Source organism: Ipomoea nil, unplaced genomic scaffold, assembly GCF_001879475.1.
Source record: "Ipomoea nil cultivar Tokyo-kokei standard unplaced genomic scaffold, Asagao_1.1 scaffold1978, whole genome shotgun sequence".
Classification (NCBI taxonomy): Eukaryota; Viridiplantae; Streptophyta; class Magnoliopsida; order Solanales; family Convolvulaceae; genus Ipomoea; species Ipomoea nil.
The window spans coordinates 309,900-381,988 of NW_017618406.1; positions in this window are offsets into that span (position 1 = coordinate 309,900).

A 72,089-nucleotide genomic window follows, 5' to 3' on the forward strand; every position below is an offset into this window, starting at 1 on the left:
ATGTCCGGCTGGACAACATGTGAAAACTTCAGAAAAGGGGATTCAGACCCTTTGGAGTTCTCCTGTTCGGCTAAGCCTTGACACTGTGGTGACAGGCTTTTCTTGGCATCTCCTTCTTCTGCATAAATAAAACCTGGTTCTTGTTGTGGTGAGACAGGTGTATATTTATCAAAGCTTTTTTCTTCAGATACGACAAGAGGGTCATTTGCAGTGTCTCCAACAAGATGTCCTCCAGCCTCAGTCCTTCTGCTCGCAACTTTTGGAGTCGCACTTGATTCCAGATTCTCTTGGATGTTCTTCTTTCTCCATTGTTCTTCTCCTTTGACACCATTGTTCTCTCCTGCAAAAAAAATAAAAAATAAAAAAAAAAAAAAAATTGACTACTTGCACAGTTGATGTTTGGGTTGCTATCGCCAATATATAGGCTCGAGAACGTCTGAGGGCTTTAGGGATTATGGTCGACAGACGGGTTCTGAACAGGTATGATTGACATCCATTAAATTTGGGTGAGTTTCTATTGGTTGAGGAGGACGGTGCTAAGTAGAGATTAGACAAGTAACTACTGGAGTTTAAGAGGAGATTTTCTCAGATTTGAGGCATGGGTGACGATCGAGATCTTCGAGAGAGAGGGTGTCGATTAGGATTAATGAGAGGGGATCTGATTTTGTGAGAGGGGGTGAGATTTTTGTGGGATTTAATTTATGGGTGGAAGTTTAAGAGGTATAGGTTTGAAAGGAGAAGAGTTTTGATGGGATTGGGTTTTATGGGGTAGAGGTTTAAAGGGTGGAGGTTTTTAATCCAATCTGATCTCTTCCTTTTTCAACTCAAAAACACTTTCACGTTAGATATATCATATAAAAACACATAAATATAATCACACAAATTACACATAATTTTGAAAATCACACATATAATTTCGAAACACATATGGATATTAAAAGAATAGCAATTAAATCACATCCATATATAAACATGTATAAGCACGGTAAACTCCCAATTAAAATAAACACAGATTTAGAAAATTAGAGAAATTTCAATTAAACACCTAAAATATACATACACATATACGGTAGTTTCTAAAACACAAAATTGTAAGCACAATCAAATATTTAGAAACTAACAAATTATTTTAGATACCAATTAAAATAAACTAATTAAAAACACTTAGCAATTAACACACATATTGGTACGGCAATTTTAACATAAGCAAATATTCATAACACACGTATTATGCCATAGCTATAATTAAAACACATAATCATGCGATTAAATCAAATAAACACAGATTTTCGAAAAAGAATTGCATGGCACATGTTTTTACGTTAAATTTCACATGCAATTTTACAAATAGATACTAAACACATAAGACTAAATTATCTATGCAATTTTCGAACAAATATATGAACATACGTATAAAATAAAAATTATTTGAGCACAAGTATCAAATTTAAATCAAGAGATTATGTCTTGTGATACTTAGCTCATTTCAAGCATTCCCAATTCATGCCTTAAAGTAGAAAATCTCGTTTCGCATAAAGGCTTCGTGAGAATATCTGCAACTTGGTTCTCCGTAGGGATATACTCGATTTTTAGATCTTTCTTTTCAACATGATCCCTTATGAAATGATGTCGTATGTCGATATGTTTGGTTCTTGAGTGAACCACTGGATTGTGGGTGATAGCGATTGCACTTGTATTGTCACAAAATATGCTAACATCGTCAAAATTCACTCCATAATCCTTCAATTGTTGCTTCATCCACAAAATTTGAGCACAACAACTTCCTGCAGCAATATATTCGGCCTCGGCGGTACTAGTTGCGATGGAATTTTGCTTTTTGCTAAACCAAGAAACAAGCCTTCCTCCCAAGAATTGATACGTTCCGGAGGTGTTTTTTCTGTCTATTTTACAACCTGCAAAATCCGCATCTGAAAAACCAGTTAGCGTAAAATCTGTACCTTTAGGATACCACAATCCAACATTGATTGTGCCCTTCAAGTATCTTATGATTTTCTTTGTTGCAGTGACGTGACTTTCTTTTGGATTTGCTTGGAATCTTGCACACACTCCCACAGCATAAGAAATGTCCGGCCTGCTTGCAGTGAGGTATAGTAGTGAACCAATCATTCCTCTATATTTCGTTTGTTCGACATCTTTTCCATCTTCGTCTTTGTCTAGCCTTATTGATGTACTCATTGGAATTTTGATCGATGATTTTCCATCAAGGCTAAACTTCTTTAACAAGTCGCGGGTGTACTTTGCTTGATTGATGAATATTCCTTCCTTCAATTGTTTGATTTGTAAGCCCAAGAAATAATTCAATTCACCCATCATGCTCATTTCGAATTTATTCTGCATAAGCTTCGAAAATTTCTCACACAGAATTGTTAGTGCTTCCAAAAATAATATCATCAACATATATTTGCACTAATAAAATATGATCACCATCTTCAATTCTAAAGAGAGTTTTGTCAACAAGGCCTTTGGTGAATCCACAGCTTATCAAGAACATTGACAAGGTATCATACCAAGCTCTAGGTGCTTGTTTCAACCCATACAATGCCTTTTTAAGTTTGTAGACTTTATCACCTTCGCCTTTTACCTCAAAACCTGGGGTTGTTCGACATAAACTTCTTCTTCGAGTAGACCATTCAAGAATGCGCTTTTCACGTCCATTTGATAAACAGTGAAATCTTTGTGTGCGGCGTAGGCTAGGAAAATCCTTATAGCTTCTAGTCTGGCTACCGGTGCAAAGGTTTCATCAAAATCTATTCCTTCTTCTTGAGAGTATCCTTTTGCAATGAGCCTTGCTTTATTCCTAACAATCACTCCTTCTTCGTTTGCTTTGTTCCGGAAGACCCATTTAGTTCCTACAACATTGTGGTTCATTGGTCTTGGAACAAGTTTCCAAACGCCATTTCTTTTGAATTGATCGAGTTCCTCTTGCATGGCGTCAATTTAACTTGGATCATTTAGAGCTTCGTCCACTTCTTTTGGTTCAATCTGAGATAAATAACATGTGAACAATGCTTCCATGGTAGATGATCTTGTTTTCACGCCATCTCGAACATTTCCGATCACTAATTCTGGTGGGTGATTTTTGAGCCATCATAAGTCTGGTTCAAAAGGGTGCATGGTGCTGGGTGGATTCACTGGTTGAGAAGAGGTAGCACTGGTTCGAATTTCTGCTTCATTTTGTAAATTTCCAACTTCTCAAGTAATTGCATCCAAGGGCTGATTTGCAATTTCCACTTCAACTGCATCCCTGGGTTGATTTGCAATTTCAATACCAATTGCATCCCGCACTTTATTTCTTACGGGATGAGAGATGAGATTTTCTAGAGAATTAATTTCCAACTCATCCATTCCCTGCAAAATATTTTCTTCACACGTATCATCAGTATCACAAAAATCAATATGACACTTGTTACCATTTTGTTCAATATTTTCGTCATTTTCGTCCAGAGCATCAATATTGACGTGTGATTTTTCATCAAATACAACGTGTATGGATTCTTCAACCACCATTATTCTTTTATTCAACACTCTGAATGCTTTGCTGGTAGTCGAATATCCTAGAAAAATTCCTTCATCTGCACGCTCATCAAAAGCTTTTAGATGCAATTTATCATTAATATGAATAAAGCACTTGCATCCAAAAATATGAAAATAACCAATATTTGGTTTTCTCCCTTTATAAAGCTCATATGGCGTCTTGTTGTACTGCTTATGGATCATGCTTCGATTTTGCGTGTAGCAAGCAGTGTTGATAACTTCCGCCCAATATCGTTTCGGGAGACCGGCTGCACTAATCATCACTCGTGCGGCTTCTTTAAGCGTCCGGTTTGCTTCCTTTTTGCTTCTTCTTCTTTATTCTTGTCCTAAATCCATTGAGCTTGATCAGCTTTTGGCCATCTTTTCACCATACTCGGCACATTCTCGGATATCCAAATTTTCTGCGCTGTTAAGGTTCCTTTTGAGCATTCGAGCCATCCTCGAGTTTCGGCCACTTTCGATGAGCTTGATCCAAGACTCGGATTTGCAAATTGAGCGAGACCAACTTGGGATTGTTGACCACGTCCTCGTCCACGGCCTTTCGTTGGTGCGGCGGTCAAAACTGGCTGTTGCGGTTGACTTCCATTGATGAATTCATGTTGTTGTAAAGCCAGATGATTGAGAATTTCTTCCCCCCTTATGGCATTATCAATAAAAAAGCCAAGGGATTTGGAATCTTGTTCTTGATTGGCTTTAACAATCTTAACTCCATCATGTGTTTTGAGAGAAACATCCTGCAAATCAGATATTTTGTTAGCCATAGAGGATAATTCTACCTCAAGGTGATTTATCCTTGTCTCTTGGTCTTGTATGGCCTTTATTTGTCTCATGTGTCTTTCATTGTTGATCTTCTCTGTAGCTTCTCGTTCCTTCTTCATAAGTTGGATTATCTCCAATAATCCTTCAGTAAGATCTCCTTTTAGATGTCTTTCGGCTCTGTCTATCTTTGTTTGCAGAGCATTTTGATGTTCCAATAGCTCCTTCAAATTTGTTCGTGTGTCCTCAAAGTGTTGTAGAGAGAGATGTCCTTGATCGGTAAGAGTAGTTCCAATCTTTTGACACACAACATCACTTGTTTCTGTAACTTTTGCAAAAAGTGATGTTAACAAACCATCTTCATATTCTTCTCGGGTTCGGCTTCTACTCATGTTCAGAGAGTGTAGACTTTTGAACAAATTCCTTCGTGGATCACCAAGAACTGGATTTTCAACAAGCTGCAAATTTTCTTCTGGTGATTCGGCTTCTTCAAGATGATTTTCAATTTCTTCTTCAATAACCTCTGTTCTTGAAATAACCTCTGTATTTAAATTGGCTTCTTCCAGAGATTTATTTTGAGGTGACATCATAGAGGTGTTATTGTGCATTGGCGCTTTATATAAGTATTCCCCCCCAATTGATGGTCTGATTTCACCATCAATTTGGTCTCTAAATTCATCCCTTGTAGGGTCCATTTTTTACTTTTGACCATATGACGTGATGAGGAAGATTGTTCATTTTTGGTCATTTTTAATGGGGTAGGAAATACGATTTGTTCCAAACACAGCCAACCCAACATTTTTTTTTTTATTTATTACTCCTTTAATCAGGAGTACAAAGGAGGATCACAAAGACATTTTCGACAGTACAACCACATCAACTGCGATTAGTAGAACAACATTCATCTTCACTGTTGTCCTCGTCAGTGTGTGGAGGAGATGGGCAGTACCCTGGTCCTGAATCTTCGCTGTGCATGTTCGAGCTTGAGGACGAATATGTTGCATTGAAGAACCTTGTATAGTCCACGGGTGGACGGATACGGGGATTCACAGGTGGTGTAGCAGATTGCAGAACAAGTTCAGGTGGAACAGGTGGTAAATCTTGTTCTACGGCCGATGGTGCAACATTTTGAACGAGTGGTTCAAGAGGTTCTTGAGTATGCCCTTCAAATCCTGGTGGTGGCATGACCGGTCCAAATGTCAGCTGCTTCAGATAGTGGAGGTACTCGGCGTCGCTCATGTTCAAGATCTCCTGGTAGATGTCCGGTTGCACAACAGGTGAAAACTTCAGAAAAGGGGATTCAGACCCTTTGGAATTCTCTGGTTCGGCTAAGCCTTGACACGATGGTGACAGGCTTTTCTTGGCATCTTCTTCTTCATAAATAAAACCTGGTTCTCGTGGTGGTGAGACAGGTGTATATTTATCAAAGCTTTTCTCTTCAGATACGACAAGAGGGTCGTTTGCAGTATCTCCAACAAGATGTCCTCCAGCCTCAGCCCTTCTGGCTCGCAACTTTTGGAGTCGTACTTGATTCCAGATTCTCTTTGATGTTCTCCTTTCTTCATTGTTCTTTCTCCTTTGACACCATTGTTTTCCTGCAAAAGAAAAAAAAATAGACTAACTACACGGTTTTTGGATTGCCGGTATATATAGGCTTGAAAAACGTCTGAGGGCTTCAGGTATTATGGTCGACAGATGGGTTCTGAACAGGTATGATTGACATCCATTAAATTTGGATGAGTTTCTATTGGTTGAGGAGGACGGTGCTAGGAGGAGATTAGACAAGTAACTACTAGTGTTTAAGAGAGGATTTTATCAAATTTGAGGCTTGAGTGACGATCGAGATCTTCGAGAGAGAGGGTGTCGATTAGGATTAATGAGAGGGGATCTGATTTTGTGAGAGAGGGTGAGATTTTTGTGGGATTTAATTTATGGGTGGAAGTTTAAGAGGTATAGGTTTAAAAGGTGAAGAGTTTTAATGGGATTGGGTTTTATGGGGTAGAGGTTTAAAGGGTGGAGGTTTTCAATCCAATCTGATCTCTTCCTTTTTCATCTCAAAAACATATACGTTAGAAAAATAATATATAAACACACACACACATCCGTAAATCTCACATATAATTACACAAAATTACTCACATAATTTCGAAACATATATGGATATTAATAAAGCAATTAAATCACATATAACTTGCATGAACTTGCATTGCTTATAAAATCACGTTAAACACTACATACATAATTGAACACTTAACACATTTAGCAAATTAGCTTACATAAAAATTAAGCACATAGAAATATGTAAACACGAAAAAAAAATAAAAAACACATAGACACGAAAAACACATAAAAGCATATAAACACGTACAACACATAATTGCATATAAACACGTAGAACACATAATTTGAGCATATGTATCATTTTAGATCAAGAGTTTAAGTTCAGTGATACTTAGCTCATTTCCAACATTCCCAATTCATGCCTTAAAGTAGAAAATCTCGTTTCGCATAAAGGCTTCGTGAGAATATCTGCAACTTGGTTCTCCGTAGGGATATACTCGATTTTTAGATCTTTCTTTTCAACATGATCCCTTATGAAATGATGTCGTATGTCGATATGTTTGGTTCTTGAGTGAAGCACTGGATTGTGGGTGATAGCGATTGCACTTGTATTGTCACAAAATATGCTAACATCATCGCAATTCACTCCATAATCCTTCAATTGATGCTTCGTCCACAAAATTTGAGCACAACAACTTCCTGCAGCAATGTATTCGGCCTCGGCGGTACTAGTTGCGATGGAATTTTGCTTTTTGCTAAACAAAGAAACAAGCCTTCCTCCCAAGAATTGACACGTTCCGGAGGTGCTTTTTCTGTCTATTTTACAACCTGCAAAATCCGCATCTGAAAAACCAGTTAGCGTAAAATCTGTACCTTTAGGATACCACAATCCAACATTGATTGTGCCCTTCAAGTATCTTATGATTTTCTTTGTTGCGGTGAGGTGGCTTTCTTTTGGATTTGCTTGGAATCTTGCACACACTCCCACAGCATAAGAAATGTCCGGCCTGCTTGTAGTGAGGTATAGTAGTGAACCAATCATTCCTCTATACTTCGTTTGTTCGACATCTTTTCCATCTTCGTCTTTGTCTAGCCTTATTGATGTACTCATAAGGCTAGAGAATTAATTTCCAACTCATCCATTCCCTGCAAAATATTTTCTTCACACGTATCATCAGTATCACAAAAATCAATATGACACTTGTTACCATTTTGCTCAATATTTTCGCCATTTTCGTCCAGAGCATCAATATTGACGTGTGATTTTTCATCAAATACCACGTGTATGGATTCTTCAACCACCATTGTTCTTTTGTTCAATACTCTGAATGCTTTGCTGGTAGTCGAATATCCTAGAAAAATTCCTTCATCTGCACGCTCATCAAAAGCTTTTAGATGCAATTTATCATTAATATGAATAAAGCACTTGCATCCAAAAATATGAAAATAACCAATATTTGGTTTTCTCCCTTTATAAAGCTCATATGGCGTCTTCTTATACTGCTTATGGATCATGCTTCGATTTTGCGTGTAGCAAGCAGTGTTGATAGCTTTCGCCCAATATCTTTTCGGGAGACCGGCTGCACTAATCATCACTCGTGCGGCTTCTTTAAGCGTCCGGTTTCTTCTTTCGGCAACACCGTTTTGTTGTGGTGTTCTAGCGGCAGATAATTGATGAGAAATTCCATGTGAATTGCAAAAGACTTGTATAACTCCATTCACGAACTCGGTTCCACGATCGGTTCGGATTTTTGATATTTGCAATTCTTTCTCATTTTGTAATTGCTTCAACAGCTTCGGCAACACTTGTTCAACTTCATTTTTCTTCTTGAGAAACACGGTCCAAGTGTACCTGGAAAAATCATCAACAACAAGAGTATATTTCTTACCACTTACACTTATTGGATCAACCGGTCCAAATAAGTCCATGTGTAACAAGCTTAGCGGTCTTGATGTTGATTCATGCGTCTTAGACTTGAATGATGATTTGATTTGCTTTCCGCGTTGGCATACATCACACACTTGGTCCTTGTTGAAGATGATACTTGGTAATCCTTCAACTAGATTTTTCTTTGCAAGCTGATAGATAGTCTTGAAGTTTAAATGGTTGAGCTTTTTGTGCCTTTCCCAATTTGCTTCATTCGAATTTCTGGCCATTAAGCATACTGAATCTTTGCTTGTGCTCCAATCAACAACATACATATTCTTTCGCCTTTTTCCAGTGAGCACAACTTCATTTGAGAGGTCATTTTTGATTAGGCAATTATCTTTGGAAAATTTCACAAGATAGCCTTTATCACAAAATTGACTAGTGCTCAACAAATTGAATTTTAGGCCTTCAACAAATGAAACATCTTCGATCTTTAAACCATTTCTTTCAATTGTACCAACTCCTTTTGTAGTTCCATAATTTTGATTTCCTCCAAATATAACTTTTGGTCCATCGATTTTCTTGAAATTCACTGGACAAGATTTATTTCTAGTCATGTGGCGTGAGCAACCACTGTCGATGTACCAAACATCCTACAAAAAAGATTAGTTGGTTTTAGGTACCCATACTTGCTTGGGTCCTTTGCTGTTAGTAATTTTTGGTAACCAAACCCACCTTGATCCTATTGAATTAAGATAAGGCGGTTTGTAACCATTTGAAACACGATAACCATAATTAACTTTTGAAAACATTTTTGGCGCCGGGTTTTGAAAAACATTTTTATATCTAGGCACCTGGGAAGAGGATTGTTGCTTTGGTCTATAAGAAGCATTTAAACAAGATTTACACAACCAATCCTTTTGAGTGGAATAAAATCTTCCATCTCTATTTCTAGAAAAGTTTCCCTCTTTTCTAAAAATTCTTTTTGCACTTGACTCTTTGGCATATCTTTGCTTGAAGAATTTTTGTTGCTTTGCCGTAGTATTGAACTGTTTCGACCTATCAACATTCAACTTTGCTTTCTTATGATAGCCAAGTCCTTGCCTCATTGTGCTATACTGACTTTTAACAAATTTTACCACTTGCACTTTATTAGTTAAAGGAGTAGTAGAATTAGTCAGTTTCGGAGGGGTTTGAGAACATGTGGAGTCATAACCGATTCCGGTTCTATCTCTTGATGGCTTTTGCATATTTACCATTTTATACATAATTTTGGACGAATTAGTAAACGTAGCAATGGTAGCCCGAAGGTTATGTTCTCTAACCTCTCTTGATTTACACTCTTCTTGAAGTTGAATATTTTCACTCTTCAAGTTACTCACTTCAAGTAAAGCATCTTGCAATTTTTTATTCATCTCTTCTTTTTCAAGAATTAGAATATTATTGCGTTCCTTGAGTTGAGGATGAGTGAGCATAATCTCTTGACAATCTCGCATTAGACTGCCAATAGATTCACGAGAAAAAGAGGAATTAACAGAATTGAAAGAATTAGATGTTACCTCTTCTTCCTCTGCTCCAAGAGCCATAAAGCACTCTTCACTTGAACTCAACTCAATTGATTTGCATATTAGAGCCGTGTCATCTTCCAAACTTGAGCTTTCATCACTTGATGACAATCCATTCGACTCATCATTTTCATTTGGTTCATTGCTAACGAGAGCTTTTCTTTTGTCGCGCTTGAACCTTCGATCTTTGCTTTCGGATTTATTCGGTGTAGATTCAACATTTATGCCTTGATACTTGCTAACGATCGGATACGGACAATTTATTTTGAAATGTCCGGGTTTGCGGCAATTGTAGCATAAATTGTTGTTTTCTTCGACTTTCTCTTCTTGTGTCGTGCGAGAGACATATTTTCCACGAGCAGAATTTTTGTTGTCTCCTTTTCGCATGAACCTTTTGAATTTTCTAACAAAAAGAGCAAATTGTTCGTCAGTTATAAAATCAATATTATCTACTGACCTGGAGGTTGACGGTTGTTCGGCCATTAGAACTAGATTTCGAATTTCATGAAATTCATCATCTTTGGCCTTCATTTCGAACTCATATGCTTTAAGATCACTAAATAATTTGTCGGTTGACAATATTCTTAGATCTCGGTGATCTCGCATAGCCGTAACCTTCATATCCCAAGTAGATGGTAAGCCTCGTAGAACTTTGAGATTAATTTCCTTTTGGCTAATATTTTTGCCAAGGTCATTAATTTCTCCAAGGATTTTGATCATTCGAGCTTCCATATCAACAATGGATTTGTTTGAGAGCATTTTGAAGTCCTCGAACTTCTTCATAGCAATAGTGAGCTTGTTATCTTTCTCTTGTTCATCTCCTTCTCCGATCTTGATGAGAGTATCCCAAATTTCTTTTGCACTTGTACATTTTCGCACTTTTGGGAATATTGTATCATCAATGGCTTTGAACAGAATATCTTTGGTAATGTTGTCAAGATTGTTCCTTTTTCTATCATCCTGCGTCCATTCCGGTTTTGGCTTTGGTACGAATTGTTGAGCATCCGGAGGTAGAAGAAAAGCCGTATTTACTTTCAATATTTCGATCGGGCCAGTGGAAATAACTTCCCACATTTCATCGTGTAAAGCTGATAGATGAACCTGCATACGAACTTTCCAATCATCAAATTTATCAAGCGAGAATAATAGATTTTGAGCTAAATCTTTATTCATCTTCTCGGTGGATACGAGAGACAAATAATCCAATTTACACACACTGGGTAAGATGGATCTGCCTAGCAGTCATAAACAAGGTTGACCTAATTAGGCAACGTGCTTTGAAAGCAAATTGGCCTAAATAGACAGCCTGCTCTGATACCAATTGTTGGTATCAGTTAAAGACAAAATCTGACTTAGATAGGCACCCGCTCTGATACCAATTGTTAGTCCCAAAAGAGGTAAGGTGAAAGTCTAGAGGGGGGGGGGGGGGTGAATAGACTTTCAAACTTTTTGCACAATATAACAATTGGTAAGCCAGAGATAAACCAAAACTCTTAACTAGATTGTTAGAGTATGGTACGCAGCGGAAATAAATAAACGATACGGTGTGTGTGTAGATCGTGTCAAGATTATTTTCGTGAGAAGCAAGCAAGAGCAGTAAGTAAAGAAAGCAGTAAAGAACACAAGGCAATTTATAGTGGTTCGCGAGGTGATGTAATCCTCCTACTCCACTTGCTCTTTTCTCCAAGAGCCAATTCACTATATCCACCACTTCTTGGTTCCAAGATACAATGAATTCCGTGATCTAGTGCTTTGATCACCAAGCCCACACTAATCACGCCCAGTGCCTCAAACACTGCTGCTTCGGGTTTCACGTCGCCGCGTTACTTTCCCAGGATTTCACGACTCCGCGTTACTTTCCCCCCGTCTTTTACGATCCGGTAGAAACGTATCTTCCGCGATCTGGTGCTTTGATCACCAAGCCCACACCAATCACGCCCAATGTCCTCCGACACTGCTGCTTCGGATCTCACAGCTCCGTGTGACAATCCAGGATTTCACAACTCCGTGTTACTTTCCTCCTTTCCCTTGTTTTGCTCCAAAACAAGTTTTGCCTTGATTCCAACTTTGAGACTCTGTAGATGATCTTCAATGGTGCGCTGAGTCTCTTGAAGTTGATGAAGATTTTAACACTCTTGGATATTTCTTTTCTAAGCTCAGTATCACTTTGAGTGTTTATCTCACAAAGAATATATCAATTTAAGCTCCTGAGATGGAAAGCTTTCTTTGAATTTTGTATGCTCTGTTTAGTTCTGTTCTTTTCGCTTCTTGCTTATTTGCTTCTTTCACCCCTTGTGCTTTCCAAAGCTTCAATCTTCATCTATTTATAGCTGGTAATGAGAATGCTTCAATCTTCATCTATAACGTTCTCATTTTTGAATTTCATCCAGCTGTATAGCCTTTTCAGAGGATACCCCTTGTGCTTTCCAAAGCTTCAATCTTCATCTATTTATAGCTGGTAATGAGAATGCTTCAATCTTCATCTATAACGTTCTCATTTTTGAATTTCATCCAGCTGTATAGCCTTTTCAGAGGATAAGATAACGTTCATTTTTGAATTTCATCCAGCTGTATAGCCTTTTCAGAGGATAAGATAACGTTGCAGATATGTCAGGACCACGCCTCTTGGGATTTTTTAGCAATGCAATTTCTTCTTATATTTTCCTCTGTACTTTGCGTGTCTGGGTCTGTAGACTGCCTTGCTAAATTTGTCATGAAATTGCATCCCTATGTCAATTTCGGGAACTTCATCCCTTAGTCAATTTTTTGCTTCCCTGGAAATCTCATCGCATAGTCAAATTGGAAATCTCATCCCATTTGACTTTGCAAATTGCAATATGTGGGATGTGAGATTTGAACCTGTGATCTTGTTGCACATAATATTTCAAGCTTCTACCATCTTGTCCGTACAGCCTTTTAGTCATCTTCTAGTTTCACTTGGTGTACTCCTTTCTTTCCATAGATGCTTGATCTTCAAGATAGCTTTATGCAAACTTCAAGTCACGTTCTTTCTTCTTCGGGATTTCTTGAGGGATTTTCTTGAGGGATTTCTTCTTGAATCTCATACGCATACATCTTCCTCTTTTGTTTGCCATTTTCACTAGGCAATTTGTTGATTTTAGGCTTTATATCTTCTTCATCCATTTCCTCAACTAATCAATTTATTTTTCCCTTTCTTGGTCTATGACTCGACTAGTCTAATAAAATAAAATTGGGGATCTACGAATTACAATATGGCTTATCAAAAACTATTACAATTTATTCCTAACAGTAGGCATGGTTCCAAAGTGAATGTGTAGGCATGGATTCATAATTTATGAATGTCCGAAATCATTGCTCACCTCAAATTAAAGTGAAACCGCGAAATGTGAAAATAAAGAAGAAAAGTCACGCAATTAATTAAGGAAAAAAAATAACGTTGCATTAACACCGTTGGGACCATGATGAACACGATTCCATGGCATAACGATTGGAATATAACATTACGGATTTTTAAAGGTGTTAAACGGGTGGGCTTAGGCCAACTCAGTCTAGCCTACCATTGGCTTGTTTTATTGTAGGTCCCACTTAGTCCAACAAAAATTCGAACTAGATCAAGCCTGGTCCAAAAATTAAAATTAAAATCAAAATCTGACTCAGACCATTGACCTAAACATAAAATAGAAAAATATTAAAAATTCTATATTGACTCATTTAAGTTATGCTTTCTTTCTAAATTAGTTTCTTTAATTATTTAATCTAAAAACATAATAAATGTAGGTGAAGGTTATACCCTTCATTTATGTCTGTTCTTTTCGTTAAGTTTTATGATAGATTATGCTATAAATGTTGTACTATACAATATTTTGGACAAACATACCCCTACCGTTATAACTTTCGTTATCCTTTCCACTATTGCTACCATGCACATGCATCCACCGTACCATATTTTTTTTTTCAATAATAATAATAATAATAATAATAATAATAATAATAATATGCACATTAACATATAACCCCAATATTAATGTGTATATTATTATTATTATTATTATTATTATTATTATTATTATTATTATTATATTATTATTATTATTATTATTATATTATTATTATTATTATTATTACTATTATTTACAATAATTTAAAAATAAATTTAAAATTTTAATATAAAATATTAATATTGGGCACCTATTTTTTGCGCATCGCGCATAAGAAATACTAGTATATATATATATATATATATATATATATATATATATATATATATATATATATATATATGGTAGAGTTCCGAACATGTGCTTAGGTGAGAACACATCACGTGCATCCATCTAATATTTTTTAATGGTCTAGATTAGATTAAGTGTGTGCGAACGCGCATTAAATGTGTGCAAACGCGATTTCGTGTGTTTGCACACATTTAATGCGCGTTCGCAAACACTTAATCTAATCTAGACCATTAAAATATATTAGATGGATGCACATGATGTATTCTCATGTTCTTAGGTGTGAACATGAGAACACATCATGTGCATCCATCTAATATTTTTTAATGGTATAGATTAGATTAAGTGTGTGCGAACGCGCATTAAATTTGTGCAAACACACTTGATCGCGTTTGCATGCATTTAATGCGCGTTCGCACACACTTAATTTAATCTAAACCATTAACAAATATTAGATGGATGCACACGATTTGTCCTCGCGTTCTCACCTAAGCAGGTGTTTTCATATGATCTTAAACACACACACACACACACACACACACACACACACACATATATATATATATATATATATATATATATAGGGTGGAGATCAAGTGAGGATAGGCCATTAGGTGTGGATTGCGGATGAATCTAATCCGTGTGATTAGATAAATGAACGGCTAAGAATTGCACAATAAAGGAGAGTAAAAATGACCTTTAATATTCTTTCCAAAGAAGGAAGACCTTTAATATGGTATTTACGGTAGTAGTCATTAAGTATTGGGGTAAAAAAGTAATAGTGAAAGTGACTGTGCATTGACGTTAGGGGTGGAAATGGACCGAGCCGAGCCGAGCTTTGAAAAATTAGGCCTGGGCCTGTTACAAAAATCTAAGGCCTAGGCCCGGGCCTGAGCCTGTATGTAGGCTTTTTGTTAGGCTCAAGCCTGAGCCTGCAATTAGCCTGGCCTGTCCTGAAGCATTTTTAAAAGCCTGTTTAGTATTTAGGTCATTAAAAATGCTTCAAAGTATGTCCTACCTTGAGCCTATTAAAGCCTACATGTTAAGACTTTTTAAAAACTTTAGTATATCTAAATAATATAAGAAATGTACCTAATATAAAACTAGTACATAATTACATAAGTATATCACCACAATGCAAACATAATAGCAAATAAAATATAAAATAAAACAAAACAAGTCACGACTTCAGCATGTTCGAACTTGTTTAGAAATAAATTTAATTGTATTATTGTTTGTTATCCTATATAATATAGTAAATAATTGACAATCAACTCACATAATTAAGTTGTGACACCTTAATAAAAAAAATTACATAATAAGAACACTTATAGCAGGATTAACAGCAATGTTTATAGTTGAGCGCAGGGTTAGGATTTGGTAATTATATATACTTGGGGTTATATTCTAAATTATATATATATATATATATATATATATATATATATATATATATATATATATATATATATATATATATATATGCCAGGCCTGAAGGCCGAGCCTGGTATATATAGGCCTGGCCTGTTTAATTTAATAGGCTTTGAAATTGGGTCAAGCTTGGCCTTTTTACTAAACGAGCTAGGCCTAACTAGGCTTTAATTAGGCTTGGACATAGGCCCGTACAAGGGGCCTGGCCTATTCCCACCCCTAATTGACGTGAAAGGAAGGTGCGAAAAACCCCTTTGCCTTCGTTTAAGGTTAAAACAACAAATGTGAATGAACTTTGTCGGCATTGCATAGTCTACCCAACCAAAACTGCTGCACAAAAAAATAAAGGCTTGAAAACTATAGGTTGGAGAACACCACCGGAACTATGGCAGACGCAACTCCAAGGAGAAGTCAACGGCGTGCATCCATGGAAGCTATGACAAGAATCCGTAAGATTGAGACACCCAATGCATTTTTTCTTTAATTTTGTTAGACCCATCAGTATGTAATATGCGATTAAGTTGAGGGTTATGAAGTTTGTGTTGGGGAAAATAGCAACGTCAATGCACGATCTGGAAGCCTTTTAAGAAGCACGGACACTATTGGTGTATGGTTGAAAGGAAATCTGTGCCGTGTTACAATAACACTACCTTAAAAGCGTTATTTTCCCGGTAACGGTGCAGTTAGAACCCTGGCACGCTTTCGACAGGCTAGACAAACCAACTACGGATAGCTTGCACTAGCAATCACGTAGGCGAACCTCACTATTGCTCAGACTTGAACAGGAAAGCATGGAATTATATATTATAATATATATTATACAATATATATTAGTAACGAATAAGAAATGAAGAAGAAGATGTTTCTTCTTGGTGTGTTTAAGACAAAGAGGACATGCCCCTTTTATAGTACATGGGTAAGAGGAATTCAAACAACCCCATCCACACACTAGCCAAGAAGGGGAAGTGGAAAACAAAGAAGTTCATGCAGCCACAAATTTGTCCGCACTCCCTGATGCTTCTTTGAATGGACAATTTCCAACAATCCCCCACACATTCAAAGTAGAAGGCTAGAGGGAAACAATGTCTGAGCAATATGAATGAGCTGATCTTAATGTCAGTGTTTGAGAACTTGAACTGACACGTAGTGACAATGAGTAATTTTCTTTCCGAGAGTGATATGAATCTTGAACTCACCGGTTAGATAAATTTTGAACTCGAATGCACACACCAACTCAAAAAGCAGGTTCTACTAAAGTCAAACTCTTTGACTTCTTATGAACACCCTTAGTATTAAAGAATGTTATGTCTGTCTCAAATATGGACTTCTACCCTGTCAAAGTCTATCACAAAATAGACTTTTAACTCTGACAAGTCTTACCGCATTACAAATTTTTATGTCTTATCAAGTCTATCTCAATATAGACTGTTAACTCTATCAAGTCTATCTTAATATAGACTACCATTAAAGGCTTATAGAGTAGTTAAGGACATAAATAAGTTGTAAGTCTTTTCTTTCTATCATAGGCTGTGTTATTTGTAATGCAAACGACAGTTTGTGAATCACAATGTGGTGAAGGTGTTGGACACCCCACAATTACACGGTTATCACCATGTTTCTTAGCCACTCAGCTTCTTGGGATAACCCCATTATCTTTCATAAGAGGCGGTTAGCCCTTTTCTACTCAAGTTAGGGATCTCTTTAGGTCTATCTCAACATAGACCATCCCAATTGAGTATAAGGCACCAAGAGCACTTTGTACTCATGTCATTATGCGGTGAATTCATTAGGTTTGTCTCAACAAAACCACCCTTTCTCAAAGAGTTATGAATTCATTAAGAGCCGTAGCTCAACCTCACAAGTACACACACTATCGGAATGACCGACTAGTGTACTATTTTGTAACTCTTTTAATGGCTTCGTTTGACCACAGAAGTAGGATCCACCACGAATTCATTACCACTTGGACTTTAAGTCCTTCTAATGAGTCAGCGACTAATCCTCATAATTAGCCCTGAAGTAAGTTGATTCTCTTGATCAAACTTACATGCACTTTGACGAGTACTTCGTTTACTCGTAAATAATCCCTTGAGATTTTCATGTTTAACATGAAACATCCTCCTTCATCAATATTCTCAATGCCACAGAGAAACTTTTGATGAAAATATAGGAGTTTATTACCCCCACAAGGCACGCAACACTTACAAATATTTTTGTCAAATGTATTTTATCTCTTACCAGACTGATATTTGGTGCCCATCATTAGCTCCTTTGTAGACTGAGTTTTGCCGATTTACTTTGTGGACCATTATAGAAGCTTTTCACTCTGCCGGATACATGCTCAACAGTTGAATGTATTTCAACAAACTTGGTTATCTCAATTGATCAAAATTACCCTTTAACTTGAAATTATAGGTATTTCAATATGACTCAACCAAGAGTTTAAATAATATATATACAAATGCTCATTGTTAGTAAGCCACAGAAATAATGTTGTCCACATGCTACATCAAGTTGAACAACATAATCACAAATTTCACATCATATTCTTATAAGAAATTAATCTCATACGCAAGGAATATGTTCGAGCTCATATTTATTCGGAAATATCTCTCAACAATGAGACTTCAGAGTTGCCACTTGCACAATTTTCTATTCCCTTGAGGAAAAACTCATATAAAACATTCATAGGATGCAGATCAATATAACTATTGCAGTACTTCAACAATTCCTATTGCAAGGCTTTGATTGTTCAACAACATATGAAAGTCAATCTCATTTCAGGTAAAGATCAAGTGGCGCTCTAACTAGCCTGCATGATCAACACCCTACTTCTTAAAAACTCCCAGGTCAAGTGGTGAAACCGAAGTTTACTTAAAAACCATCTTCCTAGACAGAGTGTTCAAGAATGATGACTTTTCCATGTTCTCACTAAATTACAATTGAAGCCTATGATATATGCTCTTATTTTTATACAAATAATTTTAGTAAAAAGTTTGAGCAATATCTATGCATGAATTATTTCAATCAATGTCATTAGTATTCAAAATACTAAAGAAATAAGTACTACTAAGTAATCAAAATCTAGATAGCTCAACTAGAATTCAATACTAAGATAACCATACTTCATGCGAACCCTTAGAACTAGAGCAAATATAGTTACTCAAAATAACTATTTATTTAAAGAGACTCAATACTCATCTTGCTCTGTCAGATTGACTTTTGCTAGTTTTGCCCTTGTGATGGTAGCACTGGTGTGCTCGGTGTCCTTGCTTTCTGCACGCAAAACACCTTCCTTTAAACTTCTTGATTTTTCTACTCCTTTCGTTGTAGACGGATCTGACACTTTGATTTTCAGTTCCATTGGCACCGTACTTTTCTGACAGTGATTCCCAAATGACTTTTGCCGAATCTTGTTTGACATAGACATCGAACAAATCGTCATTCATTTGTGACAGCAGGTATCCTCTGGCTGCCGCATTGTCATTTATAAATTTAATCAGAGTTACACCAGGTTCTTGACCCGGAATGTAATCTATTTCAAGACTGCTTTCTCTCGATTCTTCACCCGGAGTGTAATCAGGTTCATGGTTACATTTTGTAGCACCAAACGGAGAGAACACTGTTGGAGTAGGTTCAGGTGCAACTGAATATAGCACGTAAATCAACTTTAATTGTTCAAAAAGAATAAGCATATTTTGAGCTCAGCTGCTGTAATTTTTCCCATCAAGCGCGGTGATTTTTGATAGATCCGGTATGACAGAAGGTGCCATAATGCTAAAGGTTGACTGTTGCACAATAACGCTTTTAACTGTTGGGCAAAATAGCAACGTCAACGCACGATCTGGAAGCCTTTTAAGAAGCACGGACACTATTGGTGTATGGTTGAAAGGAAATCTGTGCCTTGTTACGATAACACTACCTTAAAAGCGTTATTTGCCCGGTAACGGTGCAGTTAGAACCCTGGCACGCTTTCGACAGGCTACACAGACCAACTACGGATAGCTTGCACTAGCTATCACGTAGGCAAACCTCACTATTGCTCAGACTTGAACAGGCAAGCATGGAATTATATATTATAATATATATTATATAATATATATTAGTAACGAAGAAGGAATGAAGAAGAAGATGTTTCTTCTTGGTGTGTTTAAGACAAAGAGGACATGCCCCTTTTATAGTACATGGGTAAGAGGAATTCAAACAAACCCATCCACACACTAGCGCAAGAAGGGGAAGTGGAAAACAAAGAAGTTCATGCAGCCACAAATTTGTCCGCACTCCCTGATGTTTCTTTGAATGGACAATTTCCAACAGTTTGTTATTTGTGTTTGTTTTTTATGGTAAAAAAAAAGGGACATTATTAGGCGTGGGTGCTGTCGACTGATGAATGATTCACGGGGTGAGTGGTGTTCTGTCTGAGAGGTCGGAAAAAGGGAGGATGGGTATTACAGTGTCGAAAAGGCGAAAGGGTTTGTGAAAGTAATTTGTTGTTGTTATGTACTGGTTTTGAATAAGAGACGACAGAGATGGGGAGGGTATTAGGGAGTTGTATGTGTGATGAGAGTGATTGGAGGATTAAGAATGGGGTGTGCGGTACGGAAGAGACGGAGATGAGCCACAGTTGGGTATACAAAACCATGGAATGCATTTTTATGCACATAGCAGGAATACTGTGATGGGTGTTTTAAAAAAGTGAGCAATGGATAGCGATAGTAATGAAAACCATGAGAAGTAGGATGGGATAATGCTCAAAATTGAGAAAAGAAGAAATTGGGAAAAAGTCTCAATTGGACACACAAAGTTATGTTAAAGTGTAAAAAAAGATTACATGCAGTTTGACTCGATAGAGAATGAAGTGGCTGCAGTAATTTAATTTTGTTGATTTAGTTTAATTATTTTAATCGCTAGGAAGTACATACACTATATCTAACTAATTAATTTTTGAGGACTAAAACAACTTATGTTTACTACATTTGAAAACATCAATCGACCTTACGTTTTAATCTCAGAATGCATACTGAAATCGGTTTGTGTTATGTGTACGTGTTAGAATTCTGAAGAATACGTGGAGTGCATTCCAATAGTGGGCAGTTGTGCATGCGAATATTGCGAAGGTGTGCAAGAAAGTAGACTGAGCTAGTGCAGAAAAGAGTGTGACTTATGACACAAGGGAATATGCTTGTGCACAAGCGAGTTCCCCAAAGTGTGGTAACATGTAAACCGTTGGTCTCCAATTTTTATTTATAAGACTAGTAAGGAGACAGACAGAGCATTCGTGAGAAATGCGTATTGGAAGTACAAAATGAAGAAAATGCATTAATTGTAAGCCTCACCTTATAGTGGAAAAAAAATCATAAAGTTAATTTTTGCACGGAAAATAATGAATCAGGAGAGGTGTATCTGTAGAATAGAAAACTGTGCAAGTGTGTTAAAATGCCCAGGCGAGGTGTGCAACTCTGAGCTATGAGATTGTGGCAGAATGAAAAAATGCAACTGAAACTTTTACCAAAACAAAACACATACATTATTTGAATACCAAATGAAAATGAAGAACAGAAACAAGTGCATGGAGAATTAAAAAATATAAAAATGAGTTTAAACTAAAATAAAATTAAAAGCCCGATGCGACTCAAATAGTTGTTTCGTATTGTGATATGAACCTAATCCAAGATTTAAATAAGATGGAGTATTTTCCCAAGAATGCTCTCAAAGTAAAGATAGGGATGGATCAAAATACCTTAAACCTCACGAGAAATCCTTTGTCTCGAATCCTCAAAGACTTGGAAGAATCCCATGTAGCTTCAAGTACCTTGATGTTGCAATCTTCAATGAACTAGAGTCAGATCTAGTTTCCTTCGATTCAAGAACGAGTCCAAGAACCTAAATCTAAGGTTGAAGAAAGGAAGATTGATTCGATTCCACGAATCAATTTGCTAGTAGAGTCCACGACTAGCCACTAATTGAGTCCACAATTAGCAATAAGGTTTCTTACACAAGTGTAAAGAAAAACTTAAGAATTTTATTGAATTGAAGACTGATCGAAACTGATATGGATGTGCCCTATTTATAGGTATAGAGGCAGCATTATAATTCTAAATACAATGGGAAAAAGAGTCATAAACCTAATCTAGAGAACAAGTAAATAGAGTTTTATTTAGAAAAGGATTTAAGGAATCCTTTCTAAATACAACTAGTGTTTTCTCTTTTATGCCAAACAATTTAAATTAATGATGAAAAAAATAATAGGGCTGATTTGGGCCTAATTTAATCACCAAAATCAGCACTTAAAAAATTATAAAAAGCCTTGAGTTCTTCGCCATCATTTGCAATTGGGCTTGAATTGGATTTCCACCATTTTTGAATATAACCAATGAAGAGTTGTCTTAATTGTTTGGACTTAGACCTTGTGATTGGCCCAACTGGTACTCTTAATGGATCTTCAATAGTTTGGGTTGCATTATCCTCCCCTTCTTGAAAATGATTCGTCCTCGAATCTGTGCAATCATATGGAGACAAGTCTGAAACATTGAAAGTAGAAGAGACATTGTATTCTCCTCTAAGATCAACCTTATAAGCGTTACTCCAATCCGTGATATAACTTGAAATGGGCCATCTCCACGTTGGTTCAGCTTTGACTTTCTTTTGCGGGGAAAACGGTCTTTGCGCAAGTGAATCCACACCCAATCTCCAGGCTCAAATGTGATCTTTTTCCTTGTCTTGTTCACTCGAGCAGCTATTTGTTCGTTCCCTTTCTCAATTTGTTCTTTGACTTTAACATGCATCTCCTTGATCTTCTTGGCACGTTCTTCTCCATCTAAGCTATCCTGCGGATTGTAAGGCAAAGCAAGTAAGTCTATGGGAGATAACGGATTGAAACCATACACAACTTCAAAAGGAGACATGTTAGTGGTTGAATGTATTGCGCAATTATAAGTGAATTCAACATGAGGCAAACATTCTTCCCATGATTTTAGATTTTTAGAGATCACACTTCTAAGTAATTGGGATAAGGTTCTATTAACTACTTTTGTTTGTCCATCAGTTTGAGGATGACAAGTAGTAGAAAATAGCAACTTCGTCCCAATTTTAGCCCACAGAACGCGCCAAGAGTGACTAAGAAATTTAGAATCTCTATCAGAAACAATAGTCTTAGGGATGCCATGCAATTTAACAATCTCAGCAAAGAAAAGATTAGCAATATGAGTTGCATCATCAGTTTCGGTGCAAGCAATAAATCTAGCCACCTTACTAAAACGATCAACTACAACAAAAATAGAATCTTTTCTCTTAGAACTCATAGGTAACCCTAGAACAAAATCCATAGAAATATCAAGCCACGGGCCGCTAAGAACAGATAGTGGTGTGTAAAGCCCTTGGGGAAGTGATTTGGACTTAGCATCGTGACATGTAGTACAATTATTCACAAAAGTCTCAACGTCTTTTTTCATTCTAGGCCAATAGATGTGTTCATGCAACGCATCATAGGTTTTAGAAATACCAAAGTGTCCCATAAGACCACCTTCATGTGATTCAGAGATCAAACTCACACGCAAGGAACAATTAGGAATGCACACTTTATTTTCCTTAAACAAAAACCCATCTGACAAGTAAAACTTTCCCAAAGGAGATCGTACACAAGAGGTGTAGATCTCGCCAAACACTGAATCACTAGCATAAAGAGACTTAATGAAATCAAATCCAAGAAACTTGGCATGTAATGTAGCAAGTAAAGTATATCTCCTAGATAAAGCATCAGCCACTTTGTTTTCTGTACCTTTCTTGTAGGCAATTTTATAAGGAAAAGCTTCAATGAACTTGAGCCATTTAGCATGTCTCTTATTCAACTTACCTTGGCCTTTCAAATGTTTTAAGGCTTCATGATCAGTGTGTAAAATAAAGTCTTTAAACCATAAATAATGTTGCCAAGTTTCCAAGGATCTTATAATGGCATAAAGTTCTTTATCATATGTGGGATAGTTGAGTGTTGCGCCACCCAACTTCTCACTAAAATAGGCAATGGGGCGTTTATCCTGCATCAGTACAGCACCAATTCCAATGCCAGAAGCATCACATTCTAGTTCAAAAGTTTTATCAAAACAAGGCAAAACTAGAACAGGAGCGTTGGTGAGTTTCTCTTTCAATGTAGCAAAAGCTTGTTCCTGTTTAGGCCCCCATTTGAAGATGGTGTCTTTCTTAATCAACTCATGCATAGGGGCTGCTATGGAGCTGAAATCATGAACAAACATTCTGTAGAAACCTGCTAGTCCAAGAAAACTACTCAAGTTAGATACATTAGTTGGCGTTGGCCAACTTGTGATAGCTTCAACCTTTTTTGAATCCATGGTCATACCTTCCATACTAACATGAAATCCTAAAAACTCAACACTCTCAGACATAAAAGAACACTTCTCAAGATTGGCATACAACTGTGCAGCCCTAAGTTCAAGAAAAACTAATCGAAGGTGTTTCAAGTGTTTTTCTTGTGAGTTGCTATAAATCAGAATATCATCAAAGTAAACAACAACAAAATTACCAATAAATTTCCTCAAAACATGGTTCATAAGTCTCATGAATGTGCTAGAGGCATTAGTTAAGCCAAAAGGCATGACTAACCACTCATATAAACCATACTTTGTTTTAAAGGCTGTTTTCCACTCATCACCTTCTTTCATCCTGATTTGATGATATCCTCGTTTCAAATCCACCTTGCTAAAGTACTTAGCTCCATAAAGTTCATCAAGCATATCATCAAGTCGAAGAATAGGAAATCTATACTTAATAGTTATATTATTGATTGCACGACAATCAACACACATTATCCATGTACCGTCTTTTTTTGGGACAATGAGCACTGGAACGGCACACGGACTCAAGCTTTCTCGAATATGTCCAATTTCAAGAAGCCCTTCAACCTGTTTCTGGATTTCCTTTGCTTCCACGGGATTGGTTTTGTAGGCTGGTCGGTTTGGCAAGGTAGATCCAGGGACAAAGTCGATTTGATGCTCAATCCCTCTAAGTGGTGGCAATCCTTTTAGCATCTCTTTAGGGAATAAATCTGAAAAATCAGCAAGCAATTCATCAATAGAGGCATTACAAAAACAAGATTCAGAGTGTAACACAAGAGAAGAATCAAGATCAGTGGTAAGCTTATGAATGAAAAGTAAGTTAAACGTGTCTCCCCTTCTTATTGCCTTCTTAATGTCATTTTTTGTTACAAGAAGAGAGGGCGGATGTGGTGATTCCTTTACTGGGTTTTGAGATGAAAATGGCGTGGAAAGGGATATTGGAGGAGGTGGAGGCTTTGATTTTGGATAGGGGGAATATGACACTGATTTCGCCTCTTTTGATGCCTTCCTCGATTTCAATAGTATTTCTTCCACCTGTTTAGGAGTCAAAGGAGACAAGACATATCTAACTCCATCCATGTGGAACACATAAGTGTTCATCATTCCTGTAACACCCCAGATTTTCAAGACTTTTTGAAACTTATATAAAAGGTGGAATCTCATTAAATCTCAAGAAATAAATATAAGCGTACGGGGTGCTATGCCACACCTGGGCTAGAGAACCCAAGTGCACAGGCTAACTAACTAATATCCTCAAAGCGTAATTACGTAAACGTGGCACGCAGGCCAAAAGGGGAAAACTATCTACTTCTATACTCCAAGTTCTAGCGCGCTCCAGTGACTTAATCTTTTGTGCCAGAAAGCCAAATATATCTGTTCAGCGAGAGATGCTGGTAACCCACTCCAACGCGTTGAAATACAATACATATAGAGATATATATAGATATACGAAAACCATTTTGAGCATGAAGATATATCCTACGAACTCTAGCTTTGAAAACCGGGAATGACTCGACAGATAAGGCCAGACACAAGCAACAGTTATAACGAGCATATGCAGTCCTCAACACATAAGGCAGATAAGGCAAGGCATAAACAATGATCATAACCCAACATGAACGATCCCCAATATAAATCCCATAGTCACTTCCCCCAAGACACTCGTAATCACAACTCGTCCATGTCACAACACATAACACACTTTGTTGGCGCCACAGGACCAATCACATGCCCATACATGAGGGTCAGCGCATATAGCTCTGACACGGCCCCGCAGCACCCTGCCCCGTATCGCAACACAGAGGGGTCGATCGCAACCGACCGATGAACCGCAGCTCATCATAGTGTTTGATCGTAACCAAATAGTGGACCGCAGCCCAAGAGAATGTCATTTGACCGCAGCCAGGAAAAAGGACGAACCGCAGCTCGTATAGAAACGTTTGATCGCAACCAAACGGTGGACCGCAGCCCAAGAGTATCAATCTGACCGCAGCCAGCTTCTGAACCGCAGCTCAGGATAACCAATCCGATCGCAACCGAATTGGGGTAACACACACACATAACACATAGCAAGCACATGCAACCCACATTACACATTAGGAAGGGGGAGAAAACGTATAACAAAACCTATGCGTGATCCATCACATACTAAGAATAGTCCTAAGGGGTTCATACTTCTACCACCTAGGTCAACGGGATACCAATTCAACTAGCATGCAATATAATAGACTCGTAAACCTACGAACGGCACCCGAAATATCAAACTAGACATAAGCACGATGAACGGAGTCTGTTGGGACACCACGGGGATCGGGGGAACATCAAACGGGGAAGCCGGGATCCCGAATTGGGGAAATTTCCAGTGGGTAGCCAGTGGGTGGGGGGCCACCCGCCGGGATTACTGTTCCGGGCAGCGGGTCGCCGGCGGGCAGCTGCCCGCCCGCCGGCTACCCGCTGCCGGGCGGTGTTTCACGGCCGTGGGTAGGTGGCGGGTCCCCTACCCCCCACTGACTCTTTTCACACACTTTACGCCCCGGGAACCGTTGTGGAACGCGAAACCATGCTTAGACACTTTTCAACGCCATTAACAACAACACGTAGACAATTAACGAATCAAATACAAGAAACGAACAACACATAACCTATCATGCTTTTCTAAATATAATCAACCCCCAAACATGCGATTTCCCACCCGATAATCCAAGAGTAAGATCATACGATACAACCTAGGGTTCTAATCACTTTTATATCAACAAGAATACGGTTCGTTTTCTAATTGCAAGATTCGGTAAGAATAACACATAAACATCAAGAGCATCACACAATTATCAAGAAAAACACATAATCATCAAGAACTCCATATAATCATCAAGAATCTCCCAATATCAAGATTATCAAGATCCCTCATGGGATCATCACGTCAAACATCAATAATCATCATCATATCTCGCCAATACACAATAATATGGGGGAAACCCTAAGGGGGAATCATAGCTATGAAAATAGGTTTTGTTGAGACATGGGTTACCTCTTAGCCTTAATTAATTCCTTGGCTACGAAGGATCTTTCTTTAAGCTTCCTTGCTTTCTTGAATTCTCCTAAGGGGATTCTTGGAGCTCTTTTGGGGTGGTGGGGCGTTAATCTTGTGGGGAGTTCTAGGTGCCTCTTAAGTCCTCCTATTTATATATTTAGGAGTCCTAATTAGGAACTAATATCATAGGCTTGCTAATTCTATTCCTTTTGGAACTAAGGATTGGGTTTAGGGGTTGGGTTTATATATGAGGGCCCATGGACTGTGGTGGGCCTTTTTCCCTAATTAATCATTATAATTTATTCTTTCTCTTGGGCTATTGATTAATTAATTAAATGGTTTTAGGGGTCGTAACACGGGGTGTTACAATTCCATCAAAAGTGATTTTTCTATCAAATTGCCACGGTCTACCTAACAGCACATGAGTAGCCTGCATTGGGACAATATCACACAAAATTTCATCAAAGTAACTGTTAATAGATAAAGGAATAAGCGCCTGCTTTGTTACTCTAACTTTTCCTGCATCGGTTAACCATTACAAACGATATGGATTAGGGTGATCAAGCAAAGGTAATTGAAGAAATTTAACCATAGCTGCACTAGCCACATTTGTGCAACTTCCAGAATCTATTATCACAGTACAAGCATTCCCTCTAATTGACCCTTTAGCATAAAATATATTTTCTCTTTGAGACTCATCTTCTTTTAAAGGATTAACATTCAAAACCTTCTTAACAACAAGAGTATGAACAGACTCACTATCAGCATATTCATAATCAAAATCTAAAGGTAAAGGTGGTTCCTCCTCAACATGCTCATTGGGGGTTTCCAAATGGTCACTAACCTCATCCTCAGACTCATATTCAAGACAAGAAGCAAACTTTTCACATTGTTTTGTTATCTTAACTACCCTCTTGTTAGGACAATCACGAGCCATATGGCCCCTTCCATTACATCTATAAGAAATCAATTCTCTATCACGTTGAGGCCTCACTGCCTAACTTACCTTTTCCTTACCTTTGTCTCGTGAATCATCTCTTGGAAGAGGGCGTTCATCACGTCTTTGAGGGGTAGAACGAGTGTTGTTCCATCTTGATGCACCATTGTTGGGCTTGTACATCTTCATCTCTTTGATTTGTGCTTCAGATTCGCGTGCAGCATACAAGGCATCATCAAGGGTGTCATATCTTTGTATACTCATTCCCCACCGGATTTCTTTGTTCAATCCATGAAAGAAACGAGCAATAGTTCTTGTCTCTTCTTCATGTATGTCCCCTTGCTCAAGCAAATTATTGATTGTTCGGTGATAGTCATCAACCGACATTGATCCCTGAACGGTTCCCTGCAATTTTCTTTCAAGATCATAGAAAAAAGATATAGGGCGAAAGGTTAAGCGCATATCTTCCCTTAGTTGAACCCAAGATTCATAGGGAATAAAATCATCAACTCTCTCCCTATTTCTTTTTCTCCACCAAGATACTGCATACCCCTTAAAAGATGTAGCAACTAGCCTAATTTTTGTAACATCATAATAGTGTTTTAAATAAAAAAATGTTTCAACAGCATTCTCCCATTCTATATACTCTGTTGGTCCCTTCTCACCAGAGGAGTTAGGAATTTCAAGTTTAATGTTTCCTAACTCCTCATTAGGCTGTTGGATCCTTTGACATCTAGGATCCACTCTCCCTGCTGGTGGCAGGTGTCGCTCATCATTGTGTGGTGGTTGCACTTGCTGTGAGCGTTGCTCCAGATTAGTCATTCATGTGAGTAACCCGTCCATGGCGAATGTTAAAGCATTTATTTTTTCTTCCAATGTCTGGGGTGGGTTTGAAACTTGTTCATCCATATGTAGAGGAAGAAGATAAAAAGAAAAAAAATTCTAAAAACAAAAAGATGTGTGAGTAGACACGTTAGTGAAACCAAAAAGTTGGCTCGCTCCCTCACTATTCTCAGCTCGCAGGTAAGAGGTGGATTATATAGCTCTAGGGGTGCACTACACACTCTTACAAACACACACTCCACTCGTGTATCCCTCAAGGTGGCAGATATTCTCACAAGCCTTTTTCCAAAAAGGAAAATTCTAGTCCGGTACTCAAGTTGATATGGATTCAACCTCAAAGTTCAAGAAAACGTACCTTGGAAGACTTCACAAGCCTTTGAGAGTAAGGGTTTATTGCGAGATAGGTAATAAAATTGAGAGCAAGAAGCAAAGAAAAAGGACAATACGAGGAAATAAACTAAATAAGATTTGAAAGAAAAAGGAAACCAAAGAAGGAAGTATGGCAGAAAGATATGCAAGACCAATATCAACAGATAGAGACAAATAGAATGTAAGAGGGGTTCAAGTATACCACAAAAAAATAGGAATCTATCAAGAACTCCTTTCAACCTTATAATTTTCCCCTTCCTTTTCCCTCCAAGATTCTCCTACCAACCTTATTCTTTCCCCAACCTTATTCTTCTTCTACTTTTTGCTTTTTTTTTTTTTTTTTTTTTTTTTTTGCTTTTTTTTTCAACTTTCTTGATTTTTTTTTTTGATTTTTTTGATAAGTAACCTCCAAATAACTACTGTAAATATCAAAAAAAATTTCGGACCAAGAGGATCCACACAACCCCTTCAAAATAGAACCAATAATTTCAAGAATCACCTAGAAAAACAGAAACGTTGCCCTTACTTCGAAGATCAATATCTCAATGGCCGTAAGGAATTAGAAAGTGTATAATATATCAATAGAACGCCCCAGGAGAGATCTAAAACATATCCAAATTTCAGATAAAACTCAATGGTGGATCTCGAGATATAGGTCATTCTTTGAAACTGGTCACAGAACACGGAAATCTGGACAGGGTGTGATTGCGACGTGATTGCGCGTAAATGCGCTTTGGATATAGGTAAGGGTGAGATGGGGTTGATTTCCTGAATGAATGTGTAGTAATATGGTGCTTAGGAGGTGTGAGGTCTCGTTGATATTGGATGGTAAAAAAAGAAAACTTTTTCGGGATAGGTTTTCAAGAAACTAAAGAACATGTATCAATATTCAAGAAAATAATCAAGAATGCAAAGGAAAATTTTTTTGGGGGTTTTAAATGAATAAGACATGAATAAAAGTAGTATGTAAGATAAGAACGAGATAAACCTAGGGAACCAAAGAAACAAAATATCTAATGATAATGAGATAAACCTAGGCTCTGATACCAAATTGATATGAACCTAATCCAAGATTCAAATAAGATGGAGTATTGTCCCAAGAATGCTCTCAAAGTAAAGATAGAGATGGATCGAAATACCTTAAACCTCACGAGAAACCCTTTGTCTCGAATCCTCAAAGAACTAGAGTCGGATCTAGTTTCCTTCGATTCAAGAACGAGTCCACGAACCTAAATCTATGGTTGAAGAAAGGAAGATTGATTCGAGTCCATGAATCAATTTGCTAGTAGAGTCCATGACTAGCCACTAATTGAGTCCACAATTTGCAATAAGGTTTCTTACACAAGTGTAAAGAAAAACTTAAGAATTTTATTGAATTGAAGACTAATCGAAACTGATATGGATGTGCCCTATTTATTATAGGTATAGAGGCAGCATTATAATTCTAAATACAATGGGAAAAAGAGTCCTAAACCTAATCTAGAAAACAAGTAAATAGAGTTTTATTTAGAAAAGGATTTAAGGAATCCTTTCTAAATACAACTAGTGTTTTCTCTTTTATGCCAAACAATTTAAATTAATGATGACAAAAAATAATAGGGCTAATTTCGGCCTAATTTAATCACCAAAATCAGCACTTAAACAATTATAAAAAGCCTTGAGTTCTTCGCCATCATTTGCAATTGGGCTTGAATTAGATTTCCACCACTTTTGAACATAACCAATGAAGAGTTGTCTTAATTGTTTGGACATAGACCTTGTGATTGGCCCAACTGGTACTCTTAATGGATCTTCAGTAATTTGGGTTGCATTATATTGGAAGTGCGAAATGAAGGAAATGCATTAATTGTAAGCCTCACCGTACAATAGTAAACTGTGCAAGTATGTTAAAATGCCCAGGAAAGGTGTGCTACTTTGAGCTATGTGATTGTGCTAGAACAAAAGAATGCAATGGAAATTTTTAACAAAACAAAACACATCCATTATTTTAATACCAAACGAAAATGCAAAACAGAAACAAGTGCATGGAGAATTAAATGTGTTTAAACTAAAATAAAATTAAAAGTGCGATGCGACCCGTTGCTCGGATTTTTTCCTTCTGCATCGGGCAGGTACGACTATTATGCATATACTCTTCACAGGTTTGACATTGTCGATGACCCTCAAAAGGCCTGACAGCCCTGTCACACGAAGTTTTCCAGTACTTAGTCCCACCCGGAAACACGTCCATAACACAAGCCTGTAGAGATTCCGACTTAACTGCACACGTAGCAACCAAAAATACATAGGTAGACAAAAAAGAGAAAACAATTAAAAAAAAAAGAAGAAGAAGAAGAAGCTTGCACAGCATACAAAAAAAAAAAAAAAAAAAAAAGGGAGACAGTGTGCACAAATAATATGGCCATACATGCACACTGCGTAACATGCACCCCCAACCACAATTAACAAATACCAAAAATATAAAACAAGTAAACACACACGCCACGCACCACGAAACAAGATTTTTTTTAAAAAAATACCAAACATAATATACATATTTAAAATGACGAAAAAAAAAAACGCCAATGAATAGGATTAACAAAGGAAATTAATCAATGCAACAACCAAGTAATAGATATTGCACAAGACTAAAATGAGAATAACAAAAAAAAAAAAAAAAACAATACACAACGGCAGTTGATAATAACACAACGAACGTAAAGAGTGAAAGCATCAAGAACTCGAAAACCCAATGAACCGTACCCCACCACACCCACAATTCTTATATTAAACAGGAGCACATAACTATGTGTACAAAAATAATTACTACTGATGCACAGTCAATATATATTGCACACCAACAAAAATACACACTTACTTGGAGAATCCATAGCAAGACGCGCACGGAAAACCAAACCAAAAAAACGAAGAAGCAGTAATCTTTGACAAAACAAAAGGAAACAACCAGAAAATCAATGCAGAAGGCATAGAATATAAAAAGATCAACGCTGACTCACCATGAGAATCAAAAAGTATCCTTTAGTACCATATTTAAGTAATTTAAAAACATACTAATCATCCATGAAAAAATAAACACATAAAAGGAAAAAAAAAACACAAAGACTAAAAAACCCCTACACTAAAGTGGCGGTAATAATAGAAAAGATCATCCCAAAAATAAATCAAAAAACAAGAGCCTTTGATCAAACTAAAATCAAGGGTCAATATTCGTCCACAATCCTCATGTGGAAACATGACCTCATTTGATCCCTTATATATATATATATATATATATATATATATATATATATATATATATATATATATATATTCAACTATTTAGCTTAAGAATTATTGTAAGAAAATGAATATGTCACTAATTAATAATGTAATATCTGTTATAAATAATATATATAGTGTGACCATTATTAGTATTATTTATGTAACGGTTAGGATATTTATGACTACATTATGTCTTCCTTTATATTTGTATATTATATATGTTGTGGTTCTATGTAATATGTAAGACACACATGAATTAATAAGATGATACTCTTGTCTTGTCTATTATTTTTCTCTCCTTCGCTATTACTTTTCTTTCTACAATTCCTTTGATCAATGAGCTAATGAGTTATAACACGTTATCACTCTTTGCTCTAAAAAAGAAAAAAAAAAATAACTCGGTTCGGCCGAGACGCGTCTTCACAATTTTCGTCGCCAGCGGGCCTCAAACTGGCGATCAGCTCTGGCCATCTTCTTCGTCTCATCAAGGCAATCATGGAGGTGGGTCAACCGCCTCCCAACTCGGTGGAACGTGATGTAGATCGCGTTCGAGACATCATGTCCGACTTGCGCAGTCGGAGTTGGTGAACCCCAACGTTTTCCTATTTCGCTTCTGCGCACGATCGACCTCCGACTGCTGTATGGAGGATCAGACGTCACAGGCTGATTTCTGGCTGCTTCAGCCGGCCAAAAGAGAGAATATTGGCCCTTTTTTACCAAAATTCTCGGTGCCGGCTATCTCTGTTTCGACGATCTGATCGGACCATCTTTCTCGCTTCATTGAGGCGATCATGGAGGATGGCCGACCGCATATGTGATTGATCGCAATTATAAAGCACACGATCTGTGGACATTGGCGAATCCTCGCGATCTACTGTCGGATCTATCAGTGAGATCAACGCTCATCCCTAAAACCCTAGCTGCCTGCCGTGAGAAACCTGGAGCCGGTGATGACCGTCCACGACCTTCCAGAACCGTAGTCCGACTGCAGCAACGTAATCGCTAGTCGTCCGAGTTTTTTTTTTTTTTTTTTCTTTGCATTCCGACCCGGGTTGCGTTGATGTAGGCTCTGCCAGCGATACAGATTGGCCTCCTCAGCCGGCGACCGAAGTATTGCTCAAGGGAAGCGGAAGACGATGAGAAATAGCCTGAATTTCTCCAGCGTCTATTTACGGCGGTGTCACTCCAGAATTCAGCCCACCGTGGCGTGCGTCATCACTGATCGTGACGACTGTGGAGGAGCAAAACCACCGTTTCCACCGCGAGACTATTGCGGCAGTAGAAAGCCGTGTTGATGGCAGCGTTTAATGACTCAACTACTATAGGATGCAATGCAGCAAACCCAGGTTTGGTTTTTACTGCTAATGCTTCTTCTCGTACTTCTCTAGACTGTGGTTTTGGAAATTTTTCTTTTAAATTCTGTTAACGTTAGTACTATGGCTGGTCATCCCTCTGCTGTTTCTAATCAGCATGGTTATGGGAATGTGGCTGTAAATCGTGGCCATGACTTTGCCCAAACTGCTCACACCACAGTGCCAACACTTAGTAATAATTGTGACCGCGTTCATATTCCAAAAGCTACTGCTGTGACTATTCATGCTCCTAATAATCTAAGTCCTGTTGTTGGTAGTAATGGTATTGATGCAAGCCTAAATGTGCCCCCTAGTATGCTTACTCGTCTGGTTGGTGAGCATGGAAATGGGAATTTTAATCCCATTATTGTTGCCAGCTCACGGCCGGCCACAAGCAACAGGTGGAAACCACACGGCTAATGCACCACCATTAGGACCAAGGAGTAGTGTTTATTATGCTGCACCTTTAAATTCAGCTTTTAATAATACTTTGCATAATTCTGGTGCAAACTTACGGTCCGTACCATTTGTCAATACTTGTTGAAACCCTTTTGGCATCAAAATTTTCCAGAAGATCCTAAACTTGTGGTATTTAATATCTATAAAGAGTTTTTGTTGAAAATATGCTCCAGGTATCCCATAAAGTTTTAGCCAATGTGTTGCCAGTTATTTTTGTCTGGCGCGATTTTGGGAAAAGTTCCAGGCAAAATACTTCCAAACTTTGGATTGACATGAAAATTTTTATGTACTTTCTAGACTGCTGAACTTCATATTTGCAAAATTTTGTATCATAATGTGTTATCTTTTTTCCCAGAAAATTTTGCAATCTGAATGCATGCGTATAATTTAACTGTGAAGCATGCATTTTGTGGATTCACAACCGCAATCTGAATGCATGTGTACATTTTATCTGTGAAGTATGCATATTGTTGATTCACAAGAAAATATCTTTAGTGTCAGCCATGCCATGTATCTAAATTGATGCTTAGTTTTTTAGAAAGCATGATTAATAGACGAAAATTATGATATGTTATCTTGATGAGTTCACTCCATTGTATGTTGAGTACTCTACTTGTTTCTCTAAATGTAATGAAACACTTATTTAAGATAGACAATATCATATTTTTTAACCAAAGCTCTAAATCTTAATAGAGCTTTGTTCGAAAAGCAAATTAAGCAATTTTGGGGGAAATATGTTTTTTTGGGACCTTCAAAATTGAAAAACCAATATACTGATCCACCACACATCACAAACGCTAGTACATACTGCATTTCCCTATCTGCGTTCAACCTTTAGTATGCAACCCTTCTACCTATATCTCATCATGAGAAATCAATAGTGATGTTGGTTGCATCATAAGATCTTTTCTCGACATTATGGGAAAATTTGAAGTTCTTAATTAATTAAATGTCGAGAATATTTCATGAGATGAAAAATCTTCAAACACATGTACTAGCCTTATAGAATAGAAGTCCAGACATTGATGAACAAATAATCTGCTAGAAATATCAAAGGAGTGACTAAGTCCATAAAAATTATTTCATATATATTAAGAGTTGAAATCCCCAATCAGGACTAAATATCTCTACCATTTTTTTTTTATGCCGGAAGCATAGGAAATTTATTGGTTTAAGAAATTGCAAAAACTAGATCTAGTGTACAAATTTTGTCACTCCTGAAATATAAGATATTATCCTGTAGATATTCGCCTGGAAGACGAAAACCCCCCTGTAAAATGTAGGTGCACCAAATAACTAAAATATTGGGGAAGCGGAACAACCAAATTCAAATACTCTTAGGAACAACATATTTTACCTCTATTGCCCATAAATACTTAATACTCTGGATCTAGAAATTGAAACAGTAGTATAACGCTCGAAGCGTGCTAACTATTTTGATAGAAAATAGTAATTAAGGCATACAAATCAAAAATCGCTAATAAAAGGGGAGTTGAGGGTTTTTGCAAAGACCTAATATTAGTCATGGCTTTATATTCCGCTATTCGATAAAACTAGCAGTTAATAAATTAGATATGTAGCTAATAGACATAGTTATCACATATTTATGGATAACTTGTTACTTAAAATTCCTAATGGACTTTCTCAACATGTGATGAATGAAAATCACAAAAGTATAAAAGTTAGTAAGTTACTAACTATGATCTTTCTTATAGTCAATAAATTGGCTAAAGGTATTTTCTCCCTAAGAAGAAAGTATGAAAATATCTTATCATGCCTAGTAATGTTATATGTGATTTGGGAAACCCAAATATCGTTTCCTAGAAGGATATCTATAAGTCCCTCTTTAAAATGTCCTAAATATATCCTTCAGTACATTAATTGTCATCCAAATATCTCGAAATAGATAAAAGACTATCTAGATAATGAGAATATTTTTGGGGACTAGAAGTCCATTACTTCATCACTAAGTGGATATATTTGAAGGATAGTAGACAAGTTATATAAATATTCGACCCACGTCTACTCTAGAAGAGTCATGAGATAATAGTATAAAATGATAATTCTAATGACAATCCTGAAAATTGTACCACATCCATTCTCTACACATTTTGAAACAATAACTTTATTTTAAGCCATGTAGAACTTGAAGATTGTTATCTTCAGGGGGAGACGGAAAGTACCTTCACTCGAATAAATCCTGTAGATTGGGTCTTAAAAGACTAACAATTGTACTCTTTGCATCATATACATACCATGTACTCTTTTCCTCGTTAAGTTTTTTCCCATTGGGTTTCTCAAGTGTGGTTTTTAATGAGGCATGAGTATGATATAGTAATGTCAATGGGGGAAAGTTGCAAATAAATACTTAAATGAACAGACCCCGAAAATCCTGAAGATTATGCCTTGAAGGCTTATAGTTGCACTCTTTTTCCCTTAACTAAGTTTTTTCCACAGGGTTTTCTTAAGTTAAGGTTTTTAATGAGGCAACCAATACAATATATGATTTTTAAAAATATCATGTACTCTTTTCTTCAACTAGTTTTTTCCCACGTGGTTTTCCTAGTGAAGTTTTTAACGATGCATGAATATATTTAAATAGTACTCTTTTTGTCTAGGTTTTTCCCACAAGATTTTCCTAGCAAGTTTTTTATTTTTATTTATTTTTAATGAGGCAAGATCATGGCTAAATAATGTCCAAGGAGGAGCGTTATAAATAATATATTTAGTGTGGTCATGATTAGTGTTGATTATGTAACGGTTAGGAGATTTATGACTACCAGTGGCGGACCTGCCATGGGGGCGGGGCAGCTGCCCCCACTGCCCAAAATTATTCAGCCCAAAAACGACGTCGTTTTGGGACTGTTATATATATATATATATATATATATATATATATATATATATATATATATATATATGTTAGGAACTTTGTATTAGGATTTTGATGATACCAATGTATTGTAGAAAAGTAGACCCCTAACTATTAGCTTTTTCGATCGCTGCTTTCGTCCTAGACGAGAGTTGCCATAACTCCCTTGTAATTCGTGTTAAGCTAGACAAACACACGAAAATGAGTTATGACTAGTGATAGGGTCTCCAAAATGAATGAAGACACAAGGCATGATGAACAACAACGAAAGTCAAGCAGGAGTTGTCAACTATCACGAAAGGACAGTTTTGTTAAAGACGATTCTTACCAACCATTACTTCTCCTCAACAACGAGAAGAATGTTTTGTTTGTCTGATTTGACAACATCCTAGGACAATAAGGACCTCATGTAACACCCCGTGTTACGGCCTTCAATCCCGGATTAATTATTTAATTAATCCCGTTAATAATAATTAAATATGATTTAATTATGTTAGGTTTACCTTTAATTAATTAGTAAGGTCCACCATGAACTGTGGACCCTTGCCCGAATAAGAATCTTAAGCCTGTTAGGAATAAAGGAAGTAGGCCTTTTACTATTCAGATTATGATTAGGATCCTCTTTAATTAATATGGTCCACTATGGACCATGGACCCTTATCCCTAAAACAAGCCCTAACCCTATAAGGAATAGAATTAGTAAACCCATACCATTCAGGCTCTAACTAGGAGTCTTAAATATATAAATAGGGAACTTAGGAGGCGCCTAGAATCCCCACCACAATAATCTCTCACCACCCAAAGAGTTCCAAGAATCCCCTTAGGAGAAATCAAGAAATCAAGAAAGCTTAAAGAAAGATCCTTCATAGCCAAGGAATTAATTAAGGCTAAGAGGTAACCCATGTCTCAACAAAACCTATTTTCATAGCTATGATTCCCCCTTAGGGTTTCCCCCATATTATTGTGTATTGGCGAGATACGATGATGATTATTGATGTTTGACGTGATGATCCCATGAGGGATCTTGATAATCTTGATATTGGGAGATTCTTGATAATTATATGGAGTTCTTGATGATTATGTGTTGTTCTTGATAATTGTGTGATGCTCTTGATGTTTATGTGTTATTCTTACCGAATCTTGCAATTAGAAGACGAACCGTATTCTTGTTGATATAAAAGTGATTAGAACCCTAGGTTGTATCGTATGATCTTACTCTTGGATTATCGGGTGGGGAAATCGCATGTTTGGGTGTTGATTATATTTAGAAAAGCATGATAGGTTATGTGACATTCGTTTCTTGTATTTGATTCGTTAATTGTCTACGTGTTGTCGTTAATTGCGTTGAAAAGTGTCTAAGCATGGTTTCGGGTTCCACAACGGTTCCCGGGGCGTAAAGTGTGTGAAAAGAGTCAGTGGGGGGTAGGTGGGGGGTAGGGGACCTGCCACCTACCCACGGCCGTGAAACACCGCCCGGCAGCGGGTAGCAGGCAGGCGGGCAGCTGCCCGCCGGCGACCCGCTGCCCGGAACAGTAATTCCGGCGGGTGGCCCCCCACCCACCGGCTACCCGCTGGAAATTTCCCCAATTCGGGATCCCGACTTCCCCGTTTGATGTTCCCCCGATCCCCGTGGTGTCCCAACGGACTCCGTTCATCGTGCCTATGTCTAGTTTGATATTTCGGGTGCCGTTCGTAGGTTTACGAGTCTATTATATTGCATGCTAGTTGAATTGGTATCCCGTTGACCTAGGTGGTAGAAGTATGAACCCCTTAGGACTATTCTTAGTATGTGATGGATCACGCATAGGTTTCGTTATACTTTTTCTCCCCCTTCCTAATGTGTAATGTGGGTTGCATGTGCTTGCTATGTGTTATGTGTGTGTGTTACCCCAATTCGGTTGCGATCGGATTGGCAATCCTGAGCTGCGGTTCAGAAGCTGGCTGCGGTCAGATTGATACTCTTGGGCTGCGGTCCACCGTTTGGTTGCGATCAAACGTTTCTATACGAGCTGCGGTTCGTCTTTTTTCTTGGCTGCGGTCAGATGACATTCTCTTGGGCTGCGGTCCACTGTTTGGTTGCGATCAAACACTATGATGAGCTGCGGTTCATCGGTCGGTTGCGATCGACCCCTCCGTGTTGCGATACGGGGCAGGGTGCTGCGGGGCTGTGTCAGAGCTATATGCGCTGACCCTCATGTATGGGCATGCGATTGGTCCTGTGGCGCCAACAAAGTGTGTTATGTGTTGTGACATGGACGAGTCGTGATTACGAGTGTCTTGGGGGATGTGACTATGGGATTTATATTGGGGATTGTTCATGTTGGGTTATGATCATTGTTTATGCTTTGCCTTATCTGCCTTATCTGTTGTGAACTGCATATGCTCGTTATAACTGTTGCTTGTGTCTGGCCTTATCTGTCGAGTCATTCCCGGTTTTAAAGCTAGAGTTCGTAGGATATATCTTCATGCTCAAAATGGTTTTCGTATATCTATATATATCTCTATATGTATTGTATTTCAACGCGTTGGAGTGGGTTACCAGCATCTCTCGCTGAACAGATATATTTGGCTTTCAGGCACAGAAGATTAAGTCACTGGAGTGCGCTAGAACTTAGAAGTAGATAATTTCCCTTTTGGCCTGCGTGCCACGTTTACGTATTTACGCTTTGAACATATTAGTTAGTTAGCCTGTGCACTTGGGTTCTCTAGCCCAGGTGTGGCATAGCACCCCGAACGCTTGTATTTATATCTTGGGATTTAATAAGATTCTACCTTTATTATAAGTTTTAAATGTCTTGAAAATCTGGGGTGTTACAGTTGGTATCAGAGCTTAAGTTTGACCCTAGGATAAGACTCTTAAGACCGGACTTTAGGACACTAGGCTTGAACTCTAGGTACTTAGGAACATAGGATCCAGGAATCTTAGGACGCGCAGTGAGATTGTGAAACCTACACATAACCTCCCCTCACTTCATCTCTCTCTAACTTAAAGGAACCTCCCCCTACTCTTACCACACTAGGTAAGGGTGCGAATAGATAAGTTTACCTCCACAACTGGGTAACGTACACTTACCCGATAAATCGCCTCGTCCTAACTCCCGTTAAAAGACTTGACAAGGACCCTGACCAAAGAAAAGGAAGATTTGGATGACTACTAAGAAGAGGCGTTACAGTCAGGACTGCTAAAAGGGACGGACTGCAATACGCACCAACCCAGGGTAACCACGATAACCCCCGAGTCAGACAAATGACATGCACCTTCCGACAAGTTGCCTTATCTCGGCAAACCCGGGTTGCGGCTACAACAAACAGGAAGGAGAACTAGGACACCTATTAAAGTAGCGAAGGAACGACACCATTAGTCGAATCCTTGGGTGCAAGGTAAGTATATCGCGACACCTTGCGACCCCACCACCCCAATTTAAAATATCATTCGCCCTGAAACCCCAGCATCTTGATACCCCTATTTGTTGAAAACTCCCACCCCGAATCCTTAATTACCTTAAGAGCAAATTCGCAACCGTCATGACCTTGCTCACCCTTTGTTGCGCTTAACCCAAACCCTTGGAAACCCTAAATTGTTATTGCCCTTACTCTAAGTTCATATCCCCACTCCGTTTGGAAACCCTGTTAAAAACCGTAGAGCAGCATAAGGCCCTTACCCTGCCCAGGGGCGTGAAGAACCGACATTCATTGATTCAATATTAAAATAAGTTGTTAGATAGGAATCGGCGAAGTAGGTGGAGGTTACGAATACGTATCACCCCACCCTTACACGAAATCCGTGAAGGCTTCACAAGAAACCATAGCCTGTACGTACGCCACCGAAGAACGCCATGCGTTGACAAGAGCGGGCAAACAAATACGTTCAATGTGTCAGGGGCCCTCGCTACAGAAAACATCGTCAAATAGGTGCAACAGGCCGAACCTCAAGGAGGACATAAAGCCTTGCTAAGAATTTCATCCACCAAGGAAGGGATGAAACCCAATAGAACAAGAAAGACTAACCCGAAACCCCCTTACCCTTAAGAACCCTCGGCAAGGATTAGGAGTCAAGACCTAGGGGTTTGACCTACTAAACCGACTGGGTCCAGACTTCTGGACATCCGAGGGGAACGTGCACGGAAACCATCACGAGAATTCCCCTGGAAGCCATAGAGACGAAGGGGACGTCGGCACGGGAAGAGAAGATCAAACGAAAATCTTAGAATCAAACAAAGCCAAGGAAAAGGGATCACCAGTTCGACTGCACGCCACAACCAAGCCCCAAACAGGCATAATCACTCAAAGCCAAGAGTCCTTAGCCCCTTTCCCTCCCCTTGCCAATCAAGTACCATTTCGTTAAAGAATCCGTCCTATCACTCCAAACCTCGCTCTTGATCCCTCATTACAGACAAACCCGTACAAGGTGGCAACCTTCCTTCCTGTATTACGACCTTGAGACATCGACCCTATCCGCCCCTCGACTTTAAAACCTAGCCCTTGCACTTCTTACACCCCTTTAAACCCAGACCAAGAAAACATAGATATATATATGTATGTATATCTACCTCTAGAACTCGTGCTTAAGGATCAATGAAAATTGTACGATAGGTCATCCTATGTATCCAAGTCCCTTTTATTGTGCACAAGGGCATGGGACTTGTCAGGACATGAATCTGTGCGTTTTTGGGGTCTTTCCCGAAGGAATTGACTATTCCTAGTCACTTTCCCGCGGGTCCCCAACGGGTCCTTGACGGGACCTTGGCGGGTCCTTGGCAGGAGCTTGGCAGGCGGACGACCGCCCACCTCGCGCCCACTGGTACAATGTGCTGATTTCTTAACCTCTCATTTTATTGATTTGTGGCGCACTCGTGTGCCTCGATTGAGGAATGTGAGTCTTGGGTAAGGAACCATGGACCACTCAAACATAGTGTCCTACGTAAAAGACCTTGACGCACGAGACACCATCGGGAAATCACAATCAATTACATTGCACGAGTAATTGAAATCGGATCCTACGATACAACCGACAAGGGATGTTTGGCGTAAAGGATTGCGCAAACCAAGGAGGCGAGTTGGGAACTCGTACTGAGAACCCACGAAAACCTTAAAAGTCAAAATGCTAAGGAGGGACCGGGACTCCTCCAAACCATGGACATCGTTCGAGCAAATCAGAGGACTCCTTACAAGTTGTATGGAATCAAGAACTACGTAGCCCATGGTGCTAAGCAAAAGGGTGAAGAACACATTCGCGCCAAGACTTCAAGGGTCATTAAGGACCCACAAGGAAATGAGGTGACTCGTAAAGTCGCCGAGTCATCCCACAACGAGATTTGGTAACCGACTGCGCTTTAAAAGAAAAAGGGCACGCAAGGACACCTTCATCATTAAAAATAACACAAACAGGGCACAACAATGCCGAACCTCGGGTAAGACATGAAGTCTTACTAAGAATTTCATCCACTAAAGAGGAGATGAAATTCAATAAGAAGAGAAATTCAACCCAAAGTCCATCGACTCCCAAGAGACTTTGGGAAGAATTTGGGAAGTGCGCCCTAAGAGATTGGCTTGGTTGACCCAACTCGGTCAAGACCTTGGGCGCATTAAAGAAGTAAGTGTTGAATCACCACGGGAAATTCCCTCAAGAAAGAAGAGAAGGATGAAACCTTAGCCTGGGAAGCAAGGTCTAACAAGGATCTTAAAGTCAAGCAATCACCAACACCAAGGAAGGAGGATCATCAGCTCGTCGGCGCATCGTGATCAAAGCATCTAACCAGATTATTCACTTGGGATCGAGAAACCTTAACCCATCCTAGCCGAATTCCTTTCCCTCCCTCGGAAAATCGGCCCCTTCCTTATTTCAAAACCCTTTCTACCCTTCAGACCCCATTCTCAATCCCATGTTTTAACGATTCCATACAAGTGGCAACCTCACAACCTGAGTTGCAACCTCGAAAACTTGATCCTAATTCCTGATTTCACCGTATCCTCAAGTTTGAAACCCACTCTCTTAGCCCTGTAAACCTAATCGTTCCCAAAAACCCAACACACATAGGCGTGCAAGTATACAATTTCCCCGTGGAATACCTTCTCTATAGGACCACGGTTCTTCTCTTGACTCGTTAACCCTGCAATGATTTCCAAGCTTCGGGGACGAAGCATCTCGTAAGGGGGGGGAGAGTGTAACACCCCGTGTTACGGCCTTCAATCCTGGATTAATTATTTAATTAATCCCGTTAATAATAATTAAATATGATTTAATTATGTTAGGTTTACCTTTAATTAATTAGTAAGGTCCACCATGAACTGTGGACCCTTGCCCGAATAAGAATCTTAAGCCTGTTAGGAATAAAGGAAGTAGGCCTTTTACTATTCAGATTATGATTAGGAACCTCTTTAATTAATATGGTCCACTATGGACCATGGACCCTTATCTCTAAAACAAGCCCTAGCCCTATAAGGAATAGAATTAGTAAACCCATACCATTCAGGCCCTAACTAGGAGTCTTAAATATATAAATAGGGAACTTAGGAGGCACCTAGAATCCCCACCACAATAATCTCTCACCACCCAAAGAGTTCCAAGAATCCCCTTAGGAGAAATCAAGAAATCAAGAAATCAAGAAAGCTTAAAGAAAGATCCTTCATAGCCAAGGAATTAATTAAGGCTAAGAGGTAACCCATGTCTCAACAAGACCTATTTTCATAGCTATGATTCCCCCTTAGGGTTTCCCCCATATTATTGTGTATTGGCGAGATATGATAATGATTATTGATGTTTGACGTGATGATCCCATGAGGGATCTTGATAATCTTGATATTGGGAGATTCTTGATAATTATATGGAGTTCTTGATGATTATGTGTTGTTCTTGATAATTGTGTGATGCTCTTGATGTTTATGTGTTATTCTTACCGAATCTTGCAATTAGAAGACGAACCGTATTCTTGTTGATATAAAAGTGATTAGAACCCTAGGTTGTATCGTATGATCTTACTCTTGGATTATCGGGTGGGGAAATCGCATGTTTGGGTGTTGATTATATTTAGAAAAGCATGATAGGTTATGTGCCGTTCGTTTCTTGTATTTGATTCGTTAATTGTCTACGTGTTGTCGTTAATTGCGTTGAAAAGTGTCTAAGCATGGTTTCGGGTTCCACAACGGTTCCTGGGGCGTAAAGTGTGTGAAAAGAGTCAGTGGGGGGTAGGGGACCCGCCACCTACCCACGGCCGTGAAACACCGCCCGGCAGCGGGTAGCCGGCGGGCGGGCAGCTGCCCGTAACAGTAATTCCGGCGGGTGGCCCCCCACCCACCGGCTACCCGCTGGAAATTTCCCCAATTCGGGATCCCGACTTCCCCGTTTGATGTTCCCCCGATCCCCGTGGTGTCCCAACGGACTCCGTTCATCGTGCCTATGTCTAGTTTGATATTTCGGGTGCCGTTCGTAGGTTTACGAGTCTATTATATTGCATGCTAGTTGAATTGGTATCCCGTTGACCTAGGTGGTAGAAGTATGAACCCCTTAGGACTATTCTTAGTATGTGATGGATCACGCATAGGTTTTGTTATACTTTTTCTCCCCCTTCCTAATGTGCAATGTGAGTTGCATGTGCTTGCTATGTGTTATGTGTGTGTGTTACCCCAATTCGGTTGCGATCGGATTGGTTATCCTGAGCTGCGGTTCAGAAGCCGGTTGCGGTCAGATTGATACTCTTGGGCTGCGGTCCACCGTTTGGTTGCGATCAAACGTTTCTATACGAGCTGCGGTTCGTCTTTTTTCTTGGCTGCGGTCAGATGACATTCTCTTGGGCTGCGGTCCACTGTTTGGTTGCGATCAAACACTATGATGAGCTGCGGTTCATCGGTCGGTTGCGATCGACCCCTCCGTGTTGCGATACGGGGCAGGGTGCTGCGGGGCTGTGTCAGAGCTATATGCGCTGACCCTCATGTATGGGCATGCGATTGGTCCTGTGGCGCCAACAAAGTGTGTTATGTGTTGTGACATGGACGAGTCGTGATTACGAGTGTCTTGGGGGATGTGACTATGGGATTTATATTGGGGATTGTTCATGTTGGGTTATGATCATTGTTTATGCTTTGCCTTATCTGCCTTATCTGTTGTGAATTGCATATGCTCGTTATAACTGTTGCTTGTGTCTGGCCTTATCTGTCGAGTCATTCCCGGTTTTAAAGCTAGAGTTCGTAGGATATATCTTCATGCTCAAAATGGTTTTCGTATATCTATATATATCTCTATATGTATTGTATTTCAACGCGTTGGAGTGGGTTACCAGGATCTCTCGCTGAACAGATATATTTGGCTTTCAGGCACAGAAGATTAAGTCACTGGAGTGCGCTAGAACTTAGAAGTAGATAGTTTCCCTTTTGGCCTGCGTGCCACGTTTACGTATTTACACTTTGAGGATATTAGTTAGTTAGCCTGTGCACTTGGGTTCTCTAGCCCAGGTGTGGCATAGCACCCCGAACGCTTGTATTTATATCTTGGGATTTAATAAGATTCTACCTTTATTATAAGTTTTAAATGTCTTGAAAATCTGGGGTGTTACACCTCATCTTATGGGACACATTAATCAAGGAGCATTAAATGAAGGTGTACCATCTCCTGGAGCTAAAGGACAAAACCCTAATGCTTTCCATACCTTCAACGGCTACATGATACAACCTCATTAATGGTGCATTTAATGCATGAGGCTCCCCGGTCCTTGCCCACTGGTTAAAAGGTTCAAAAATCTCATCTCCCTCCAACGGATGAATTTTCATCACATATATAAACCCACCTTCATCAACTAAGAAGGTGCTGGTTCTTTTCACTCGACTCATTCACTTGCAAAAATCTCTTGAACGCTCTCAAATCTCTAAAAGCTTTTGTGAACCAGTATTAAGTTGTTAAGTTACTTGAAGAAAGTCAGTTATCATTTTCTTACACCTTAAAGAAGTCTTGCCATTTGTTCGAAGCAATCATCTCTCACTGTCAAGACTTTATCACGTTGGAGAAATCAAGAAATCATTTTCTACCAACCTCAACTCTGAAGAAGAAGTTGATTGAGGCGGAGTAAACTCGAGAAGTTGAAAAACCAATGAAGGCTGTCCGGCTTAGTGATCAAGGAGGTCTTTGTGTAATTGTACTAAAGAGTGATAGTGCAATCCTTCCATCAGTTGTGGAAGAAGAGTGGAGTAGGCAACCTTAGCCGAACCACTATAAAATCTCTTGTCCCTTCTATCCCTTTACTTACACATTTTATCTCTGCATTCATATCATCCTCATTATCACTTACCGAAAGTTTTCCTCATATCGTAAACTTGTGCAAAGCAATTAAACGAATCTAACTTTTCCACTACGCCAAAACACTGAAAGGTGAATTTGAGGGCATTTCACGAAAAGAGTCTATTCACCCCCCCCCCCTCTAGACTCTCGCTACATTCTATCGGGACCAACAAGTGGTATCAGAGCCAATACCTTGATCGGTAAAGGCTTTGCGTTTACTGCCTCGTAGATCCCTTATCAAAAATCTCTTGAAAATCTTGCATATTTTCTTTGCACGCTCTTTATCTTTATAAATGGAAAAGGATCATACACATCGCTCTAAGCAACTTACCTTTAGTCTTGCTAAATTTGATGACTGGAAGTTAAGAATGCAAGCTCTCCTATGCTCTATTCATGATGAAATGTGGGACGTCATAACAACCGGACCAATCACGGTCATGATGGCGAATGCACAAGCAGCCGCACAGGGAGCAGGAGCTGCACAAATGATACCAAAGCCGAAAGAGCAGTATACCTCGGACGAAAGAACGAGGGCAAATCTGGACCATGTGGCAAGAAATATTCTCTACAACTCTCTGGATGATTCCTTGTTTCCCAGAGCCCGAAAGTGCCAAAATTCCATGGAAGTGTGGAATGTCCTAATGAATTTGGGAGAAGGAGACGAGCAAGAAAAGGACAACAAACTGACAATGGCCATGAAAAAATTTGAAGATTTCAAAATGCTGCTAAATGAAACAATCATGGAGATGGAACTCAGATTCACCAGACTTATGGGCGATCTGTCAGATCTCGGGAAAGAGCTAACTGAAAAGGAGATGAATCTGAAGATTCTTCGTGGGTTACCAAAATCATGGGAAATGAAGGTTATTGCGATGAGGGATAATCGAGACATGAAAACAACAAGCACAGCCAAGATTTTTAGTGATCTCAAAGCATATGAGTTCGAACATGAACCGAAAGATGCCGAAGAATCAGAAACGAGAAACATTGCTCTTGTGGCAAATCAATCAGCATCAATATCCAACAGATCGAAATCTAACTCTTGTGATTTTTTATCTGATGAACAATATGCACTATTTGTCAGGAAAATGAAAAGGTTCATGAGAAAGAACAACTTTCAAGACCCACAACGATCGGGCCACTGAAAGAAGCACGAGAGTTTCCCTCAAACCTCAAAAACCAAAACCATGGACTCGTAGCTATTGTGCTATATTGCCGAAAGCCAGGACAGTTCAAGGCGAACTGTCCTCATCCTATAGTGAGCAAGCATCAAGATAACAACACTACCACAAGTCCCTCAAAAGAGACTGGAGAAAGATATAAAAGGAGCGACAAGCCCGAATCATCAAACTCCAGAAATGAAGGAAGAAGGAAGGCAATGGTAGTAAACGAAACTTTTGACACAATTGCAACCGAAAGTAGCTCCTCAAGTTCGAGCTCAGAAGACGAAAACACTGATGAGGAGAAAGGACTGCTGTGCCTATTCATCCAAGAATCAGACGAACTGTGCCTCATGGCAGATGAAGATGAGGTAAACTCTCATTCATCGTCTTGTTATTCAGCTGAGTCAAGTTCTGTGGGAAGTCAAACCTCCAATGAATCTGTTACCAAAATTATGAGGAGGTTCAAGGTGATAAATAGCACTTAATCCAAACTTAAAGAGGAGAACTCTCGGCTCATGATTAGCTATAATAAACTAAAGCAAGTTCGAATTGAGAACGATATGCTAGTCATTGCTAAGGAAGAACTTGAGAAAAATGTTCTCGCTCTAAAGGAGCAATGCACAGCAAAAGAGAAGAGAGAGTAAGAACTGCTTGAAGTCTTGGATAAATTCAATAACTCATCCAAGATAATGGATAGAATGATGAATGAATCTAGACTGCCCGGGGAAAGAATTGGAATTGGTTTTGACCCCAGCTCCTCTTCACAAGTCGAATTGAACAAATCCACGAATGCATATTCACACGAAAGCTTCGAGGCTGCATTTGTTCAAAGACCCACCCAGGTGTCTGAGCCTATGATGGTAGTTAACAATGTCGAAACACCACAAACAACAAGCCAACCGAAAGGAAAGGCTGTACAACGTGTTGTGGAATCTGGAAAAGAGAAATTCGTTAATGGCAATCCTAGACAAATTTATGTCAGAAGGAATGGACCAAATGGCAATAGACAAGATCTACACCATAAAAGAGGTTAGCCTAATAGGAATACTCAATCCAAGAAAAAGACGAAAGTTAACCAGAGGCAATATCGTCCGAAACTCACACGAAAGAATCCTACTCAAGGAATTTCAAAGAACGGACAAATCAGACAACCCGAAAGATCCTTCAAAAGATCTGGGTATGACAATGGATGGACTGGGCCATCAGAAGAAGATTGGTTTGATTACCCAGAACCTCTCTCTAGAGCAGAGTTTGAAAAGACTCATCTGCATAAACAAACTAATCATCTCAAGCATTATGAAAATCCTCCTCAGGAATATCTTCGTAAAAGATATAATGTTAAAGTCTTTGCCAGCATTCATTATGATTATCGTACATCTAATGGACATAAAGGACAAAGGATGAGTCGTGGACGCTCTAGGTTGATGTGGGTTCCAAAGTTGACTGCTAACCCTTAAGGACCCGAAACTAAATGGGTACCTAAAAACATATAATCTTTGATGCAGGAAAAACAAGTCATATGGTATGTTGATAGTGGATGCTCAAGACATATGACTGGTGACAAAACAATGTTGAGCAACTTTATGGAAGTAGATGGACCCAAAGTTATCTTTGGAGGAGAAAACAGTGGCAAAACTCGTGGAAAAGGGGACATCATCAAAAAGGGAATAACAATACAAGACGTCTCTTATGTTGAAGGACTGAAGTTCAATCTCCTAAGCACAAGTCAATTCTGTGACAAAGGATACAATGTAGAATTCTCCAAAGACGAATGTAAAATCGTGAACACGAAGGATGGCAAGACAGCCTTAACAGGTCAACGAAAGAAGAACATGTATGTAATTTCCTTAAATTCTTCTAACGCTAATGTCTGTCTTGTGGCCAAAAGTAATGCAGATCTCAATCAAGAATGGCATAACAAACTAAGCCATCTGAACTTGAAGACTATAAACAAGCTTGCCAAAAGAAATCTTGTGAGAGTACTACCCGAAGTGTCGTACACGAAAGATAAAATTTGTGAAGCATGTCAAAAAGGAAAGCAATTCAAGTCATCTTTTAAGTTAAAAGATGTGGATGCAAACTCTCGATCTCTAAGCCTTCTACATATGGATCTCTTTGGACCTGTAGATCCAGCAAGTTTAAGTGGAAGAAAGTATACTCTTGTTATAGTAGACGACTACACAAGATATACATGGGTGCTTTTCTTGAAAAAGAAGAATGAAACAGAAACAGCTCTTCCAAATCTTTTAAGACAACTTCAAACAGAAAAGGAGGTCAAAGTAATTCAAATAAGATCTGATCATGGAACTGAATTTGTCAACAAAGTTATAAAGGGATTCTGTGCGCAAAATGGAATCTTCCATCAACTCTCGGCAGCACGAACTCCTCAGCAAAATAGAGTGGCCGAAAGGAGAAACAGAACCTTGAAAGAAGCTGCACGAACAATGATCTCACACTCAGGTCTACCAAAGAGATTTTGGGCCAAAGCCATAAACACGACATGCTATACACAAAATAGATCCTTGATCAACAAATCTCACAACAAGACACCATATGAGCTATGGAAAGGTAAAGCTCCTAGTATTGGTTATTTTCATACACAACAACGGAAAGAATCATCTAAGGCTTTTGACGAAAGAGCTGATGAAGGACTATTCATGGGATATTCTTCAGTAAGCAAAGAATTCAGAGTTCTAAACAAACAAACAATGGTAATTGAGGAATCCATTCATGTCAAATTTGATGAACAATCTGAGAAAAATCCATCTAGATGTAAATCATCAATCAATTCTAGTCAAAGCCCTCAGCAACCTGTTGATGAAGACATCTCAGACGAAGAAGATATATTTTCGACTTACAAGAAATATCAGCTAAAGATTTCAGAACCCGAACCTGCGTCTCAAGAAAAGGCTGGAACTCAATAGAATGATCCTACAAGCACCACAACATCTGAACCAATGATATACATTGATCTACCATACATTCCTGAAATGGATGCTCAAAATCAACAAGATGCATTTGAACCAGACCTTCGGTGGTTAAGAGATCATCCATCAAATCAGGTTATTAGTAATGTCCAAGAAGGTGTGAGAACAAGAGCCTCATTGCACGAAAGTATGATGGCATGCTTCTTGTCACAAATGGAACCGAAATCCATAGAAGAAGCCCTAAGTGACCCTGACTGGGTAATAGCCATGCAAGAAGAACTCCATCAGTTTGAACGAAATGAGGTATGAGAACTTGTACCGAGACCATCTCATCAGAACGTCATTGGAACTAAATGGGTGTTCAGAAACAAAATGAGTGAAGATGGGCTCATTGTTAGGAACAAAGCTCGTCTTGTTGCTAAGGGGTATTGCCAAGAAGAAGGAATTGATTTTGATGAAACCTTCGCCCCTGTAGCTAGATTGGAGGCTATACGTATATTCCTGGCATTTGCAGCCTATAAGAATTTCAAAGTCTATCAAATGGATGTCAAGAGTGCCTTCTTAAATGGACTTCTTGAAGAAGAAGTGTATGTTGAACAACCACCTGGTTTTGCAATCAATAGTGAGCTTGAAAAGGTCCATCATCTCAAAAAGGATCTTTATGGTTTAAAGCAAGCTCCACGAGCCTGGTATGACACTCTTTCATACTTTCTTATCAACTGTGGCTTCACGAAAGGAGTGGTTGACAAAACACTCTTTCGTATAAAAGATAATGATCATATTCTATTAGTCCAAATCTACGTTGATGACATTATCTTCGGAAGCACGAATCCAATTTTGTGTGAAAAGTTCTCCAATCTTATGAAAGGTAAATTTGAGATGAGCATGATGGGAGAACTAAACTATTTTCTGGGATTACAAGTCAAACAATGCCCAGATGGAATGTTCATCAATCAAGCCAAATATACCAAGGACCTAATCCGAAAATTTGGCATTGATGGAAAAAGTTCGGTCAAAATTCCTATGAGCACATCCCTAAGAATGGATGTTGATAACGAAGGAAAAGATGTTGATCAGAAAAACTTTTGAGGCATTATTGGTTCTCTTTTATACCTAACAGCAAGCAGACCAGACATTTCGTTTGCTGTTGGTGTATGTGCTCGATTTCAAGCTAAGCCGAAAGAAAGTCATCTAAGTGCAACTAAAAAGATATTAAGATCTCTTAAGGGAACGCAAAGTGTCGGACTCTGGTATCCGAAAGAAGGATCATTTGATCTAATTGGGTACTCAGATGCAGACTTTGCAGGATGTCGAATTGATCGAAAAAGTACCTCAGGAACCTGCCAGTTCCTAGGAGGAAGAATTGTATCATGGTTTAGCAAGAAGCAACACTCTATTGCTACAAGTACGGCTGAAGCCGAATACATAGCAGCCGGAAGCTGTTGTGCTCAAATTTTATGGATGAGACATCAATTGAAGGATTATGGTATAAATGCACGAGAAGTGAGCATTAAATGTGACAACACGAGTGCAATCGCCATTACACATAATACTGTCTTACACTCTCCGACTAAGCATATTGACATCAAATATTATTTCATTCGTGATCATGTCAAGAAGAAAGACATATCTCTTGAGTATGTTAATACTGATGATCAACTTACAGATATTCTCACAAAACCATTAAGTGAAGCAAGATTCTCCTCTCTAAGGCATGAAATAGGAATGATTGAAATGACATAAAGTCAAGAGAATCAAATCTGCAAAGATTCTTGCTATCGATATTCAAAACATTTGATCCATCCTCACACGCAAGGATCTTTATAAATGAGGTACACGACGTGGTTAAGTTTTCATATCTAACAAAAACTCTAGTGTTTGTCTTTGCATGTGCAGATATGAGTACAAGAAGCGAAAGAACAATCACTGAGGCACTAGAAGGGAAAAGCGAAATTCTCAATGATCCACTTGTAACTGAGCAAGAGTTTAATCAATTTCTTGAACATTCTCAACACATACAGAGTCTTCTCCGTGACACAACTGCAAATGAGTCAAGAGAGTCATTTCACTCTATTGGCAACCCTATAGGGTATGTCAAGGAAGACAGTGTACTGGAACGAAATGGCAGTTTTAACTCCTCATCCTCAAGCACTCCAACTAAGATGGCATCTCCTCTCAAATCCACCGCAAGCAACAAGAAAAAGAAGGCCTAAATAACTTTGTTAGGCCACGGTGATAAGTTGTGATGTTATCATGATTGTGATCTTTTAATATATGACTTTATCTTTTCGATATGGTGTCAGTATCTAAAAGAAGGCCTAAATAACTTTCTTAGGCCACGGTGATAAGTTGTGATGTTATCATGATTGTGATCTTTTAATATATGACTTTATCTTTTCGATATGGTGTCAGTATCTAAAAGATTTTATTAAGTTTCACACGATAACGTTTGCCTATAAATTGTTTTCCCTTTTTTCATGAACCATACTCATTCTCAACCCTTAGAAAAAGGAAAAAGCTTGCAGGAATGGACAAAGGGAAAGGAAAGATCGATGAAGCTGAGAGAAGAGCTACTCGTCTGGCTCATCATCTGCGAGAAGCCAGCAAGCTACCAAATGCCACCATCATTAAGCTGGAAGAAGATGGGGAAAGGATCAACGTAACCTACTCCATGTCTAACTCCGCAACCCGAAAGGAGAAGGAGATTCTTGACAATCTGGTCAATGAATCCAGGGCTAAGAAAGAATACTGCCTAGAACAAGCCAAACGGCTTGCTAACGAGAGAATAATGATGATGAAAAGCTCTAACAAGCATTCAACATCTACACCTACTTCTCATTGGCCAAGGAATTAATTAAGGCTAAGAGGTAACCCATGTCTCAACAAAACCTATTTTCGTAGCTATGATTTCCCCTTAGGGTTTCCCCCATATGATTGTAAATGGCGAATCACTATGATTACTATTGATGTTGATTTAATGATTCCATGGGGAATCTTGATAATCTTGATATTGAAAGTTTCTTGATAATTATGATGTTCTTGATGATTAATTGGGATTTTGATGATTATGTGTTGTTCTTGATAATTATGATGTTTTTGATGATTAATTGGTATCCTTGATGATTATGTGTTGTTCCTACCGAATCTTGCAATTAGAAGACGAATTGCATTCTTGTTGATATAAAAGTGATTAGAACCCTAGGTATTATCGTATGATATTATTCTTGGATTATCGGGTGGGGAAATCGCATGTTTGGGTGTTGATTATGCATGATAGGTTAGGTGCCGTTCGTTTCTCGTATTTGATCCGTTAATTGCTTACGTGTTGTCGTTAATTGCGTTGTAAAGTGTCTAAGCATGGTTTCGGGTTCCACAACGGTTCCCGGGGCGGAAAGTGATGAAAAGAGTCAGTGGGGGGTAGGTGGGGGTAGGGGACCCGCCACCTACCCGTGGCATTCTCGGGCAAGTTCCGGCAGCGGGCAGCCGGCGGGCGGGCAGTTGCCCGCCGGGCACCCACTGCCCGGAACAGTGATGACCGGCGGGCAGCCGGCGGGTGGACCCCCACCCACCGGCTACCCGCTGGAATCTTCCCTCCCTCGGGACCCCGGCTTCCCCGTTTGATGTTTCCCCGATCCCCGTGGTGTCCCAACGGACCCCGTTTGTCGTGCCTATGTCTAGTTTGGTATTTCGGGTACCGTTCGTAGGTTTATGAGTCGATTATATTGCATGCTAGTTGAATTGGTATCCCGTTGACCTAGGTGGAAGAAGTATGAACCCCTTAGGACTATTCTTAGTTGGTGATGGTTCACGCATAGGTTTATTTATACGTTTATTCCCCTTCCCAACGTGTAATGTGGGTTGTATGTGCTTGCTATGTGTTATGTGTGCGTGTTGCCCCAATTCGGTTGCGATCGGATTGGTTATTCCTGAGCTGCGGTTCAGAAGCCGGCTACAGTCAGATGGGAACTCCTGGCTGCAGTCGGATGACGGTATCCTGGGCTGCGGTCCAGAAGCTGGTTGTAGTCAGATGGGAATTCCTGGCTGCAATCAGATGACATTTTCCCGAGCTGCGGTTCGGAGGCTGGCTGTAGTCAGATGGGAATTCCTGGCTACAGTCAGATTACACATTCTTATGAGCTGCGGTTCATCGGTCGGTTGCGATCGACCCCTCCGTGTTGCGATACGGGGCAGGGTGCTGCGGGGCCGTGTCAGAGCTATATGCGCTGACCCTCATGTATGGGCATGCGATTGGTCCTGTGGCGCCAACAAAGTGTGCTATGTGATGAGACATGGACGAGTTGTGATTACGAGTGTCTTGGGGGATGTGACTATGGGATTTATATTGGGGATTGTTCATGTTGGGTTATGATCATTGTTTATGCTTTGCCTTATCTGTTGTGAACTGCATATGCTCGTTATAACTGTTGCTTGTGTCTGGCCTTATCTGTCGAGTCGTTCCCGGTTTTAAAGCTAGAGTTCGTAGGATATATCTTCATGCTCAAAATGGTTTTCGTATATCTATATATATATATCTCTATATGTATTGTATTTCAACGCGTTGGAGTGGGTTACCAGCATCTCTCGCTGAACAGATATATTTGGCTTTCAGGCACAGAAGAATAAGTCACTGGAGAGCGCTAGTACTCGGAACGTAGAAGTAGTTAGTCCCCTTTCGGCCTGCGTGCCATATTGTGCATTTACATTAGTGAGGACATTAGTTAGTTAGCCTGTGCACCTGGGTTCTCCAGCTCAGGTGTGGCATAGCACCCCGTACACTTGTATTATGTTTTGGGATTTAATGAGATAATACCTTTATTTTATAAGTTTTAAATGTCTTGAAAATCTGGGGTGTTATAGTTGGTATCAGAGCCTAAGCTTGACCCTAGGAAAAGACTCTTAAGACCGGACTTTAGGACGTTAGGCTTGGACTCTAAGTACCTAGGAACATAAGACTCAGGAATCTTAGGATGCGCGGTGAGATTGTGAAACCTACACATAACTTCCCTACACGTTGCCCTTCCCCATTCTAAAACCCTTCCCCACTTATCACTTCACCAGAAGTGCATCGAACTCTAACTTAACATTCTTATAAACACTGACCAGAAAGACGACAGCATGGCACCGAACAGAAGGCAATCAAGGACTCCGGAACCCACCACTGACGACCCCTTGACCCAAACTCTACAGCAACTAACACAAGTCGCGCAGGCACTAAGTGATGCGGCCCTTCGCAACGTCAGGCCCCCACCACCTCCGACGAACGCAAGCTCAGACATCGCCCGACAAGTCTCAAACCACCGGCCTCCTACGTTCTCCGGAGAAGAAGACCCCGCTGTCCTAGAGGAGTGGATCCGGACTCTCGATAAGATTCTAGGGGTAGTAGAATGTCCGGAGGAACGCCGCGTGGAAATAGCCTCGTTCTACTTCGGACATGAGGCCGATCTCTGGTGGATCCACGAGGGACCCACCGACCGACAAGAGCCGGGATTCAACTGGGAAAGCCTCAAGGCACGGCTGCGCGAACGGTTCTACCCAACTCACGTAAGAGCATCCATGTATGAAGAGTTCCTCCATCTAAAGCAAGGAACGACCACCGTCGTAGAGTACCATAAACGATTCCTCGAGCTGGCACGCTTCGCGCCCGAACTCGTCCCCACCGAGGCAACCAAGGTAGAAAGATTCGTATCGGGCCTCAACTTCGAAGCCCGGAAAGCACTGGTGGTGAGTAGGCCCCGGACCCTCAACGAGGCTTACAGCAGTGCCGCAAATCTCTACCGAATCCAACTTCTTCAACGCGGGGTTCAAGAACAAATGCGAAGAAGGAATCCCGGAGGTGGGGCACCGCCAGTGAAAAGAACAAGAAACGACGTCGGCACGAGGACAAACAACCCGACCAACCCGAGGCCGCCCCTGGGAAACAACGAAGCAAACCCAAGGAACTTTCCTTGCCCGAGATGCAACAAAAGCCACCGCGGCAAGGACTGCGCAGGCAACCCCTGGAGGTGCTTCAACTGCGGGGAGGAAGGACACAAGGCCTTCCATTGCACTCAACCCCAAAGGCCACGTCCCACCACCACGGGTCACCAAGGGGGCTACGGCGCTCCCGGAAAGATATTCTTCATGAGCCAAACGCAAGCCGACCTCGGAAACGAAGAAGACCTCGAAGGGGAAGACCCAAACCCCGAAGACAAGGACCATACAGACCCCGCCGAAGAAAATCCCGAAAGCGAATTCTGCCTTGGATAAGACATCACCCCCTTGTAGCCGTTCCCTGTATCGCATCGACCACTTATTTAGTTTAATTACTTCGGGAGCATTATGCCTACTTAACTTAGCTACTTAGAAAGTGTTATGAATAAAGATTCATTTTGTTCAAATTCCAATCCCACTACGCGAGTAAAACACAAGCTACGTCATCCACCCAACCCTCCCCCACTAAAGGACGAAACAAGAAAAAGGACAAAAATCACCTCATCAAGGAATGCCTAATGTTACCATTAGGAATAGAACCTTAGACCTCTCATCTACAAGTTAAAGCCTTAACCACTAGCCCATGTGTGTTTCTTGAAACCATAAGGGAACACTCCCTTGATAAACCCCTCCAAAACCCCAAAACCCACAAAATCCCCAAATCATAAACCCTTCTCCTTCTTCCCCAAATCACCCAAACCCCTCTCCCCTCTCTCTCACACCCTCTCTACCTCACTCAGCCGTACCCCGCCGTGACAGCCCCAGCCACTCGACGACGCCACCGCCCAACGCCACCGCCGGCCGACCATCCCCGCCGGTCCCTCACGCCGTAGCAGCGCCCAGCCGCCTTCGCCCGGAGATCGCCCGGCCGCCGCCCGCTGCCTCGCGCCGCACCACCTCGAGGACGACTCTCCTCCTCGCCAAGCCGTCGCCGAGCCACCACCGGAACGCCACGAACAGCCGCACGCTCGACCACAAGGAAAATCACAACGGAGCTTCGCCGTCTCGCCGGAGGTCCACCGGAAGGCTGTCGGAAAATCACCGGAAAATCGCCGGAAAATCACCGCCATCAAGCATGCCAAAGAAACCCCTCGGAACCCGCACCCCGGAGTGGAACAACGCCGATTACACCGTAATCGGAGGTAAAACACTTGAACCCGACCAATTTTCTCCGGAATTGGTTGATATGCTTAGACACCAAGGACTTTTAGATACGTATCTCACCATCAAAGGGGATACGTACCCCGAATTGGTAAAGGAATTCTATCAACACCTTGTAGCCACCAAACGGGGTGACAAGGTAGAAATCACCACCAAAGTCCGCGGCAAGGAAATTGTGCTTTCCGAAGGCCGTTTGGCCAAGCTCTTGAAATTGACCCTCACGGGTGTGTCCGACTATGACCGGAAGGGGTGGATTGACACCCAAACTACGGGATACAAGGACTATCTCGGGTACCTACTCGGGAAAGAGGATGGGTTCACCTCGGCCACCCGACCACACCGGAAATGGCTATCGGCGGAGCAAAAGATATTGGTTATGATTGTAACCGATAGCCTCTTGCCCACCAATAATAAGAGCAAGGATGTGGGGAGCTTGGAGTGTGCCTTTGCGTACCTCCTAAAACACAAAATCAAGTTCAACTTGCCGGCCCTCATGCTCAAGCACATGGAATTCTGTAAAACGAACAACCGGCTTAGCCTACCCTACGGGATGATCCTAAGTTGGATCATGGAGAAAAAGGGGGTGGATCTAAGCCACACCGAGGTCAAGACCCCCAATGGTATGGTTTTCAATGCCCAAAACCTTCGCCGCAACGACATCTACTACACCGAGGGAGGACATTACCTCACCCTCGAAGAGATTTGCCAAAAGCCCGAGGAAGAACGAAGGGAATTGGTTGACCGGTTGGACATCTCCAACAAGAAGCTCAAGCGAGCCATGCAGGACTGTGGGGGCCCGGAGGGAAATGAGGAACAGGAGGAGGATGACGAGCCCGACCCGACAGTGCAACCACGATCCGGAAGGGACCCGAGGGATCAAAACGAGAGCTCAGTCAATGAGCGCATTCTCGCACAGCTCAACCGGCAAAACCAAATCATGGAAGAAGGGTTCTCATCCTTGATTCGCACCACACGCGCGCTCGATCAGAGGGTGGCAGCAATCGAGGCCGCCTTGGGCACTCGTGGGGCGTCCAGTTCCAGTGCAGGAAACCGAGGTACGCCCATAACTTCTCTATCACAACACCATCAAAAGTTCAGCCCACCCCGAGCCAAGACCAACATAAGGCCGCAACCCTAATCAGGAGGCCGAGCTACGAGGTATCTAGGGGTGAAAGGATGGCCTATAACACCGGGCTTCGGGGACGAAGCCCCTCGTAAGGGGGGGAGAGTGTAACACCCCGTGTTACGGCCCCTAAAACCATTTAATTAATTAATCAATAGCCCAAGACAAAGAATAAATCATAATGATTAATTAGGGAAAAAAGCCCACCATAGTCCATGGCCCCTCATATATATATATGCCCAACCCCTAAACCCAATCCTTAGTTCCGAAAGAAATAGAATTAGCAAGCCTATAGTAGTAATTCCTAATTATGACTCCTAAATATATAAATAAGGGACTTAGGAGACACCTAGAACCCCCCCGACACGCCTAGACGCCCCACTACCCCAGGAGAGCTCCAAGAAAGATCCTTCATAGCCAAGGAATTAATTAAGGCTAAGAGGTAACCCATGTCTCAACAAAACCTATTTTCGTAGCTATGATTTCCCCTTAGGGTTTCCCCCATATGATTGTAAATGGCGAATCACTATGATTACTATTGATGTTGATTTAATGATTCCATGGGGAATCTTGATAATCTTGATATTGAAAGTTTCTTGATAATTATGATGTTCTTGATGATTAATTGGGATTTTGATGATTATGTGTTGTTCTTGATAATTATGATGTTTTTGATGATTAATTGGTATCCTTGATGATTATGTGTTGTTCCTACCGAATCTTGCAATTAGAAGACGAATTGCATTCTTGTTGATATAAAAGTGATTAGAACCCTAGGTATTATCGTATGATATTATTCTTGGATTATCGGGTGGGGAAATCGCATGTTTGGGTGTTGATTATGCATGATAGGTTAGGTGCCGTTCGTTTCTCGTATTTGATCCGTTAATTGCTTACGTGTTGTCGTTAATTGCGTTGTAAAGTGTCTAAGCATGGTTTCGGGTTCCACAACGGTTCCCGGGGCGGAAAGTGATGAAAAGAGTCAGTGGGGGGTAGGTGGGGGTAGGGGACCCGCCACCTACCCGTGGCATTCTCGGGCAAGTTCCGGCAGCGGGCTGCCGGCGGGCGGGCAGTTGCCCGCCGGGCACCCGCTGCCCGGAACAGTGATGACCGGCGGGCAGCCGGCGGGTGGACCCCCACCCACCGGCTACCCGCTGGAATCTTCCCTCCCTCGGGACCCCGGCTTCCCCGTTTGATGTTTCCCCGATCCCCGTGGTGTCCCAACGGACCCCGTTTGTCGTGCCTATGTCTAGTTTGGTATTTCGGGTACCGTTCGTAGGTTTATGAGTCGATTATATTGCATGCTAGTTGAATTGGTATCCCGTTGACCTAGGTGGAAGAAGTATGAACCCCTTAGGACTATTCTTAGTTGGTGATGGTTCACGCATAGGTTTATTTATACGTTTATTCCCCTTCCCAACGTGTAATGTGGGTTGTATGTGCTTGCTATGTGTTATGTGTGCGTGTTGCCCCAATTCGGTTGCGATCGGATTGGTTATTCCTGAGCTGCGGTTCAGAAGCCGGCTACAGTCAGATGGGAACTCCTGGCTGCAGTCGGATGACGGTATCCTGGGCTGCGGTCCAGAAGCTGGTTGTAGTCAGATGGGAATTCCTGGCTGCAATCAGATGACATTTTCCCGAGCTGCGGTTCGGAGGCTGGCTGTAGTCAGATGGGAATTCCTGGCTACAGTCAGATTACACATTCTTATGAGCTGCGGTTCATCGGTCGGTTGCGATCGACCCCTCCGTGTTGCGATACGGGGCAGGGTGCTGCGGGGCCGTGTCAGAGCTATATGCGCTGACCCTCATGTATGGGCATGCGATTGGTCCTGTGGCGCCAACAAAGTGTGCTATGTGATGAGACATGGACGAGTTGTGATTACGAGTGTCTTGGGGGATGTGACTATGGGATTTATATTGGGGATTGTTCATGTTGGGTTATGATCATTGTTTATGCTTTGCCTTATCTGTTGTGAACTGCATATGCTCGTTATAACTGTTGCTTGTGTCTGGCCTTATCTGTCGAGTCGTTCCCGGTTTTAAAGCTAGAGTTCGTAGGATATATCTTCATGCTCAAAATGATTTTCGTATATCTATATATATATATCTCTATATGTATTGTATTTCAACGCGTTGGAGTGGGTTACCAGCATCTCTCGCTGAACAGATATATTTGGCTTTCAGGCACAGAAGAATAAGTCACTGGAGAGCGCTAGTACTCGGAACGTAGAAGTAGTTAGTCCCCTTTCGGCCTGCGTGCCATATTGTGCATTTACATTAGTGAGGACATTAGTTAGTTAGCCTGTGCACCTGGGTTCTCCAGCTCAGGTGTGGCATAGCACCCCGTACACTTGTATTATGTTTTGGGATTTAATGAGATAATACCTTTATTTTATAAGTTTTAAATGTCTTGAAAATCTGGGGTGTTACAGGCGAAGTCAGAAATCTCATGGCCGCTAAAGAAGAAGTGGTTTCGACTAAATTATGAGTTCACAGTGGATATCTTCAACAAAGTTGTTGATCACAAAACCTCAGGAACTGATGACGTAACAAAGGAGAAATTAAAGATGCTGCATGCCTTTCTGAATGAAATCAAGGTGCATTGGTCAAAGATCATCTTCAATAATCTCGTCCATACCATCACCTACAACAGAAAGAGTCCGGGTGACGTCGCCAAGAAACTAGGGTATGGATTTATGGTCAGTCATCTTCTCGTCACCAAAGGAATTTTAATGCGCCCAGGAATCCGGCCAGGACCGAAAGCATGCCATATGAAACAGAAACCTTCAGGTTATGACAAGCAGAAGACACTGGAGTTAGGGATTCCCATTGAGATGGTTAAATTCAAGAGGAAGTCAAGAACTCCTAAGGTTTCAGAGGATGATCAACCTAAACCTAAACGACAAAGGCGAGAAAAACACTCATCTCGGGTTAAGGCAACGAAGACAGATGCTGCTCTACCACTTCCAACTCCTCCGAAATCTCCTCAAGAAAAGAAAAATCCTACTCCACATACTCCACCACCAGAAACAATCCTTGTAAAAGATTTATCTGAAGAAGACAATCTGACTCTTTCAAGACTCGGCAAAAAGGGTCACTTTCGGTCTCCTGTCAAGCCAAAGTTTTCCCCGAAGAAACTTTCTACATTGAAAGTGGTAGACACGAGAGAAGCACCTCCACAGGGGGAAGAAGTCACGAAAGAAGCACTTCCTCAGGGGGAAGCTCAACCGAAAGTTGTTCTTCCTGAAAGAATTTCTGATGATCAAGGTCCAGAAACTGATCTCGTTCCTTCTCAAGTCCCCCATCCACAAAAACCTACTTTGGCAGAGAAACTTCTTCGTGAGTTGACACAAGAACCTGCTGATGTAGAAATGGAGGCCAGTCGCTATAGTCTTCCACAAGAACCTGGTTCGCCAGAACAGACGAAAGAAGCGTCTGCTGTAGTGTTTGATTTGCCATCCCTGCCACAAGAACCTACCAATGCAGAGCAGGTTATTCTGACACAAGAACCTGCGTTGGTAGACGAGACAGCTGTTGTGCCGGTAACAATTCCAGATATCCCGAATCCATCAGCACATGTTCCTGAAATAATCCTTCCTCAACCTTCACCAGATAAATTGCTCAGAGAATCCATTGAAAGAGACTACCAATGAGTTTTGCAGTGGCAAAAGTGGCGCACTGCTTCCTTAAGCATGTTCATTGAAACCTTTGATACTATGCAAGACGAAGAAGACTTTGCACTGAAATGGATCGGCACAGATGACGTTTACAAAGCCCTTCATCTTGAAGAGATTAGACAAGTGTTCTCTTACAAGATGACCAATCGCACTCTCGGGAAAGACAAAGCCCCAATCTGCATTGAACTTAACAAACCACCATTGGATCCAGCTTTGGAAGAAGAAATGAAGCTACTTTGTTATGCCATGCTGCTGTCAAAAATCAAAACCACATTAGAAAACGAACACCAGAATGATCCGAACTGCAATGTTAGTGGCACGAAGGATGAGCATAGGCAAGAAATTGAAGAAGAAGAAAGTGATATAAATGAAGATGAAGATGATAATGATGATGATGTAGACGATGCAGATGACGAGCATGATGACAATGATGATGATGATGACAACGATGGTAATTTGGGTAATGCAGGTGTCCAAGGAGCTGATCCCGAAGACAGTGATCCAATTTTGATCGGCCCTGATTACGATACCTTTCCCCAAAGATCTCCCCTAAGAAAATTACCCTCTGACAATGATGACCCGAAAAAAACTTCCAATGAACATCCCGAAGATCTGTCTCGTGCCATAGTTCCACTTGTTCTACCTATGGACGAAACTCCAATCAAGCAAGAGAAAGAAAATGTGCATGAGGGCAAATTGGAAGCCTCACCAATCCTTCTCAGCTCAGCAAGTGGTGGCAAAAGGGAAGCACCACCTCAAGATGAACAAATGGACACAACGCCAACAAACATTGAAGAAGAGTCTACTGCAGAGTCCCCACGGACTATCATGAACCTCATGAGAGAAACTGTCCATTCAGCCGAAACCATCCATCTGCAATATCTTGTTCTACGACAAAAAGACACGAAAGTATTAGATGATTTAAGCAAGAAGGTAGATCTTCTGATGGCTGCCCAATCTGAACCTCAACCTCAACCGTCTCAACAAGCTCAATCTGATCACAAGTTCCTTGAGCGAATTGCGAAGAGACTTCATGAACTTGACACCACCATGAACAAAGTTGCACGGCAACAACACGAGCTCAAACATTCTCATTTCGGCCTTAAAGAGCGTGTTGACCTAGCCTGTACAAAGATCGATACCTATCAAGATAATTCATACCAACTGGGAGAATATGCACTTCAAATTCTCGGTTATGCCCAGGATATCTTGGTAGCCGTAAGCAAGCTTTCCACTGTTCCTCCTACCACTTGTGCCGATGATGCCAAAAAGGGGGAAAAGAAAGATGACGACAAGGATAAGGATGATGATCATCCGAGAAACAACACGAAAGATCAGTCTCCAGAAGCAAGACACTCGCCTTCTCGGACACCAAGAGACTCTGGCCGAAGAAACGCAAATCCATCCCATCCTCCATCAAGGTATCGTGGTCACCATTCCTCAAAGCCAAAATACCATGGTCAATACCAATCCGGATCACTTAAGCCTCGCCAATCTTTCGGTTCTGAAGCCAAGTACATCTTCGCGGGTCTGTCCAAGAGAGAACAGACGATTCTAAGGCAGAGACTTATGAAGAACAACAAAGTAACTATGGATGGTATAGGAAATTTTGTGGACTTTGTTCCCTATGAAGAAGGAAGTGGTAAACGTTTTGAGGGTGGCAATGTCCTACCTGGCTTAAAACAAGGGATAATCATATAAGGCAAGATCACATTAGCACCCAAAACGAAAGGATCAAAAGAGAAAACAGAGAGCTGTGGAAGAAACATGATGAAGAAATCAAAAGAAGAGAGGATGAAGCAAAGGAAAGAGAAAGAATCAGGAATCTCATCGAAGATCTTTCAAGTGTAACCAAAGACTCTCCACAAAGTGTTATTCACAATGCAGCCTTCAAGGTGCACAAAGAGTCTAGAAAAAAGTTATCAAGAAGGAATGAACTCGTTTGAGCTAATTTCGTGGTGGAAAGCTGGGATTGTCGAAGGAAGAAACATTCGTGAAGCCTATAACAACTACACAAGCTTAAACATCAAAGGAGAACATGAAGAGCTTGTCAAGACAAATCCGATTAAGATCTTCAGGAAAAAGATCAATGAGAAAATAGACCTCAAAAGTATGCTCAAGCAACAAAGGGAAAAAGACGACAAAGAACATAAGGAAGCTGTTTAACAGAAGTCAAAGCTCTTAGAAATGTAAGATATCTTTCGTTCTGTTTTCATCATAAAGTGTTTGTAACTTTCGCTATCTTAATATGAAACTCTCATTGTCACACATCTCGTGTCACTTGTCTGAGTTATTCGTCCTTGTCTTACATGTTAATGCTTTCATCCTAGAAAAGGACGTGTACACTCTCACGTGAGGCTGCTTTTATAATAGAAAAATTATTTATGAAATCATTTCCAGCCTTACAAGAAGGGTATAGGTTTTGGCATCATCAAAAAGGGGGAAATTGTTAGGAACCTTGTATTAGGATTTTGATGATACCAATGTATTGTAGAAAAGTAGACCCCTAACTATTAGCTTTTTCGATCGCTGCTTTCGTCCTAGACGAGAGTTGCCATAACTCCCTTGGAATTCATGTTAAGCTAGACAAACACACGAAAATGAGTTATGACTAGTGATAGGGTCTCCAAAACGAATGAAGACACAAGGCATGATGAACAACAACGAAAGTCAAGCAGGAGTTGTCAACTATCACGAAAGGACAGTTTTGTTAAAGACGATTCTTACTAAGCATTACTTCTCCTCAACAACGAGAAGAATGTTTTATCTGTCTGATTTGACAACATCCTAGGACAATAAGGACATCATCTTATGGGACACGTTAATCAAGGAGCATTAAATGAAGGTGTACCATCTCCTGGAGCTAAAGGACAAAACCCTAATGCTTTCCATACCTTCAACGGCTACATGGTACAACCTCATTAATGGAGCATTTAATGCATGAGGCTCCCCGGTCCTTGCCCACTGGTTAAAAGGTTCGAAAATCTCATCTCCCTCCAACGGATGAATTTTCATCACATATATAAACCCACCTTCATCAACTAAGAAGGTGCTGGTTCTTTTCACTCGACTCATTCACTTGCAAAAAGCTCTTGAACGCTCTCAAATCTCTAAAAGCTTTTGTGAACCAGTATTAAGGTGTTAAGTTACTTGAAGAAAGTCAGTTATCATTTTCTTACACCTTAAAGAAGTCTTGCCATTTGTTCGAAGCAATCATCTCTCACTGTCAAGACTTTATCACGTTGGAGAAATCAAGAAATCATTTTCTACCAACCTCAACTCTGAAGAAGAAGTTGATTGAGGCGGAGTAAACTCGAGAAGTTGAAAAACCTACGAAGGCTGTCTGGCTTAGTGATCAAGGAGGTCTTTGTGTAATTGTACTAAAGAGTGATAGTGCAATCCTTCCATCAGTTGTGGAAGAAGAGTGGAGTAGGCAACGTTAGCCGAACCACTATAAAATCTCTTGTCCCTTCTATCCCTTTACTTACACATTTTATCTCTGCATTCATATCATCCTCATTATCACTTACCGAAAGTTTTCCTCATATCGTAAACTCGTGCAAAGCAATTAAATGAATCTAACTTTTCCGCTGCGCCAAAACACTTAAAGGTGACTTTGAGTGCATTTCACGAAGAGAGTCTATTCACCCCCCCCCCCCCTCTAGACTCTCGCTACATTCTATCGGGACCAACAATATATATATATATATGTATAATTTTTTTTTTTATTTCAAGCTCTGAAGCGTGAGATTCTCCCATTTCTTCTCTGCGCCTCTGCGGTCTGACCTGAAGCTCCACCGTTCTTGGTTCTTCTCTTCTCTTCGACTCTTCCGTCTCTGCGCCTCTCACCTCTCGTCTATGCTGGCTGCCGCGCTTGTGTCATCGGTCTCTGCCTCCCGTAGTCCCGTCTGCCCTCAGCCTCTTCAGCGCCACCGCCCACCACTGCAGACTGCCAGGTAAGGTTCTACCCTTTGTTTGTTTAATTTGCTTTAATTTGCTGCCTTGCTGGTTTAATTTATGTTCAAATGCTCAATTCTTGCCCTTAATTTAGGCATAATTTGATAATTTTTTATTAGGCATAATCCTAATTTGGGGCTAAAAAAAATCTGAAAAAGATGAACTTGATTAGGCATAATCCTAATATTGCTATTGTATTATTGATTAGGTTTTAGGGTTTAGGCATAATCCTAATTTTTGATTAGGCATAAATGCATAATCCTAATTTTTGATTAGGCATAATCTGAAGAAGCAATCTGAACATGTGAAATATACTTGGCACTGCAATTTGCAAGCTTTGTTAACAATTGTGACTGTCATTATGGGCAAAAGTGCCAGAAAACAAATTAATTTTCCTTGTGCTTGATGAAGATTGCCATTTTCCATATACACCAAAGTTTCTAGTCAGTCTTGAAAAAGGATCATTGATAAGGATCATTGATATTGTAGGAAAGTATATAAACTTTATTCCACAAAATTACCTCTTTAAACTTTGCCCCCACTGAAGAAAAATCCTGGGTCCGCCATTGATGACTACATTATGTCTTCCATTACATTTGTATATTATATATGTTGTGGTTGTATGTAATATGTAGGACACACATGAATGAATAAGATGATACTCTTGTCTTGTCTATTACTTTCTCTCCTTCTCTATTACTTTTCTTTCTACGATTCCTTTGATCAATGAGCTATCATTTGATCAATGATGTTGGTCCCGATAGAGTGGTAGAAAGTCTAGAGGGAGGGGGGGGGGTGATTAGACTTTCTAAGATTTTTCACAATAAATAACACTTTGGTAATTTCAACTCCAAGTAATAAATAAATAGACACTAGGTTCTTCTATTTTAATTTGATTGCCAACTTTGTCTGACAATATAATATTTTTTTATCTCAACTTGACTTGATTTTCAAGTTGTTTCTAAAATATTTTTATCTTTGTCAATTTTGAATTCCTAAAGTCTCTTGGCAATAAATCCTTCTGACATGATTTATTTCTAGGATAAGGTCTTTATCCATGCCTTCATAAATTTTCCACTGTTCTGATCATATCTTCAGGCAATTTGGATTCTTGTGACATGTGAGATTAACCAAAATAAATTCATTCGAATTTATTTAATATTCTGGTCATCTTTGCTTGAGCACATTTTTCTCCTTAAAAGACACATTGTGCTTGGTTTGCCTTTCTTCTTAAAATCATATATTGCTTATAGTCATATCTTGCTTGTTTGACCTGGCACATCTTGCGTGTTGTGCTCTTTTGATCTGATCACGTTGTGCTCTTTATCACATCTTGTTTGTTCGACTTGATACATCGTGTTTCTTTTACTTGATAGATCTTGCTTGTTTTACATCTTGCTTTTTTTTTTTTTTGGCCGCTTCTTGCTTCTTCAGACTTGTGTGCAAAGACTTCTACCATTTCACCGTGAGGCTCATTCAGTCATTCTTTGTAACATCTTTGTTTAATGCTTGTCTTTTGAATGAATACTCGTAGGACCAAAATTAATTATCCAAATTAATTTTGTTCTTCATGTAGTAGTCATTCCTTTGCTTTTTGGCTTGACATACTGAATTATGATACTTGTACTAAAGTCCTAAAATCTAAGTGGATCTAAAGTATTCCTACCAAATGAGCTAATGGGTTACAACAATATCATTAATAAGAATAAGTTTATAAATTGCAACTACTAATTGCTAAGTAATAAGCGTAATCTTTCCGATCCAATTTGAAAGAAATAAAATTTTTGATAATCATAGTATGCGGGGGATGGAAAGTAGTTTGCGAAAGGTGAAGCTTCCCTAGGGTGCCGTTATCTAAGGATGACGAATGAGGATTGAACAATGTGTGGTTAAGCACAAGCGCATAAGATCCATAGAAATTAAAGCTAGGCCCCAGGACTTTAAAAGTAAGCATTATCAAAGCAATAAGGAAAAATCAAGTAATATGTAAATGTAAAGAAGCAAGTAAGTGAATGGATGGGACTAGGACTAGGTTTTTCTAGATTGGATGCAATAGAATGGTCATAGGTATAGGAAGTAGTGTATTGCATTGATCATGATTTTTGGAAGGTATTTTCATTGCCAAAGCCACTCTCGTGGTCTATTTGTCTTATTAAGTAGTAGAACCCTACTACTTGAGACATTCCATCGAACAATTAGAGCCCACATCTTCTTCAGAGCTCTACCTCTCGATGTGAGGTGAGAATTGCAAGTGCAGTAAGCTATAGTGTAGTCCCAATCTCTTGGCAACCACACACCTCCACGACCTATTGCATGATGTGGCCATCACCATAATGGAAGTTTGGCATCAACGATTGGGGCATTTTTCTACTAATAAGCTCCATCTTTTCAGTAATATTGATGTTTCGAATAGCAAGAATTTGACTTGTGATGTATGTCATTTAGCAAAACAAAAAAGATCCCCCTTACCTTCACGTGTTACTTTTTCAAAAGCTAGCTTTGATCTAGTTCATATTGATATATGATGACCGTTTCCAGTTTACTCTTTAAGAGGGGAGTACTATTTCTTAATCTTAGTAGATAACTACTCAAGACTTACTTGGATACATTTGATGAAAAGTGAATATGAAACAAGGCAGTTTATCAAACAATTTCATGCCTATGTGCTTATGCAATTTATTGTTTTAATTAAGATGTTTCATAATGACAATGGGTCTGAATTCAAAATAGATGATTTTGTTTCAGAAAAAGGCATCATTCACCAACGATCGTGTGTTAATATCCAAAACGAAATTCTATAGTGAAGCGTAAGCATCAACACATACTTAACGTGGATAGGTCCCTCCAGTTTCAAGCTCATCTCCCGTTAGAATTTTGGGGACACTGTGTCATGCACGTGGTGTTCATTATAAATAGACTCTCATCTCCGGTGATTGAATTGTCCAGCCCCTATAAGAGATTATATGGAAACATCCCAGATATTTGCAGCATCAGGGTAAATATTTGGATGTTTATGCTATGCTGCTACTCTTTCGCATGCTAGACACAAAATGGCACCATGAGCAAGAAGATGCATTTTCATTGGAATCCCACCTGATGATATTAAGGGATACATGCTCTATGATCTGGAAGATGGTTCAGTTTTTGTGTCGAGGGATGTCAGGTTCTATCAAGCAGAATTTCCTATGTTGAAAGAAAACATTCAACATTAGGTTCAGCAGTACTCTAAGCCCTCTCTTCTTAACATTCCTATGTTCTTAGATTCAGATACTGGCATTCTAGAAAGGCAGAGGCCACACAGTCTTGACTCTGGAGAGCCGTCACATGCTAATGAGCCTATGGTAGAACATGATACTCAACACACACAAGAAAGTTTGAGTAATAATGAACCATGCACTGCCGACAACAATTCTCAAGAAGCGTCTTCTGATCAACCATATGGCACCCATCCTGTCCAGCCTAGGCGTTCTGTTAGAAGCCGCCATGCTCCTTGCAAATTGCAAGCGATGTTATTGTGAAAAAAGTTCATCCCCTCATCTCTTATCCAATGTTATATCATATTATCATCTACCCATGCCACACATGGTATTCTCTATAGTTGTCACTACCATTGCTGAGCTAAAAACATACAACCAAGCCATACAACACGACTACTGGAAGGATGCGATGGCTGCTGAAATAAAGGCCTTATAGGATAACACCACTTGGGCACTAGTTGATTTACCACCTGGAAAGACACCAATAGGATGTAAATGGGTGTACAAAGTGAAGCTTAAAGCCGGTGGTTCAGTGGAACGCTACAAGGCACGGCTAGTTTCCAAGGGATATACCCAGCAGTTGGGGATTGACTACATCGAAACTTTCTCACCAGTTGCTAGGATCACCACCATATGCACTTTCATGGCTATGGCATCTTCCCGAGCTTGGCACATCCACCAATTGGACATCAACAATGCCATCCTACACGGTGACTTAAATGAAGACGTATACATGGTCCTATCGCCAGGCTTCCAAGGGAATAAACTGGGGCAGGTTTGCAAGCTCTTGAGATCCCTCTATGGCTTGAAGCAAGCTAATTAACAATGGAACACAAAATTGAGCACTCCATTGATACAAAAAGGATTTTCCCAATCAAAGTCCGATCCCTTGCTATTCACCAAGGGTTGTGGAGCGTCGTTCATTGCCATCCTGGATTCCTGGTATATGTCGACGATATTCTAGTCACCAGCCCCAGCCTACATTTAATAAAGGAGCTCAAGGTGTTTCTCGACACTGCTTTCAAAATAAAGGATTTGGAGAGCCTGGGATACTTTCTGGGAATTGAAGCACACATGAGTGATACCTCTTTGAATCTTTGTTAGCGTAAATACGCTCTAGATATCCTAGACGAAGTAGGTTTCCTCAACTGCTAACCGGTAAATACACTTATGGTCCCTGGTCATCGTCTAAGCAAGAATGGAGGTACTGCACTCAGTGATATTTATGGCTACAGACGCCTAGTTGGAAGGTTGCTATACCTCACCCCAACACGACCTGGTATTACATATGCAGTACAACAGCTCAGCCAATATGTAGATGCTCCGACAAGCGACCATCTAACTGCGGAGCATCGAGTTCTTAGATACATCAAGAAAGCCCCCAGTCAGGGCCTATTTTACCCAAAGAACGATGACATGCAACTCAATGTATTCTATGATTCCGGAAACACGAAGGTCCATCACCGGTTTCTATGTCTTCCTGGTATCTGCCCTAATCTCATAGAGATCAAAGAAACAAGTCACGGCTCCTGGAATCTGCCCTAATCTCATTGAGATCAAAGAAACAAGTCTCGGTGTTTCATTCATCGTCCGAAGCTAAATATCAGGCTCTAGCCGCCACGGTATGTGAGGACCAATGGATCACCTCCCTGCTACATGATTTATAGATTCAACTACACAAGCCTGCCGTAGTGTTTTGTGACAACAAATTGGCGATTGCTATAGCTAAAAATCATGTTTTTTCATGAGAGGACAAAGCACATCGACATAGACTGTCACATAGTCCGTGAGAAGGTGAGCCAAGGACTCATCAAGCTCTTATCTGTCTTCTTCTACCCAGATTACATACGGTTTCACCAAAGCACTCCTTGCTTCATCGTTTCAATTATTCATATCTAAACTGGGCATTCAAAACATGCATGCTCCAGTTTAGGGGGGGTGGGGGGAGGAGGGGGGGGGGGGTATTGGAGCACAAGGCAGACGAGCAAGATCGAATTGAAGACCGTTAACAAGAATAGTTAGTTGAGTTAGTTGTATGTAACAACCCTCTGTATATAATCTTCCCCGTCTTCTTCTTTGTAAACTAAGAGACTTTGTTCAGTAATACACACAGTTAGACTTCTTCTTCATTCTACCATACATGTAACCATATCCAATATCCTTTTATAAGCCTTTGGAACCTCAACAAACAAAAGATTCATTATAAATTACAATTTTTTGTTTCTGTCGTTAATTGTGATTTATGATTACTATATCAATTAGTGTTAGTATGCAATGGCGTAACATAATTCACCCAAAAATTAAAATTAAAATTAAAATATTATTTTAAAGCGCATTTAATTCCATGAATGGAGTCTAATAGTATCATAAAGAATGAGATTAAGGGAATGTTATATATATTACCTATTGATAGAGCTTATTCTCCAACCATGTATTCAACACTAGACTAGTACTAAGCCCATTAGGTGTGTAGAGCCTGGTCCGATCGGCACCGACTCGATCTCGTGCTTCCCCGACCTTAGTCCCAAACCTAGAGGTACTCGCTAGTAATGACCCTGATACTTAGAACGTCACCTGAATACAACGATAATGAATTCTATAGAGACGGGAATCTGCGAACACGTGGACGAATCAGCCTAGACCTCCCGACTTCCCCCCTGCATGCGCT